Source organism: Lactuca virosa, chromosome 5, assembly GCF_052849685.1.
Source record: "Lactuca virosa cultivar CGN04683 chromosome 5, Lactuca_virosa_CGN04683_v6, whole genome shotgun sequence".
NCBI lineage: Eukaryota > Viridiplantae > Streptophyta > Magnoliopsida > Asterales > Asteraceae > Lactuca > Lactuca virosa.
The window spans coordinates 456934286-457006374 of record NC_136430.1 but is presented as its reverse complement, the minus strand read 5'-3'; the positions used below and the strand labels follow the sequence as shown (position 1 = coordinate 457006374).

The 72089-nt window shown below is 38.3% G+C and overlaps 1 protein-coding gene and 2 pseudogenes across 1 annotated transcript; 1 reads left to right on the top strand and 2 right to left on the bottom strand.

Moving 5' to 3' along the window:
• Positions 1 to 24766: 24766 nt before the first annotated feature.
• Positions 24767 to 32419, bottom strand: LOC145114332 (F-box protein SKIP23-like; annotated as a pseudogene).
• An 18410-nt stretch (positions 32420 to 50829) lies between these two features.
• On the bottom strand, positions 50830 to 51333 carry LOC145114331 (uncharacterized). The gene has a single exon (XM_079050328.1). It carries the CDS (start codon positions 51331 to 51333, stop codon positions 50830 to 50832), a length of 504 nt encoding a protein of 167 aa, XP_078906454.1.
• Positions 51334 to 52566: 1233 nt separating this feature from the next.
• LOC145114330 (uncharacterized) lies at positions 52567 to 55198 on the top strand (annotated as a pseudogene).
• The last annotated feature ends 16891 nt before the right edge of the window (positions 55199 to 72089 follow it).

The window sequence follows — 72089 nt, the reverse complement described above, 5'->3', positions numbered from 1 at the left end:
GCTACAACTACTCCCAAGACATAGTCTACAATCCCAAAAGTGCAATAGGTCGCACAATCAATCCTTACCGCCCGATACAAGAGATCCAAGGCGAATCAGATCTTAGCTCCTATGGGTCGGGACGGTAATCGCGTATGCCTCACAAGATACTCATGTCGTATCAACCCACCTGCGCTCACCAGTGCTGAAATGATGTCGCCAACCCCGACGACTAACTGACCCCGAGCTGGAATACAACCTTATCCGGGGGTCACAAGCCTGCTCACTCCTTCGAGCTCGAAACTGAAATGACACAATCATGGCCCTAGAAACGACATTTCAATCCATCAATTAACCATTCCACTTCCAGCTGCAAAACTTCAGCTGATCATAATCATCACTCCCTTCCGGAGTCCCCGCGACTCGTATCCCGGCCTTAAACAAAACCCTCGAAGCCTCAAATCCAGGAACTCCTATACTAGCCACTCCCGCTCAACCCACGAAATGTAATGAGTACAGAACATGTCCCTGATCCCAAGTAACTCCAACCCTCGACTCATCAGAATATTTCCCAGTAACAAGTCTCAGTACTGGAAAGCTCGACCAGCTCCTCCCCCTATCGTCGTTACAGTTGTTGAAGCTGCTGCGGCAGCCGTCTCAGCAATGGCTGCATAGCGCTCATCAAAATAACCAGCCATGGCGGCCTTAATAAACCCAAACATCTTCGGCAACTGTCCCCAGATAATCTCGATAACCTCCTCCCGGATGATCTCCCTGACACGATCCTCTGACAATACTGGCCTATCCTGGCTGCCAGCTCCCGATCCTGATCCGGATCCGGTCTTAAAACGTCTCGTAACCATCATTCTGATTATACACCAGAAAGATCTTGTATAGTCCATATAATAACCGGGAACAAACTCCCAACTAAACCCCAGGGGTTGTGACTTCCTTGCTATGCGTATGGGTCCTGTGCTTTCAGTAGTACGGGCCCATACTACCTTCCACACCTACCCATATTTGTCTCAAGTATCACCACAACACCCTAACAATACACATAAATATAGCGAGCGCTCAATCCTCACTCCTAGAGGAATGCTAAATATCTCGTAACTGGCCTCCCGGCCTCACACAACTCACCCATGAAACTTCCACCAACCCTGCAGCACTGGTGTATGCTAACCATACATAACGCTGGATCCTATAGACTTTCGAATACCTGATCCTACCCTAAGCCCTTCATCAAACAAGAACAGGAAATAAGGCCAAACCAAACATTCTCAGGCTATAAGATCTTAATTATGTACGACCGTGATACATACACTAAGCAACTACAGTAATGATGTTAATTTCATATAAGGAAAACCCTAGGCTATCAGGCAATTCTATCATGCAATTCCTGAAGATCCCTAGCCTAGTACTAGCATGATGTTCTAACATATCACATAATCGAATAATCCGTAAGGTATTTTGGGGTCTATCCGCGAGCTCCGGCTGATCGTATAATTGCATCCTCCTTTATTATTTTGAAAACATTTTAAGAAAATCGTTTTAAAATCTTGTCCTCAGTTTGAGACTGGAGACACACGAGTGTTTCCTCCAATTCACTCAAACCAAGGCTCTGATACCAACTTGTAACATCCCATAAAACTCAAGCCAATTTAAAACTTTTTAAAACATTTAAAACCATTAAGTTATTACAGTTTACTTTTAAAACAATTTAAACATCAGAGTATCCCCAAAATCAATCATGAAAATGTAAGGAGGTGCACGATCACGCCTTCGCCTTCCGCGATCATCAGAATACCTGAAACAATAATCGATAAATGTAAGCTCGAAGGCTTAGTGAGTTACCCCCAAAATACCAACGCCATACAGATAAAACCATATCATATAAATGTTGGGTTTTGAGCATTCTAACACTCCTATGGTGTACATGCAACCCTATAAACCTTGGATCTATGTTTTCTCTATTATACATGCAAATATTAACTATTCCAAGGTTTCATCCTAACTAGCATATTATGAAGCACCTATACTACAAAGTTCTAGTTAGATGACATACCTTTTGATGTAGCTTAATGTATTCAAGCTTTAAGAGCTTAGCCCCAATAGTGTGGAAGCCTCAAATGGAATCACAAATCACCAAAACACCTTGGAAGAACTTGAGAGAATATGTATGCACACTAAAATCGGCCCACTCTTATTTTCACACACTTGTGCCAATTTTGTGAGCCAAGGACCCCTTTATATATTATGGAGGATTAGGGTTACATCCATGTAAACCCTAATACCCATGACCTTTCATTTACATAGGATCCATGGGTTAAAAGCTCCATGGACCATCCATGAAAGCTTAGCCCAACCTAAATGAACTTGGCCCATTGCATATATATAAGAGTCCATATTTAATTAGTTCTTTTTGATCACTTAATTAATTCTAAATTAATTCTTGATCAATACTAATTAAATAATATGATTCCATATTAATATATTAGAACTTATAATATATTAATATAAATCATAAATATACTATTCTCAAAAGACTATCCATATAAATTGTGCCGGTGAAGTGCAACCCAAATGGACCATGCCGGGTCGGGTCAAGTACATACCAAATATAGTTATGGACTTAGACATTAATCCAACAGTCTCCCACTTGGATAAGTCTAAAACTATTATTGAGTATGACTTCAAAACCTAACTGGCAATTGTAGCTCTTAAAGCCGCTGTCGAACTCTGACCTTGTCAATGACTTGTCCATTAGATAAGGGATCATATATTCCTCCATTCTAGATATCATATGGACTGAGACATGAATTATAATCATTCTCTCTGTCCATTTGTTGTTTCCTGATTTTCGATTTATGATGACTGACTGATTGAACAAATCAAATCAGTCCTGGCTTGGCCAAGCATTCACATGTGTCATCGCTAAATCATCGAGGGGCCCACAAATATCGCTTTTATCCCGAAGGTAAAAGGAATGGATAAACTTCGACTCATATGGCTTGTTCTACTATTTGTTGAATCATACACAAAGGCACGTTTTATAACATCGAGTTACCAAATGCGTTTTCGTGCAATCAATGTATAACCAACTCATAGTAACAACTCATATCTCTAGGTTTGAAGAATATAAGATATTATCGTCTCATGATCACTCGTGATAAAATCCATGAAGTGATTCAAATGAGCGCGAGTTGAATCCAATACTCAGAACTTATGAGCACTCATGAGTGTTGTAGCACCACTTTGTCCACCAACTTGGACCTCTACAAACCAACCCATGACAGTCTTGATTCATATCTACTTCCAACATATGACCGACTGTGGATGGTTTGAATAACTTAATCATTCAGGAAGAGCGACTTAGTTATTCTGGAATTCAAAACATGCAAAGTGAAACACAAGAATAAATGAATCAAATATGGTATCAAACCCTATGAATATAAATAAACACTTTTATTTATCACCATACTGATTACTCATTATTCATTGTTTCGGTTTTATCAACTTTATACTTGAATTAAAAACACTAGTTGTCCCATGCTCCAAGCATGTACACTATGTTTTTCTTAAACAATAACTTTGCCATACACCAAGTATGCACTCTATGTTTGTCTATGATCCTTACTTTGTGAACTAGATCGATTGAACATAATTTCAATGATTCTCTTTTCACACTCCCAAATCGTTATCGAAAAAATGTAAGAATTCCAAATTCCTATCATTTATCGAAATCTGTTTAGATTTTAAACTTATATGCACTGACCCTCTTGTAATGAATGTGTACAAAGTCACAAAACTTGTCAACAGTCATTACAGGGCATTCCAATGAAGATCAACTTCATGGAAATTAAGTATCATATTCAAAGTACATAGCTTTGAACATGCTTCTTGCATTAAGTTTTTCTAATCTTACACAGATAACTTTCACCTATGGAGACAACTCCATATTCCCATTTTGACTACCCCTTCTGAACAAGAGTTGCCTCTTTTCAGATTAGGTCAATATGGTCCTTCCAAAGTTAACACTATACTTCCAACTGTCCTTGAGCAACCAATCTTTGGTAAAGCCTTAGATTGTCCTCGACAATTGCTTAATCACTTTAGTCATATCCAATTCTAGATATTTTCCTCTTAATGCCCCCGGGCATTTGGAAAATTTAGAAAGGATGAATATTATAGCACATGCAATCGTTCCAATACCCAAAGCAAATGGGACACGATTCATGATGTTGATGGGTTTTAGGTAAAACAAATAAACTAGAAAACAATTCCTAAGTTCACATGCAACCTACTTTGGATCTATGTTTTAACTATTGAACATATAACTTTGAATTGCAAAACAAGAACCCTAGAGGAGAGAGGCTAATTTCGAAATTAACAAACTAGGGTTTAGGATTTACATACCTTTCAATTGTTATAGCAAACAATTGATAATCCTCTTGATCTTGATCTTGATCTTCTTGGAAGCTTAGCACCACAAATGTAATGCCTCTAATGGAATCACACCCAAGAACTAGCAAGAAGGAAACTTGGAGGAGAGAGGATGGAGAGAGTATGCAATTCCGGCCTTAGGGTTTCTTCCAAAGAAATCAGTACCCAAAATGTGAGCCAGGAGGCTCCTTAAATAGTTGAGGGAACTAGGGTTTAGGGAAAACCCTAGTTATCCTTTGCTTAGGGCCTAAGCAAGACCCAAGGCCTTATCTTGGACCCCTTGGACGAATTCTATAGGGTTTCCCCTAGGGTTTTCGTCCACCCCCTTCCAAGGGAGTTCTGGATCCTTCCATTCAACTATCAGTTAATTGCAAACTAGTCCCTGCACTTTATAATTAATTCATTTAACCCCAAAATCAATTCTGATTAATTTCTGGCTAACAATTAATTAAACATAATGATTTCTAATTAATATATTAATCCATTAACATATTAATAAATCATTTATATATATATATATATATATTAATTTATTAATCTTATAAATTAATATCTCTCCTTTCATAATTTCCTTGTCCAGTTGCTAGGTTGAGGGCAACCCAAAAGGACTGTGCTGCTATCAATTCAAGTACATACCAATTATAGTTATGGGCTTAGACACCTAATCCAACAGATGTCTCACACAAAGACATGATTCTAGACCAGTCTTTTGCTACAATATTTTTTATTTGCCATGTTCTCAAGATTTGACTATGAACAGGGATGCCGTAATCATAATCGAATTTTGAGAACGCAATATATAGAATTTCCTTAAGTTGAACCAATCCAACATGAAATTCATATATATATATTCTTGACTAAAGATGATTAAAATCTCAATCTAAGCTTAAAATCTCACTCTAAGCCTTTTAGAATTGACATGAAGTATAATATCCTCTCCCTTAATTATAGCAAAACAACTTTTTCAACCCCTGCAACCTCACGAATTGAAACTTTTGTTTTCTATAATTAACATTGCTAACTTGCAATACTTAACATAATTATCATGCTCCCACTAACATGATGATTATTAGCAAAACAATCATGCTCCCACTAGCTTTGACATGTATCCAGAAAACAGCTGGACTTCTAGAAGTCAATACTTTATTGACTTTCTTACCAAAGTTCAGATTTCTGATACTAGATTGCTTTGATAACACTTTATCAAAATCATAAACCTTATTTTAGACAGCTCACAGGTGTGTCTAAACAATTTCAGAACTATGAAAAGGGATGCCGTAATCATAGTCTCAATTGTTTATATTTTTGCCATTTCTCATAAGTCCATGTTAGTGTGCCGGATAACCATGCACGCTCCACTTAACGACTTTGAGAATGCAAAGATTACAATTGCTATCTTACTTAAAATCTACTTGGTGGAAGTGTTTCCTCACCATCATTTTCATGAATCGGAGAGAAACCTTATGACCCTTAGATTTTATGGTGTATGTGTTCTTATCCACGTGAATTTGTCAAAACCATAATCACAAGACTAGGTTAGTGACAAATCCTAACTCATATGGATTGAACTTGTGCAATCTTAACCTCTTGCCACCTGGCAGCACAAGGGCCTGCCATTGCTTCCAAGTAGTTATGCAAACAATTGAGAACATGTAGAACTCAAATGTTATAGCCAACTTAAATGGAATGGGCACAGAAATGTCAACACGATAGGTTATAAACCTCTAGTTGTGTGCTAGTGATGAAATACATGTTTTATTCTTGATTAGTTCTTGAAACCATTTCAGGATCTTTTAGACTCCCACTGTCTTCTTGACCAATAAGACTTTCTTGCCAAATATTCAAGAAGTAGTGTGGATTCTTAATCAAGACAAACACTTCACACAATTGGCCTTAGTTGGTCTTTGTTTTATCCAAAACATCACAACTTACCAATTTCAAATGTACAAGAGTAGAAAACTTTTACTCTTACATTTGACAAGTGTTATAAACCTTCTTTAAGATGTGTCACTCAAATTACAATCTTGGAGTATGTCTCTAAGATTTGTTTTGGAACGAAGTATGACTCATCTTCTTGATCTGACCACTTCAACAATTCATGACTTTTCTTCTTAGCTATCAGAATGCACTTAGAGGATGAATTGTGATATGGTCTCATAATCTTTAAGATGACCATTAAACATGATACTAAAGTACTCTCCCATCTTTTCAGATTTGAGAAACTTTTATCCTTCTACCTAATTTGATTCTTCTTATCCGTTCTGCTATACATTGGAACTTTTCCAATGTCCCAGACTTATACTTAAGCTTGTAAGTATAACCATATTTACTAAAATTTAGTAAATCATGACGAGTAGTCTTATCGATCTTTTGTGGTGGACTCTGATCAGTGCACAAGGATGTGTACTTGATCCCTTAGTCCTTCACTTGACTCACATATACATGTGAACAAGGAACTAGTCTTAAATTTTTCCAAAAATGAAACTTCTCATTCATTATACTATACAACTTGCATGATTCCAAGTTTCGGTCCAATTGAAACTTGGGTGATGAGAATCTTTCCTTACTTTGTAAATTTAGACACTACCACAAATGAAAGAATCAAATTCATTTTTCCAATGTTGCTAGAAACATACAAACATCAAGTTTTCATAAATGCCATTGCAAGGAGATATAAAATAAAGTAAAACTTTTATTTATTTATAAAAATACGGAAAAACTTTTCCTTATAATGCAACTTGAAATGAAAACTATGCTATTACATGTTTCCTAGCAATCTATCATAACTCCTAAGAAGTAGCTCAAGAATCCGATCTTCAACCAAGCGATAGAAATCCATATTCGCGATCAGATTCAACATACTCTTTTCTTTAAGTTTCCTTCCCTTTGTTTGATCCTACTAAATATCAAAATGCAACCGAGTCACATTTTGTATTAAGAATCATCAACTGGTAACTTAATAGAGTTAGATAGTGGACATACCTGAAGCAGAGTCAAACTGTTGATTCTTCTTTCTTTCAGGTAGCTTGGGCAGCTTCGCTTCCAATGCCCCTTTTCTTCACACTGAAAACATATAGACTCTTTGGGAATGGTACAAAAGGCTATTCCAGACTTAGACTTTCACTTTACCTTCCGGTCAACCGGGTTGACCAAGGCCGAGCCCTTTCCATTGGGAAGAGAAAGCTTTTCTGGACTTCCAATGTTACCATTGTCCATGTCCATGGAAGTTTGAGAAATAGACCTTCCATCCATATTTGCTTGACTATTGCACCAAATCATTTCTGATTCAGCAGCAATAAGAAAATAAGAAAGATCAATTAGGGTCATGTCGTGATCTGTCACATAGTAGTCTTTCTATATGACTCAGGAAGTGACTAAAACACCCAGTCAATAGCCAACTTCCTTGGGACAACGACACCCAACATTCTTAACCTGTCACTGTGTGACTTCAGTCCTAAGACATGAGTGCACACAGGACTTCCAATTTGATGTTTTATTGTGAGTAGGGATTGAGTGATCTTGAACTTTTCAAGTCTTTAAGCTTGTGGGTCAGGGAGAATAATTGGAGGAGGTGGAGGAAGAGAAGTATGACTTCCATGAGCCAAACTCGGGAAGTCATATTCATTAGGAAAGCTTGGTTTGGGAAGATCATTGTTGTCTAAACCAGACATCAACAATGGGAGAAATTCACGTAAAGTTGATTTAAGTCCTTAATATAACACCCAATATGATATATTAAGGCTAGGACCCAACAAACTATTTTATAACTTGGAAGAGGGATGCCGTAATCCAAGCTATAAAATATTTGAAGGTAGGTGAATGACGATTCACCAATTTCCACCAAGATAAACGAAATGTATTATTAGGTTTTAATTGGTTTTGAAACTCCTAGATTCTTTTGAGATTCATTGAACTTTTCAATGGCATGTTTCAATCTCGAGTGTGCCCTTCAGGTTTTGTGACTAGGATGCCGAGTATCACAAAACAAGGTGTGAAGTAACCATGCAAATATACTTGGTACCCTTAATATTTACCCCTCAATCGATGTGCCGGTTAACCACACACGCTCCAACGATACTATGATAAACATTAAGTTACCCTTTGCCTACCTTGTTAAGTCCAGGTTAGTGTACCGGTTAACCACACACGCTCCACTAACAGCTTAAACAAAGTGCAAAGTGTAATTTCATGGATTAGCACCTTATTCACATTTTCCTAAGTAACTAAGAGTGGGAATTTATAAGTGTTTAGTTACTTAGTATTTATCATTATACTTATAATGAAGGGAGAATTATAGTCCTTGTCCTACCTGTTCGGCTAACGACCCTCCACCAGTCAAGGAAGCGGTGGGTGAGAGTGGACACCCATTAAACTGCCATTTTATAGGCAGTAACCTTATACCCCCCTTATAGACCGGCTTCATGAATGAGGCCTACTAATGGTAAGACGACTTGCTCTTATACATATAATATATTAAACTTTAAATATTATAATAGTATAAGGGTGTATTTTAGACATTTAAAATACTTGGTGATTTAATCTATTAATTAAACTATACTCTTAATTTAATTAAATTTAAACCATGTCATTATGAAATTATTAATTCTCTTTTAATTAAACACTTTAATTATCTATTAATAAAGTCCATAAGAGTTAATTGAATTATTCAATAAAAAAATCATAATTCCAATTATTAAATTCAAAATTAAAACCATTTAATTAATTGTTTAAGTTATGAACCCAAGAGTTTTAGAATTCAATTCTTTTTTTTTTATCATAAAAAACTTTTTCCAAATTCCAAAACTTGAGGGCAAGTTTTGTAACTCTTGAAAACTTTTGGATTCCATAACTTATGGAGTTAAATACTTGTTTTATGATGAAACTTTTCATGTTCCATAACTTAAGAACAAGTTATGGAATTCTTTAAAACATTAAGACCAAGTTTTGTAACTCCATAAAAAACTTTGAATCAATTTTTTTAAAAACCTTTTCATATCCATAACTTATGGAGGTTTCAAAAAACTCTTTAGATCAAACTTTTAAAACTAACGTCATGTTTTTTTTTCCTTTTTTTTCAATTTGAAAATAAAACATTTGCATCAATATAACAGAAAACAACCCATGGTTCTGATACCACTGTTGGGTTTTGAGCATTCTAACACTCCTATGGTGTACATGCAACCCTATAAACCTTGGATCTATGTTTTCTCTATTATACATGCAAATATTAACTATTCCAAGGTTTCATCATAACTAGCATATTATGAAGCACCTATACTACAAAGTTCTAGTTAGATGACATACCTTTTGATGTAGCTTGATGTATTCAAGCTTTAAGAGCTTAGTCCCAATAGTGTGGAAGCCTCAAATGGAATCACAAATCACCAAAACACCTTGGAAGAACTTGAGAGAATATGTATGCACACTAAAATGGCCCACTCTTATTTTCACACACTTGTGCCAATTTTGTGAGCCAAGGACCCCTTTATATATTATGGAGGATTAGGGTTACATCCATGTAAACCCTAATACCCATGACCTTTCATTTACATAGGATCCATGGGTTAAAAGCTCCATGGACCATCCATGAAAGCTTAGCCCAACCTAAATGAACTTGGCCCATTGCATATATATAAGAGTCCATATTTAATTAGTTCTTTTTGATCACTTAATTAATTCTAAATTAATTCTTGATCAATACTAATTAAATAATATGATTCCATATTAATATATTAGAACTTATAATATATTAATATAAATCATAAATATACTATTCTCAAAAGACTATCCATATAAATTGTGCCGGTGAAGTGCAACCCAAATGGACCATGCCGGGTCAGGTCAAGTACACACCAAATATAGTTATGGACTTAGACATTAATCCAACAATAAACATATAAGCAAACAATACAGTATGCGTAATGAGCCATCAGTCTGACTGGACCGAATCCCGGTCCTCAGTCTATCTGGACCGCTCTCCGAGCCCTCGGCACGTCTGGACCGCCCTCCTCGGGGCCTTCAGCCTATCCGGACCGCTCGCTGGGCCTTCGGCCTGACTAGATTTGCCCGGCCTGGGCCTACAGTCTACCCGGTCCGCCCAGGGTGTCTTGGCCTACTGCACACATCAGAACCTGCCTCAACCCTTTCCCCAAACCAATAAACATGCGCACATCAATATCATACGCTAGCATACAATAACAGATAGTCATACAGATCCAACCGATCTCTAACATAGCAACCATCCTACAACCAGGATATCAATCTAACAGATTACTAGCATATCAGCCATCCTAAACCAGGATGAAATCTAACATAGCAACCATCCTAAAACCAGGATGAAATCTAACATAGCAACAATCCTAAACCAGGATGAAATCTAACACAACAACGATCCTAAACCAGGATGAAATCTAACATAGCAACCATCCTAAACCAGGATGTAAATCATAAAGGGTCGGCCTTGGTGTCGTAGACCCTGTTGATATAGTGAGGAGAACTCACCTGACACTGCTGAAGTCCCGCAGATAAAACTCTAGCTGCTGGTTGACAGATTCCCGAACTGTCAACATCAAACAATACCCAATTAATAATTGGGTTCCAAGCCCAAGGTTTAACTCACACTCCAAAGGCCCAAAAGTCAGGTAATGGGCCAAAGCCCAATATATGGCCCAATTTTCCAAATTGGGCCCAGACCTCTACATGGTCTTTCCTTAAGGCCCTTCCAATTATTCTAGGCCAAACTCTTGGTATTCCCATGGTCCAATATTACATAATCATAAAGGACCAAATATAGCCCATCTATGGCCCAATTTCCAAATTGGGCCCAAGACTCTCACATGGGCCTTATCCTAGAATCCATATAATTATTTAGTCCATTTGCGTATTCTTGGAAGCCCATTAATAGTCCAATCACCAAAGCCCACTAGGAGGGCCCAATTCAAGGCCCGGGTGAGATTAGGGTTTTCACATGAAATGATGATTAGGGTTAACTGTTTCTTACTTATCCCATTAGGGACTTAATCCATTAAGTCCAATATTGCCTTAGGTTAATTTTTCCAATGATTATTAATTAATGTCTTAGGTTTATTAAATAATTCTCGCGTGTGTCCCGATCAATTCCCAAAATTAAGGTTTTCAAGGCATTAGGGTTTTCCAAATCCTAATTAGGGTTTCCAACCCAAATTCTAGCCCATTAATCAAATGGTTGGGCTTTTTGGTCAATTAGGGCTTCATTGTTAGGGTTTCATTGGGCCCACTTTGTCCAAGCATCCCCGAACGAGTCAAAATGCAAACGAGGCACACTCCCACCCAACACGGCGGTTGGTGGCGGCAGCCACCACCTCACGGTGGTGGTTATGGGTTTTTCTTTGATTATTTCCACACGATTACAACTTTACAACAATACTCAAACACACACACTCACATAAAATAATACACACACACATAAAAAAATACACACACACACGCAGCCGTACTGTGGCAGCAGGCGGTGGTCGGAGGTGTTAGCCACCACCTCACGGTGGTGGTGGTGGCCTTCTCGTGAAATCCGGCCAAAACCACAGCCAAAAACCACATACACACGTTCTTCTATTTCGAGATAAACCCAGACACCCACCTGGTGGCGATGGTGACACCAGTAGTCCGGCAGTAGCTCCAAAATCGGCGACAACCACCATTCCACGGTGGCATGCGGCGGCCGAGAGCATCAGCTTCCAAACGACAATGGTGAGGCAGCCATCGGGAGGAAAAAGGAAGAGAGAAGAAGGTGGTTCGAACCCACCGAGTACAATAGCAGAGGCGGCGAAGAAACGCCCACCTGAGTCCCTGTCGGCATGTCCGTCATCAACAGCTATGGCAGCAAGCTCGTCGACATCCATGGAAGGAGGTGGTGGGGAAGACCGGAGGGCAGTCCACTAGCAACAGGCGACAACAACGCGTGTATTTCACTTTCCCGACATTAGGATGGACGTGTATTCCACTAGCCCCCATCATCCAAGATTTATAACAATACAAGCCCCGAAAGTTACCACATAGCCCCTCCATGACAATTTCTTTTCACTTAGGTCCAGAACTTACTCTTTAGTCCCTGCTTCCATAAATCCTTACATATTAAGTCCGAATAATACCAAACACCCCTTGACTTATGAAAATCTTTACAAATCAAATCTCAAAATTACACTTTAACCCCCGAAGATTCAAATCTTGTCATTTGGCTTCACGAAACCAACTCCCAGCTAATTATTATTTGATTTTTGGGCTATAATAATAGAAAATGATAATAATTATTTCTCGGGGTTTCCGGGTTTATTATTTAATTATTCTATTTTAAACGGGATGTTACACAAAGTTTGGTTTGAAAACCCTAAATTGAGTTAGGGTTGTTCCCAAGTTTGATTTTTAGGTCTTTCTATGTTTTTAGAAAACGCACACATACACAAGCTAGTTGATGTGAACCAATCAACCTTCATTCTAGGAAGAGCTATCACTAATAACATCATTCTTTCACAGGAACTGATGCGAGGTTACATTCGTAAACATAGCAGCCCCAGATGTGCTCTTAAAGTTGATATCCAAAAAGCGTATGATACAGTGAACTGGAATTTCTTGGAACAAGTTCTATGGGGTTTCGGCTTCCACCATAGAATGATTCAATGGATAATGAAGTGTGTTTCGACCACTTCTTTCTCTATTAGCATTAATGGGGAAAATAAAGGGTATTTCATGGGGAAAATGGGGCTTAGACAGGGAGACCCAATGTCACCTTATCTCTTTACGTTAATCATGGAGGTTTTTAACCTTATGATCAAAAAGCGTATACAACAGAATCCAAAACACAAGTATCACCGGAGGTGTGGGAAGCAAAAACTAACTCGTATTTGTTTTGCAGATGATCTGTTAATTTTCAGCCATGGGAGTATTCAGGCAATCCAGGTGGTCAAAGACTCTTTACAGGAGTTCCAGGCAGTGTCGGGCTTGATCCCTAATCCTCAAAAAAGTTCGATTTTTTATGGCATGATCAATAATGTTTTAAAAGCCCAAATTTTGAATATTTTGGGTTTTGAGGAAGCAAAGCTCCCTGTTCGCTATCTCGGTATTCCTTTGATTGGGACTAGAATGCTTGTCAAGGATTGCACCAAACTTGTGGAGAAAGTGAAAGCGCACGTTCAGAATTGGAAGCATAGAGCTCTGTCATTTACGGGAAGACTTGAACTCATTAATTTTGTACTCCAATCCCTACAGGTTTATTGGTGCTCAGTTTTACTACTTCCCAAAACAACCATTAAATACATCGAAAAAGTCTTTAAGGGTTTCTTATGGAATGGTGGCGACTTGAAGAAAGGAAGTGCTAAGATTGCTTGGAAAATGGTGTGTAGACCTAAAGACGAATGAGGATTAGGAATTCGCAATTTATAGACTTGGAATGAAGCTCTTCTATCTCAACAGATTTGGAGACTTTTTACTGCAAAAAACTCTCTATGGGTTGATTGGATTAAAATCCATCATCTTAGAAAACAAACTTTCTGGGAGGTTAAAAGCAAGGATCTAGAAGGCTTCTTATGGTCTAATATGCTTTCTTTGCGAGATAAAATTTGGAAACACATATGGAGAATACCCGGGGATGGAACTAGCATAAATTTATGGTTTGACAATTGGCATGCAGGTGGCCCATTGATCAATATCATAACGGAAGATGAGAGGAATATACATGGGCTATCCAATGACCTCACCTTGCATCAGTTTTGCAGTAATCATAGCTCGTGGTGGCCTTGGGGGTGGGGATTTCGTTTTCCTAATATACAACTTCAGGGTCTCCCTAGTCTTCAAATTAACAAAGATGATGGGGTTTAGTGGCGGGACTTGGAAGGAAGGAAGGTTGAGTTTTCTCCTACTCAATTTTGGAAGGATATTAGGATAGCTAGCCCGGTTGTTTCTTGGTATAAGGTGGTTTAGTTTAAGCTCAACATACCAAGCCCTGCTTTCATTCTTTGGCTTGCCATTCATGATAGATTAATGACTCAGGAACGAATGCAAATATGGCAAAACTCGGCGAACCTCAAGTGTTTGTTCTACAAGATGGTGCCTGATTCGACGACCCATTTATTTTTTGAATATCAGTATCCGCGCGAGGTTTGGACTAAAGTGTGTGATATGTGTAACATCCAAATCCCAGATTTCAGGCTGAAACAAATAATCGAGTATCAAATACCGCGCCTTCAAAGTAATCACATGCAAAGAGACATGGAGAGACTTGCTCCGGCTGCCACGATCTATTTTATTTGGAAAGAGAGGAACTCTCGCCATCACAATGGAACCTCAGTTCCCCAAGCTAAACTTGTGACTGAAGTTTTCAACACTTTGAAAACTAGATTATGTGGAGTTCCCCTCAAATGGTCTGCCCCTATGGAAGAAATGTACAAAATATGGAAAATCCCAAGGCCTAGCAATTGGCCCCCAATCAAAGAGAATGGTCACGGTGCTTAATTTCGTTGACGGGTCGTGGTGTACCTTCGTCTATCTAGTCTTATGGCTTGTGGGCTTTATGAGTATTAGTATTTTTTCTGTGTAATTTCCTTACTTATGTTGCGGTTTGGGGTCCTACTAATGGCCTGACTCTCTGCTAGATGGCTTGTCCATTCTAACTTGTACTGTATTTTTTCTGTAATTTCTTTATTTTAATGCATTTACTGGAGGCGTTGCCCTCTTTTCCCAAAAAAAGAAAATGCACACATATCAATCGGCATGGTTTTATGTGTGTGTGTGTGTATTGAATATCATGTGTGTGTTCATTTGATATGGGGTTTTTGAGTTTATGTGTTCATTATATGTGATTTCGATTCTCGTTGGTTTTTGTTCATATAATATGGAGTTCTTGAGTTTGTGTGTGTTCTTGAATACGTGTTCTTAAGTATGTATGTACCTGTGTGTGTTCTTGAATGTGTGTTTGTTCATGGATGTGTTCTTGAGTTCTTAAGTGTTTTCATCGATGGCCGGAAAGTTCATGTTTTGCCGGAAACTTACACAAACCAGATATAAGGATGCTTTGTACACAGATTAAACAATTTCAATGCTAAAATATATATAAAAAAAGACTTAAATGACCAAATGTGTACAAAACCTAAACTATGTTACCCTTTTATGTCATTGTCCCTTCTTTATAACTATTTTTATTTCTTTATATTTTTTAAGCAAATTTTGTGCATTTTTCATTTCACATAAATTAGTTATCACAATACAAAGAGTGAGAAGGCAAACGGGCAACAGGATGCGTCACTAAACCTTTTTGTATGGTAAAATCAATTTTTTTGAAGACTACGTCTATAAATCTAGGGAATATAACATTATTACGCATGATACGTTGTACTATATTAAGAAGCTCTACCACATCCGGTGCGAGGAAACCAAACGTATCAATAGCAAATGGTATGAACACGTGTTGATTTTCCAAACACGATTTCTTATCAAGGCCGGTCCGTTGATTTTGAAGGCCCTGTACAAACATAATGTCGTAAATTGTCTAAAAAGTAAATTAAATTAATTAATAAAGGAAAATGTAATTTTTTAAAAATTAAGGGGATAAATATATAATTTCTAAAAACTGATTTTATATAGAACTTTGACGGTTGGATAGATTGTAAAGTATTGAGTATAAATGAAGGGCTGAAAATGCAAAATAAGTAAAAATCACTTTAAGTTAAGTAATCTAAGCGAAGTGAAAAAGTGAAATAGCAGGAATCGAACTTACGTTGATCCCGTGGAATGAAGCGGCGCAAGAAGTCGTCTCTCAACCAAACCAAATCAGTTTTTTTTGTCTAAACTTGAATAATGATAATATATGTTAACAATTTAGTTACATAATTTCGCAAAATTCCGGGCCCTATTTTTTTCGGGGCCCTGTGCGGCTGCACACCTTGCACACCCACAGGGTCGGGTCTGTTTCTTACGTTTTGTAACTGTGTATGTAGCAACTTTTAAAGCAGCGTGTCCCGTCTTGAAACCCCCAACCCTCAAGTGTAGTGACATAAGAACATGGTTTGGCATGCGGAATTAAAGATTGCACAATGAACATGGTGATTTGGGTGTTCAAGAAATGTATTGATTATGTATTGTGTTACAAAAAAGCATCTAGATCTAGTCTACATAAATAACACATACTTACACACTCAACTTTTACATCTCTCAAGCACACCTCTACAAGTGGAATAAACCCACCTTATATAGAGGTGTTTACATGTCTCTCTCTCACTCTCTATCTCTCATGTGTCAAAAGGCTAATACACCACATGCAAGTGGGTCTACAAAAGTCAACATTACAAAGTCATTCATGGAAAACTTTGTACCCCAACATTCTCCCCCTCAAAGTTAGGAATGAATGACCCACTTCAAATCTTCCAAAATCGAGCAACTACGCGATCCCAGCCTCAAGGGTAACACATGTCGAAACGAACTTCAATCTTCAATTCTTCCATGATTCTTCAATTTGGGCTCTAGGATGTGAGACCATACAAACCGAGCATCAACAAATGATCACGAGCTTCTCAAACTTCAAATTGATCACCAAAAGTTGAGCACAAAAGCACACCCCAAAAATATTCAATAAAACCAAACCCATTTCGAAAATAAATCACTTCCGAACTTCCAATTGCATCATTTCGTAAGCTTCAAAAATTCAAGGTCACTTCGGTCTTCAAATCCGCGTAATATGAAAAATTCAAGTTCGAATTTCCATATAAAGTTCTCCTCCTTTTTATAATCGAAATTTGATTATAAAACCTTCAAGGAAAGAGAACGTGCTCTATTCGTAATTTTTCGTGTCAAAACTCCCCCTTAACATGTGGCATAAACTTTGTGCTTCAATCCGGAAAACCCAAAAAAAATATTCAAATTTTAGCTTCGTTCACGGATCGCCTTTGACAAAATTTCTCAAAAATGGATAGAAATTGTCAATTTCAAAATTCTGCAGTGACTCGGTGCGCCCAAAACAGCAAAATATGCAAAACTCTCCCCCTTTTCCAAAGCTGGGTAAAAAGCGTCAATTTGCATAAACTGCAGGGGCCTGAAATGTATTTTCTTCAATTTTCAGCAAAAACAGCCCTTTTTCAAATTTGGGTACGAACAGCCAAACATTCGAAGCCTCAGGGACTATTTTCGAAAAATCTGCCCTTTTTGCTCAAATCATACGAAGAGTAATCCAATCATACGAAACCTCAAACAATTTTCGAAATTTGGTGAAAAGTGTCAAACATCCGAAGCTTCATTTCATTTTTGAAGTGCCAAATATTCAAAGGTTCAGGGGCTGAATTTGAAAATTTTTGCTTTTTGATCAAATCATACGAACGAAGGGTTTGGAAAAAGTGTCAAATTATCGAAATTTCAGGGACTATATTTGAAACTTTAATGACACCCTTCGTATGAATCACTCACTAACCCTTTGTACGAATTCTTATTCTTTCCCAAACACCTTTCGTATGAAATCCTACTGCCCATTTTCTCTCTCCTCTTCGTATGAAACTTCATCTTCCCCAATCATACGAAAAATTCTCAGCATACGAAGCCTTATCTAGTGAACAATAACCTCTTAATCATCCAAACTCTGAATCGACTATAAAATACCAACATCAACAATTGACCCATTGTATCTTCAAAATCCAAACACAGGGACCCTTCGTACATTCACCGATCAAAATCATCTTCCCAAAAGGCTTCGTCAGTCGAGTTCTTCCCAAATCATCGGCTATTGACCATTCGATTCCAGTCCGTCATTCACTTTTACAAACCCATCGATCATCGCATAACCAACTCGGGTTTCGACTATCGACACCTCCTTACCAAATCGATCTTTCCCAGTTCGTTTCTTCTTTCAATTTGCAACTCCAAAATCAAAAATCAAAATCACGATTATACCATTCGATTTCACAGTTTGACTTTTCAAAGTCAAAAGACTATAAAAACGAAATTGATGATTATAACAGCCACTTTCAGATCAAAAAGTGTTCCATTACCTGTTCTTCATCATATCCAGGTTGTTCTTGACCAAATTCATTCAAATCAAAAACTCAATTTTTCAATTTCTCAAACTTTAGTATGAACAAAATCGATTCCAACATATGACAAATCATACGAAATTGATTTTCAATCTCATATTAACAATTAACAACAATCATATCCAATCGATTTTTAGAGATAAAGAAACTGAAACAAAAACATAAGAACGACTTGAAAGAAATCGGTAGTCAAGAAAATTGAGCCGTACAACCGCTTTAAGCATATGACAAAACTACTCAATCAGTGAATAAATGTCGACTGAATTACAATGACTCAATGAAATCGATAGAACGAAAAGAAATTGATTATAACCACATGAATTATTGAAGGAACAATGAAGAACATGCACAACGGTACAACCAGATAAAGCTAGTGTACAAGTCGACTGACGAACATCACATACGTCAATTGAATAATATGATGAACTCAATATATTGAAAAACAGATACGATAATGTTTTGTCTTTGAAGGAATCGGATAAAAAATGGGCTTCATTAGATGAACAGTAACCGATTCTTTTTGATTGGGCTCAAAGCGGTTGAATCAAAAAATGGAATAAATGAATCATGAATAGTAACAATCCACTTATTCGAAACTTTAAACAAATGAGATTTTGGGCTTAAACATGTACAGTAACGAATTTTGGATTTTGAAAGATCTAAAATGATTTTGTTTTGGATATGATCAATTAAAAAAAATATTGGATCAACAATGGGATTTTTCAAGAAAAATTTGATCCAACGAGTCAAACGATCAAAAATCAAAAACGTAACGCACGAATTCAAATATTACGAGAGATCATAGAGAGAGACTCACCAAAAATTGCTTCAATTGTGACAAATGTTGCCAAACCGAGAATCATTCTTCAAAAATCACATTGATCTTGAAGACCCGCTCTGATACCAATTGTAGTGACATAAAAACATGGTTTGGCATGCGGAATTAAAGATTGCACAACGAACATGATGATTTGGGTGTTCAAGAGATGTATTGATTATGTATTGTGTTACAAAAAAGGATCTAGATCTAGTCTACATAAATAACACACACTTACACACTTAACTTTTACATCTCTCAAGCACACCTCTACAAGTGGAATAAACTCACCTTATATAGAGGTGTTTACATGTCTCTCTCTCACTCTCTATCTCTCATATGTCAAAAGGCTAATACACCACATGTAAGTGGGTCTACAAAAGTCAACATTACAAAGTCATTAATGGAAAACTTTGTACCCCAACATCAAGCTTATGAGAGGGGATACCCTTGTAAGGTCCACACAAGCTTGTTTCCCCTTCAATCCATCCAAAAACCAAAACACCAGCCGGTCTAAGGGTTCATCTTTCTTCTGTCGAGTCAGTCAAGAAATTCGCAGGTGTCTCTTTCTTGACAGAAACCCCAACATGCTTAAATATGTCAAACAAAACATCTCTAAACATATAGTGTCGGTATTTGAACCCCGGGAGTTCTTTACAATGAACCGCATGCTCTCCAAAAGAGTCCAAACATGCCTTGCGGCACACCGGGCCGATATTTAAGGATAGTGTGATACTCCACAAGAGGCATATGTTGGCCAAGCTCATCTATAGGAATAGCTAGAACAAAATATTGAGCATGTGGTGCTCGAAAAAACCCTCGAAAACTGCTTTCTGCCGAACCGTCATGTCGAAATGCACTTCCATATCTTCGACAATTTTACTAAAAATGACACTCGCCAGTATACATTGGGATTTAGGGGGGAGGGGGTGTCTTATTAGTGAAATTTCTAAAGTCAATGCCAAGAAATTTGTTATGAAGAGAAACCAAGACACAAACATAATCATAATTCATATCACATATGATAGCTACGTTGTTATCCTTAAAAAATGTAAACGAATTGAAGTAAATACACAATTCTTAATCTATATATTCAAATACACATTTTTAATAAATTAAGAAAATACAACGATGCTTCTGTTTATTTTGGTTTTAGATCGGAGAAAACAAATATGTCACGGGATCTACCAATGGTCAAAAAAGCGCATGACTTGATAAAAGTGTTAGGGAAAATGAAGCATGAAATAAGAGGGTAAGACTGAATTGTCCACTTACTTTTATTTTTATTTGCAAATTGCAGAAGAGATCCTTTGAGAAGGACTATTGTGTCATTTTGGGTCCTACTGAATTTCATGTTTTTTTGGTTATAACATGAGCAGCCATTTTCATGTAAGAGAAAAAGTGCGTTCTCATGAAAATTATTTCCAATAATTTACAATGTCAGAACGATTCTTATCATTTGTTCTTGTTTTTTCTTACAATATATATTTGTTCTTAGAACTTTTTTCTTAAAGTTCTTAGAATCTTACCAAATAAACAATTTTTTTCGTATAAAAGTTGTAATTATATATTTCAAAAAGTTTATTATCTTTAAAAAACTCAAAAGCAATTTTAATAAAAAAATTTATCATTTATGATTATTATATTTAGTTGTAGCCATCTAGATCAACACATACGGTTACTGATATTAAAATTAAAAATTATTTTTATTATAAATTTATGGGCATATTAAAAGACAATAAATCTTAACTTAGATTAGAGAATGCCGCAAAAAAGGTCTCTGGTGTAGTCAATTTTCTGTAATTTCAATCTACAAAACTTGAACTTAGTGGTCTAAAATCATATATTAACGCGTTCTCGAGCATTATGAAACATGAGTGAATGTTTTGTGAATAAGATTTTTGTAATTATTGTGATTGAAAATTTGATCCAAAAGAATTTTATAAAGTTTTATCATGATTGTAAAAGTTAAAACAATGGAGGAAAATAGAACACGACAACATGAGTTTAACGTTTAAACTTTACTAATTCAGTAATTGCTAATATCAAAGTTCTTAAAATCCAGGGCCGGTCCTGAGTTATCTTAGGCCCGGTGCAAACACGAAAAAAGGCCCCCTAAAAATAAGTTTATAATATATATATATATATATATATATATATATATATATATATATATATATATATATATACACGCCGATATGCTCATATTGGTGACGTTATTGTTGTTGTGATCAAAGACGCAGTTCCAAACATGCCTCTAGAAAGATTAGAGTTGTAATTGTTCGTACTTGTAAAGAACTTAAACATAAAAACGGTATGATAATACGATATGATGAAAATGCCGTAGTTGTGATTGATCAAGAAGGAAATCCAAAAGGAACGTAAGTTTTTAGTGCGATTGCCGAAGAATTAAGACAGTTCAATATATATATATATATATATATATATATATATATATATATATATATATATATATATATAGGATCGAACCCACATCAAACGAGAATTAGCGCGCGTACGGAATGAGATTTTGCCGGCTAGCTAAGTGACATTTATGATTTATTTTGAAGAAACAAATATATATACACACATTATAAGTGTATAATTTTGTTAAATCGAGGCCCTATTTTTTCCGGGGCCCTGTGCGGCTGCACACCCTACACACATTTAGGGCTGGCCCTGTTAAAATCTTGCTCATCAAACATACTAAAAATTATATATATATATATATATATATATATATATATATATATATATATATATATATATATATATATATATATATATATATATATATATATATATATATATATATATATATGGCCATTAGGTATGGTCTTCACGAACACAACTTCCTTCCACCTCCACGTCACCACCATACCTCTTCACCATGATTTCGGGATGGACACAAGAGAAATTTGTGGTCAAAGAGAGAAAGAAGACAGAGAAGGAGAAAAAAGGCAGAGAAAAAATCGTGGTCTCTTGTTGAACTGAGCACAAATCACCACGACCACGGGCCACCATGGACACCGAGGTTGATGTTTGTGATCGTGGTTCGTGGCCACGTAAATAAGGCTGGCCTTCGTTGTGACCATACCAGATGGTCTAATTAGTTGGTATGGTACTACCATGGTCTTGAAAAATTTATACCACTACCGTACAATTATTACTTGATTGCTATCATATTGTTAACCAAACATATTGACTACCAAACATATTGATTATCAACATTTTTTTTATTGGGTTGATAGCATATTAATTGGTTTTTCATGACACATATTTGACGATCCGACCCTCAATCCTTAAAAAAAAAAAAATCAATACCGCTATTCCAACCAATAGTATTTGGTATCCGTTATCTATTCAAAACATTTACCTTGTGATTGTTTTTTTATGTAACTTTTATCAAATAACCAATAACATTTTTGTAAAAGTGAATGGTGCAGCACGTGCGATTGATAAGGGAAGGTTTGCTGTGTGGGCTTGTGTTGCGGATGACTCACTTTAGGGATTACGGTATCTTACCAGCTAGATTGGAAGTTGGAACTGGACTTCAGCACGTGTTATGTCTTTCCTCTTCCGCTCGATTTTCAATAAAAAAATGATCTAACAATATTTTAATAATTAAAATACATAAAAATCGTTACATTTTAACTGTTATTATAATATAACGATTATATTTTTTTCGTCAATAAAAACAAATTAACATTATTTTTTTCTATCTCAATCACGTGCTATAACATGATAAAAAAAATTTGTTAAAATTTGGTTGCTTTAATGGAAAATTTAGCGCCAAGATATTAAAGTCGCTATAATTTTATTTTAACAAGCTGTAAGGAAGTTTGTGGAAGGCCAGGAAAGCGGTGTGTTAAGCTATGTAGAAGAGTTTCTGGTCTTTGTGCTACAGAATTGTTGTTATCATTCATTATCAGCAAGTTGACCCTTCACTTTTGTACTCCATATACGATGAAGATGAACGTTTGCTTTTTGGATGTTTTTTATGAACTTTTAGTTTCCGTGCATGATGGTTCAATACGATTGTCTATGGTGCTCCCATAACAAACAAATCAACTATGAAAACTTTGGTTTCATTCCAAGTAGTTGGTTTCGTTCTTGCTTTATTCAAAAGGCAATGTTTAAGATTAAACACTACATATAAGTGTTTATGGGTAAACATAGTCCAAAAATACAGTTGTTAAATGGCCAAAAATTGCAAAAATAGAGCCCTTAAGTTTTTGATATTTACACTTTTGTCAAACAAAATATAAATATTAACTGGACCCATTCCCAAACCCTGCCAGAACTAACTCCAAAGATATTAGTTTTGTTGATGTTGAACCAAGTTCACCTCTCCTTATCTTTAGCTTGGACTTTGTTATTCTCTCAGACTTTGGTCTCATTTTCTGCTTGGGTGTGCTTTCAGTCATTTGCTTCATGGGTAGATTATCAGTAGTTTTCTTAAGAGGTTGACTTTTAGTTCCCTTCTTCAAATGTTGAGTGTCGGGTACTACATCAACATCAGCACCTTTAATGACATGCTCGATATCAATGTCATGTTTTACAGTTACACTATGATTTGACTCTTCCTTCACATCAACATCCACAAAACTACCAACATCGATCATGTATTTCATGACTACCATCCTGCACATAATATAAATTTTAAGGCCACACGTCACTACCATTCATCGGTATGATATGTGCATCTCCTTACTAAAAACCAAGAGCTTAATTAGTACAATTAGTACTTAGATGGTTAAATGGTGACATATTCGTGAAAGTTTGATGATCAATTAAGTCCAAACTCCTACATAAAATTAGGGGTGGCAAATCGTGCTATCGTTTTGTGTTTCTGTCTGACACGACACGACACGACAAAGTTTTGTATAACACGAACACGACACGACACGATATCGTGTTTTTTTTTAACTAACACGAAAACGAACGAATTAAAAAACGACAAACACGACACGACAAATATAACATATACTAAATACTAGTTTATTTAATGAATACTTTATCAAATATAACACGATAAACACGACAAACACGATAAATAACTGTTAAATCGTGTCAATTTCATGTCGAATTTCGAACAGGAACACGACACGACACGACATCGTGTTTTTTACAGGTAACACGAACACGACACGAACACGAATTCAAATTTCAGTTTCGTCCCAATTTCGTTTCGTATCGTGTATTTTTGTCGTGTCGTGTCATAAATTGCCACTCCTACATAAAATAACCACAACAAATGATTGATTTTCTTGAACCAAAAACATACACCTAAAAGCAATGTAATACCATAACGTACAAGCAGCAACATAAACCAAAAACAATGAAATTATTGTACAGAAAAAGGTAAAACATGAAGATTACTTTATATTAGTCGAAATTTAAATGCTCGCAAAACCATGAAGAGCATATGTACACTTTAATGTTTCGATTTGTGTCATCATGTCTTGTCTTTGCACGAGTCCAGTTAGATGTTAAGATGATTCAATCCATCCTGCAATTTCACACATTCATCATATAAAAAACTTGGCACCTAAACATTAATCTTTATTCGAGAACAATTATGTCATTAAGATTGCCAACATGGGGGAAAGTGATCAACAACTAAAATTTTTGATTTGAACATCTACTTATTCCATGAAAATGAATAGAATAAAGATTAATGGTGAAATAAATATGGTATAAAGGGAAGACTTAATTCCAAAGCCATCGGATACAAATGAAGGGAGGCCAAAAGAGTTGAGAGTTAGCAGAATTATCAGCAATCGGCCCAATGCTACCAAATCAAAGACACCCACACCACGATTCTTCGTCAAACCATCATCTTCCCTACTTTGCCCTGTGAAGAACACACAGTTACCTTTGCATCAAGGGAAATGTGAAGCAGAAGCTGAAAACCCACAATTATCCCCTAAAAACAACATTTTTTTTTGAAAGGGCAATAATTATCTATTCTCCTCTCCCTTCTCCTCTTCCTAGGATTGAACAAAAAACCTCTAGTGAGATGTTAGTTTAGAACCTCGTGGGCTAGCCCCAACTTGTCTAAAAACAGCATTCGATCACCCAAACTTTTCACCTCAATCCACTTCTGTTCTTCGTGATCCAACTTGTATACCTCAAGTTTCACAGTTCTTTCGCTCATGAAACAATCGAAATCTTCATAAAACCCGTAGTTCTCATCATCATAATCGAAATCGTTATCAGGTCCAACACTCCAAAACTTGTCGACCATAAACAATTCTCCCATGGATTCCAACAAAATTTTTTTATCCCCGCCGAACACAGAATTCGCTATGACTTTCATTGTCGTCTCTGAATCCATAACCAAAACTACAGTCCTGCCGGTGATATCCACAGGCCGCAGCGTAGAACTTCCCTTTATAGAATATAACGTCGTCGTAAGGCGACGCTATATCGTTGATTATGTTCCGTTTCTTCTCTCCGGTTTTCAACATAGCCAATCTTCCACTAGTTGAATCGTCAAGAACACGAACCCATCAACACCCAACCTACAGAACGCAACCTTTTCCATTAACGTAATAATGTGTTTAAGACATACTCTTGCCTAACTCTTGATTTTTTTTTTATTTTTTTTTTTGTAAATTCAATACTGGAAGGAAAATATTGACAAAAAGAAAAAGAGGGGAAGAAAAAATTTCCTTATTTTGTGTTTCCAAGTTCGAAAAAAATTAAAGGAAAATTTTAAGTTTCTGTGCTCTCGAATTAATAAGGAAAAGAAAATAAAACTAAAAGATTTTCCTTCCCGCTTTCTCTAGAATCCGTGCAATTTTGAATAAAAATTTGAAAAGAAAATATGGCTCCAAATTTTTTTTTCTTTTCTCTCACTTTCTTTCCATCAATTAAACTTGGAAACATGATTTTCCTTTGACATCCCTCACCTTCCCTCCGTAACCCTCCTTAAGTAGAACTCGGGAACAAGACGTAAAATTTAACAAGTCAAGAGATAGGGAAATGAAATCGGATGCGGTTAACAGATTCATTAGATGAGTTTTTGGGAGTTTGACTATTTCAACCTTGATTAGCCATGGAGCGTGGGTTTGTTGAGAACCACAAAAGATGGTCCGTTTGGCGAAGTAAAAACCCAAGGTGGAATCGAAGATTCCGGATTTGTGAAGAACCGAAAAACAGGAAGTCAAATGTTGTATAGAGGATCTCCAGGAGGTGCAAAAAGATCGGAAACATACAAGATGGGTCTCGGAGTTAGGGCTGTTTGGTAGGATCTGAATTATTAAGATCTGGATTTTTAAGAGGTCTGAATTTGTAAGAGGGTCTGAACTTTTAAGATCTGACCTTTTAACATGTTGTTTGGTTGGAACCTCTGAATTGTAATCTGAATGATAAAAATGACCATTTTACCCTTCTATGGTTCTATATTGTGCTAAATTATAAATGCATAATTGATAAAAATTACAAGTGATCATACAATAACCAAATTAAACATAAATTCTTTCAAATTCACTTTTTTCAATCCAGTGAAACATAAAAATCATACAATAAAACCAAATTAAACATAAATTCTTCCAAATTCACTTCTTTTAATCCATGAAAACATAAACATCATACAATATCCAAATAAAAATACTTCTTTCAATCCATGTTGCAACTAGTGACATTGGAAAAAAAACACCACCACCAATCCCATATGTCTTGAAACCAAATTTACTTCCTGCACACTTAAGAAACAACCATACTATTTTTCACTCTTTTATCAACAAAAAATCAGCACAAATCAAAAGAAATCATACCATCAAATGTGAAGAAATTAGACCATGAAAATTTTTATAAAGAAAACATATGATGAAATCAACACACAATTCCATCGGAACATAATCCATATCAGCAAGAAATCGTCCATTATCAACAGGTACACAAGTTAATAATCAAAGTTCATAACAAAAATTCCAGAATCCAAGTTCATAATTGTTTCAAGTATCAAAATTTCAACATCAGATTTTGAAACATGTCGGATTTCAAGTGTCACCCACATTGAACATTTTAAGAGACGGAAATTGATGATCCTAATAACAGTTTTATCAAAATTTATACATACATCAACACTTAAAACCCAATCCAAATCTGTTAGAAGCAAAACATTCCGGAAAAAACAAATTCAACTCTTATTATCGAGTTTTAGGGCAAAGAGGAAGAAAACGATTGATTTTCAGACCAAAACATCTGAAAAAATATGAAAAAAAAACGACCAAAACAGCCCTAATATGTTGAATTCGATTACCAGATGAAGAAGAAAAGAAAAATCTGATACTCGATTTTAAAGGGGAGGCACCATCGATTTTTAGACCAAACAATTCATAAAAAAACAGTAAAGTTATCGAGTTTGGGGGGAAAGAAGGAAGAAACTCACCTGGAACGTTGGAGACGGAGGTGGCAGCATCGTTCGAGGAGGCGGCAACGACGTTGAGGTGCAGCGGCGTCGTTGCAGGCGGCGGCGGAGGAGAACCTGGTGAAGGGAAGAACCTCGCACATGGATTGAAGAGGAAGAAGGGGTGCTGGTTTAGTGAAGGTGTTCGTCGATTGTTTAGGGTAGAAAAGGAAAACGCGTGTTTTTATAAAATTCAGACTTGGTTTAATATCTGAATATATTTAAGAGGCATTTAGAACTTTAAGAGGTAAAAAATAAGAGGCAAACAAACAATCTGAATCTGAATTTTTAAGACCTTGCCTCTTAATTTTGCAATTAAGAGGTAAACAAACAGGGCCTTAAGGTGTTCGGATATGAATCAAGAAGCTCTCTAGGAAGTTGAGACCAATCTTTCACCATTTTTACAGTAATGATAATGGAAATAAATCACCAAATGGAGATTTCATTCCTATAAAATAAAGTATGGGTAAAAATAATTCGGTGTGTTAGTTAGTTTGTTTTTTTTTTCAAATCTTTTTGGCGTATTTTGTTTGCGCCGTACAAATTATGGTAAATATTAGCCTTTGTAGATGGTTTGTTTTTTAGAAGACTACGGGTTTTTCAGAAGACCGCGAACCTAAAAAGGTATGTGCGTTCTCTTTCTGGCGCAAATATGGTATAGAGTCTTCTAACATGTTCAGACATATTCTATTCGTTAATTCATACCATTTTACATTTACTTTTCATAGAAAAATTTGTAAAAATGGTCCCTATGTTTAGCCGAAAATTGTTACTTTGGTCCAAAAAGTTTTGGACAAAAAATGTTTGGACCAACACCACAGGTCCAAAACTTTCATTGTGTTATGAGTTTGGTCCAATTTATTTTGATTTTTTTTAAATGATGAGTTTGCTCTTGATATATATATATATATATATATATTATTTACTTTAATATTTTTCTAATTAAAAGAAAAATAAAAAATAAAATTCAACCCTCAACCCACCTCCTACTAACCTTTTTAACCCATCCTCTCACTTTTAACATACTAACTCTCTCTCTCTCTCTCTCTCTCTCTCTCTCTCTCTCTCTCTCTTTTCATTGGCTGTCGGAGCACCACCAGTTTCACCAGGGCACCGTCATCCGACCACCAAAACCATCTATGATGTTGGAGCACCACCATCGGTGCCACCTTTTTAGTCCTCGCCCTTCATCTTCTCTGTTGTATTCATCAAAGTCGTTTCCCATATTTGTTCATCCGACCAAACTTCAACAATGACGGAGGGACAGAGAGAAGAGAAGCTGGGGGTGGGAGTGAGAAACCCTTGCCAGACCACCACCATGTGCAAACCCTTGCTCCGATCTTCGCTCGGTTGAAGGGATAAGTGAACGGACGTCTAAATCGTAGGGTTTTCTGAAGAAGCCGACGTCGGAGAAGTAGAGAGACGAAACCGGTGTCCAGATTTGTAAATACCACGACCACCAGTCGATTAGGTTTTTTAACAACTAAGGTTTTCTAAAGGCAACGGGTAAAGTCAATGACGAAGGGCTAGTCGATGGCGTCGTTGCGAACTCATTTAAACTCATTTGTTCGCCTTCGTGGACATCAACTTACAATAGATCTGAATTCATCGAAGCAGCATAAAAAATGAGAAAGAAGATGGCGTCGGAAGTGGTCTAAGTAAGTCTTCGCTGATGTCGGAGCCATTATGACGGAATGCCACCTCCTATCCAACTACTAGAGAATGAGAGGGCATTGGAGAAATAGATAGATGAATTGTAGATAGAATGAAGGGTTTGGAGGTTGTTTCCAGAAAGAATGGTGGTTGTGGCGGTAGATTCTGGTTGATCATAGAGGTTTATGGCAGGTGGCGGTGGTTTCCGGCTAGTGGTGATGGTTTCGGTGACACAATGGAGTGAGAAAGTGACATGGATAGTATGTATGTTAAAGAAATATTGGGTGGGTGTAGTAGTAGGGGTGGGTTTTATTTTTATTTTTATTTTCTTGTTTAAAAAAAATTGAAAATTTTAAAAATTTATAAGAAAAATGGAATAAAACTAAATTTGTGTAACTTTATGGAATAAAAGCAAAGTTTTTTTAGGGTTGCCCTCAATAACTAGCAATAGATAGAGACAAGGTTAGGAGGGTAATGATATTAATTTATTATATGATTAACAAATAAATTAAAAATGGTTTAGAATTAATTTAGAACTAATTATAATTAATTGGAAATTAATTTTGGATTAATCGGAATTAATTAAATGTGCAAGAGTTAAATTATAATTGGTTTTTAATATTAAATTATAATTGTTCATAATTTTGCAAGGAATGCAATTATAGAACCTCCATATATAGTGGAGGATTTTCATAGGGTCCCAGAATGGTTCTGGAAGCCTCCTAATAGCCGATAAAGATAAGCATATTGAATAGATTAAATTCGAATATTTAATTATTCAAATTAGGGTTTATCACGGAGATCCACCAGCTATAAAAAAAGTACCCTTGGCATCATATTTTCGGCCCTAGCTCTTCACAAGGAGAAATTCGATTTCTTTCTTCCTCGTCTCTCCTATATTTTGTTCCCAGAGTTTTTAGGGTATTCGGTGTGAGGCATTAGAGGCATTCACATTATTAGTGTTTTCTTTCCAAGGAAAAATTGAAGATCCAAGAGTGCTATATTCGATTATAGCATAAGGTATGTATTCTAATGTGATTTGTTACATGAAATGAGTACATTAGAATGATTGTTTCATAGTATGTTGTCATAATGAGAAAATGTTATAAATCTCTAGGTTGCATGTACCCATAGATTGTTTATGAATTCTGTTGTGTAAATCTTTTGTTTATAACCTAGAAAACCCATCACTGGTATTAGAGTCTAGGATTTTCTATTATATGTGCATATATTAAACTAAAATAAAAAAACCTGATAAAACTGAAAATCCGAGTCGCAGCGAGGCGTGGTGTGTCTCCAGTAGATTTTCGGGATTTCTTGCATTTTTTTTGAATTTTAAGATAATTACTGGTTTTAATGGTTATTTTAATTGGTTAAAATCTAAACATTTAAACTAGGCAATTGGATAAACCCTAATTTGAAAATTAAGGAAGAATAAAAAGAATTAATATTGTTTAATTAAATATTTAATTAAGATAATTGTTTAATTCCTACAAGATTTAATATATTTAATTAAATGTTTAATTAAAAGATAATTACTAAATCTTAAATGGTTTAAATATTAATTAATTAAAAGTTAATTAAGTTAATAACATTAAAACCTTGTATTCTTAAAATGTTTTAATAATACATTCTTACATATAATTATAATAAGAGTATATAATAGTATATGTAAAAGAATAATACTTCGTCAGTCGAAGCAAGAGTAGGCCTCATTCATGAAAGCATACTATAAGAAAAAGTATAAAAAAAACGGCCTATAAAATGAACATTGAATTAGTGTCCTGTTGTGGATTGTCGTTAGCCGAAAGAGTTCTGATGGGACGTAAATCTCGTTAATGTATAACATAAAAGTACTAGAACATAAAATCACTATCTAGTTACTTATGAAAAATGTGAACTTGTATGTTAATCCATGAAAATGCAAATCATTTCTTTACGAGTCGTTAGTTGAGCGTGTGTGGTTAACCGAGACACTAATTTAGGACTACAAAGTGAATATGATTATTGATGGAGCGTGTGTGGTTAACCAGTACATCAATGTGAGATCATAACTGTAACACCCCGTTTATTAAATAAATAAATAAATAAAATTAGTGGATGAATAGTAGCCCTAAAGTCCATAATAATTTATCGGGGTGTTGGTTTCGCGGAGTCGAATGACATGATTTAGAGTTTCGGGTGTTAAAGTGTAAATTCAAGACTTATTTTGTAAAGATTTTTAGAAGACATGGGGTGTTTGGTATCATGTGGACCTAAATTGAAAAGGTTTTATAGAGGAGGGGCCATTTGGTAACATATGGACTTCAGTTGGAAATAATTTGTAGAGGGAGGGACTGTTAGGTAAATTTCGGATTGGATTTGAAAGGGGTTTCTGAGGTCAGGGTAGAAAGGGTAAATTATGGCCTTGGTTTGAAAGAAAAAGAGAAATGGAGGACTATTCTTGGCATTATGGAATTTGGTTTATGGAGACCGGGTATATAACCCATCACCCTTACGGTAAACCCTAACCCTAAAAATGAGGCAGCCGCAATCAACCTTATACCTCCCGTTCTCCCACCGGTCGCCACTCCCACTTATTCACCTCCGGCCAACCACTGTTAACAGCTGAGGCCGTGCCACTGTTGCGAGTTGTGCTTCGTCCCTCTTGTGGCCGGCGACGATGAGGACCAAGATCGGAGGCCCTCTTCTTCTTCTGTTTTATGTCGCCGTCGCTAGTGACTTCCAGCCGCCTTCTTACCTGATGAAGCCAGAGTTGACCACCGCTGATGGAGCCGATGACCATCGGGATACGTCCGCTGCCACCATCCTTTCTTCTTCCTTTCGTTCTGCCGCCCGTAGCCCCAAGCGACCACCGGTTTTCTTTGCTCCGGTGGCGTCTGTCACCCCGAAGTGAAAGAGATGTGTGCGTGTTCCAGCTCGAGTATGGGTTCGTGTTTCAGCGGCTGGTGTGTGTTTGTTGGCCGGTGACCAAGAAGAACCACCATGGTGGCTGCCGTCGATGATGTCACTGCTGCCGTCGCCATATGCCACCAGGTGGGTGGCTGGGGTCTTTTGTGAACACATAATATGTTGGGTGTGGTTTCAATTTGCCGGAAAACTGAAAACAACCACCGTGAGGTAGTGGCTGCCGCCTTGTACCACCGTCGGCCACCACTAGAGTGGCTGTGTATATTTATGTTAGTTAGTGTGTGTGTTTACTTTTGGATTAAAGCATTGTAATTGTAATTAGCAAAAAGAATAATGAAAAGAACTACAACCACCACCGAGAGGTGGTGGCCGCCGCCGTGAGCCGCCATTGACCACCACTACCCGAGGTGGTAGTGGGTGGTGCCCGATTAGTGAAACCCTAATTGACCTAAGGAAACCCTAATGGGCTTAAAGATTTAGTTTTGGGCCTATTGGGTTATGATTGGGTTGGAAACCCTAATTAGGGTTTAGAAAACCCTAATTTTGGATGTATGGGCCTTGGACTTATTAGGACCCACATTTGGGCCATTGGAATGGAATTGTGAATTACACCCAATCACACCATATGATTTATCTAGTAGAGGGATGGACTTAATGGATTAAGTCCTTAATGGGTTAAGTGAGAAACACTTAACCCTAATTGTCATTTTCTGTGAAACCCTAATTTCACTTGGGCCTTGAGTTGGTCCTTTCTATTGGGTTTTAGTAATTGGGCCAATAATGGGCCATCCAAGAATGATCATATGGACTAGAATATTTAGATGGGCTTTAGGGTAAGGCCCATATGAGGGTTTGGGCCTAATTTGGAAAATTGAGCCATAGATGAGCCATAGTTTGGGCCTTGATGGTTATATGATATTGGGCCATTAGAATGCCAAGTGTTGGACCAAGAATAAATGGTTGGGCCTTATGGCAAGACCATGTAGAGGTTTGGGCCCAATTTGGAAAATTAGGCCATAGTTGGGCCTTGGTTCATTATTAGACTTTTGGGCCTTTGGATTGGGCCTTAGGGTTGAGTCAAGCTAAGTTAGGGGTAAAGTAGTCTTTTACCCAAGCATGGATTTATGGATATGTGTCGGGGACCCAATTATTAATTGGGTGTTATTTTGATGTTGACAGATTCAAGAATTTGTCATCCAGCAGCTAGGGTTTTGTCTGCGGGACTTCAGCAGTGCGAGGTGAGTCCTTTTCCTGTAGGAACGGGTCTAAGGCACCAATGCCGGCCCGTGTAGTTTATATGTTCTGATAGGAACACGGAGTGTGGGCGGGGTCCGTATCTCATTATTACCGGAGTATAGATATCAGTTAGATTGTTGGATTGCTATACTTGTTGTATGTGTGATACATGTATGTGGTTGTTTATGTATGTGAGTGTGGGCGGGGCCCGTATCTCATTATTATTCGAGTGTGGGTGGGGCCTGAATCTTATAGTAGCCGAGTGTGGGCAGGGCCCGAATATCGTAGTATTATTTGAGTATGGATATGTGACTGCTTGATAGAATTAAATATACTTGTTGTATGTGTGATACTTGTATGCATGTTAGTAATGGAGTGTGGGCAGGGCCCGAATCTCCTAGACAGCGGAGTGTGGGCGGGGCCTGAATCTCCTAAATAGCGGAGTGTGGGCGGGGCCCGAATCTCCTAGACATCGGAGTGTGGGCGGGTCCCGAATCTCCTAGACAGCGGAGTGTGGGCGGGGCCCGAATCTCTATGAGAGTGGGCGGGGCACGTATCTCCTTGTTGCATGTTGTGTGTATGGTATGTGGTAGTTTGGGGAGACTCACTAAGCTTCGTGCTTACAGTTTTCAGTTTTGGTTTCAGGTACTTCGATTTTCAAAAGAGGAGCTCGGGATGATTGCAGTGCACACACCATTTTTTCAGTCTGGGATGTTTATACACTGATATATTGACAGATGTTATGATATTCTTGAGATACACGATTTATGATTTTTACATGTTGAATGATAATTATGGTTTTATTAATGATTTAAAACGAAAATTTTAGACTATATTTTTGGGATGTTTCAAGTTGGTATCAAAGCTTTGGTTTGAGGGATTCGCGCACACTCTCGGGTGTGTCAGAACTGAAACTGAGGACTTGGTATGAAAATTTTCAAAAGGAAATCATTTTTTATAAAAGGAATTTAGAAAAGACAAAAGAATTTGAAAAGACAAAATAACTTTGAAAAGAGATAAGGGTGTGGTGCATGCAATCAGCCGAGCTCAAGTAAGTACTCCGAAATTACCAATACAAGTTTATGCTATGATATGATTATGAGAACTGCATGCTAGATCGGGACTAAGTATCTAGGAAGGATGCCTTATGTGCCTATTATATATGTATCAGCTTTATGAGAATTGCATGCTAGTTTAGGACAAAGGATCTAGGAAGGATGCTTTATGTGCCTGTTATATGTGTATCAGCTTTATGAACTTCATGTTAGTACAGATTAGTCAGTATGATGGCCTAATTAGTATATGCTTGATTACATGTACTCAATGCTCGAATGATGTTTGCTTTATGCTTTTAGGAGTTCTAGTTATCTTCTACTAACTAGTAAATGAATATTTTAAGTTACATATTGCGAGGATTAAATAATTTCAGAAGGTTAGGTCTAGCTATATTGCGCAACTCTTGTTTGATTCCAACTGTTGTAGGGTAGGATCTCTCGTTCAAAGAATTATCTAGTTAGTGATATGTAATAGTATTCACGAGCTAGTTAGGGGGATATAGCAGGGACTTCTTATGCAGCTGATAACGGAGAGTGGATTGGTGATTACCCTAGGGCAAGCCTAGGATGAGTTTAGCATGAGATCAGCAGTAGTAGTAGAAAGGACTTGGTGGGGTCGAGGCAGTTCTTGAGGAAAGTACGGATAGATGTGGAAGGTAGTATGGGCCCGTACTACTGAAAGCAGAGGATCCGTACTCGAATCAAGGAAGGTTGAGATGAATCCATGAAAATTGTAGTGTGTGAGATCCCTCGAGTTATGATGAGAATTCTGATGATTGTTATGGTATATTTCCGAGTATGGTGACGCTACATGGTAGACCAGATGACAGCTTTGGTGCTGGCGAGGGATCAGGCTCGGACTCTGAAGTCGGGCAGCAGAATCCATTATGAAGGGCTTAATAGACTGAAGAACTCGACGAGTTCATGAGAGAACTCGACGAGTTGTTCTTGAAATGTCCCGATTCTAAAAAGGAAAAAATCGACGAGTTGTGGGAGGACTCGAAGAGTTGATGTGAAAAGTCGATTTTTTTGAGATTCATGAGAACTTCGCGAGTTGAAGAGAAAACTCGACAAGTTGAGTCAACTCGAAGCGTTGACTTCGACTTTGACTTGGACCATTTGGACTAGAGAAGCATTATTGGGCCCTAGGTTGAGGCCCATACGAAGTAATGGGGCCCAATTGAAAATTGGGCTACATATTGGGCTTTTATGGATATTATGGTTTTAGACCTTAATGGTTTTGGGCTTGGGCCTTAATTATGGGTCTTGTTGGGCCAGGGGTAAATTGGTCATTTTACCCCAAGTAAGGATTATGGATCATGGTTTGGAACTCAATTGTATGACATCCCCATTTTCACGGCCAGAAAAAACCGATTATGTTTATGCTTTATAAAAATCAGAGTACCTCTTTTAATAAAAATGTTGCGGAATTTGTTCCCAAAAAACATGATAAATACGTTATCAAAAGCATTTCCGAAGAAATGTATTTTTATTCCTTTTAAAACCTTGGGATGCCATCGTCAATACAGAGACATAAGCATGAACAGAACTTACATTCATTTACACTAGTGATCTACATCTCTTTTAAATCTCTCAGTGTAAAGTAGCTTCGTATCGACACCTATGATACAAATAAGCTTGAGTGGGTCAGGTTGGGAAACCTGGTGAGTACATAGGGTTTTCAACCCAAAATAATATAATTATTATGTTTAAACATAAAAAAATCAACCCAATTACCCATCCCCATTATCTTCTTTACTCTTAAGGGTCTACCCTAAGAATCAACAATTTCTCGTTCATTCATTCCTAAGGATTATCCTATGGAATAGGCACAAAGTCCATCGTTACCAGGGTTTATGGATTACAACTGGTGAACACGTAGTCCAAAATATCTAGTGAACACTTAGTTCTAAAATACCTAGTGAACACACTCAGTTCAAAATATCTAGTGAACACACTCAGTTCAAAAATGCCTAGTGAACACACTCAGTTCAAAATACCTGGTGAACACTTAGTTTAAAAATACCTAGTGAACACACTCAGTTCAAAATACCTGGTGAACACACTCAGTTCAAAATACCTAATGAGCACCTAATTCAAGAACACCTACAGGTTACGAGCCTACTAGCGTTCCACTGGACTGTCTAGTATAGTCTGTGGTCGTCATTTATGCTCCACAGGATGACTGGATCACTGTCAACCTTGAGGTCTTTCATCGTGTTATCACACAACAACTATTTCATCTACCCATGTTTTACCCAACACATTTTGTAGATATAAAATACATATACAGTTTAAAACATTTAAAACATGTATATAAAAAAAATCTTTCACCCAACATAGACAGCAAATATTCAGACAATATGCACACATAGCACGTAATTTATATTAAATACTTCATATCTATGTGTAAGATGAAATGGACTATGCACTCACCTGATAAGGTGGTGACTCTGCACTTGGACAGCACTTCGTTACTTTTAAAACAATTTCCTTCGACAAAACCTAGTATCATTACCACTAGGGTTTAGTCTAATATTCATTGCGACTAATTATTAGTCTTAGCATTATTATTATTATATAAGCGTTTAAACAATATTTTCCAACCACTATGTACAGACAGGGGCCAGACATAAAACACCGGAGGGCATGACCATTTTGGCATATAACACTTCTGAAATCCAACAACCCTATGCGGCCCTTTAAACCAGATTCCCCGTACCGCGAGTGTTTAAAAATATATTATAACGACACTTATATAACCCATAATAATAGCCCAAATATTTATTATAAGTTCCTAATAACATTACTATATTGAAACATAAGTTATACTAAAGTTAGGTTAGGCGTAGCTCACTTACAGCAGGTTTTTCTCAAAACCGGGCTCCGCTGGAGCAGCGTTCCCGAGCCGAAAGGCTCTTCTTCTCGGAGCCGTCGGGCACTCCGGGGCTTCCGCCTCGTGCTAGGGAGGTTCCCTAGGCTTTTGGGGGGGTTTCGGGGCTAGAGAGAGGTTCTAGAGAGAGAGGGAAGTGATGGGAGGTGTGAGGAATGAAGAGGGATTCACCTCTTATTTATAGGGGGCTGGAGGGTCACTCACGTCGTGAGTTTTATGATGCTCACGTAGGCGAAGTCTGGTGCTGACACGTGGCATCGCACACAGGGTGGAAATCAGCCGATTTTCAAAAATTCATAACTTTCGCATACAAGCTCCGTTTTTGACGTTCTTTATATCCACGCGTAGGTAAAAATAAGATCTACAACTTTCATTTTGACTATGTCGACTAATTCTCGACCGATCTTAAATTTAACAGTAGGAGAATATTAGACTGTTAAATGACCGCGAAAAATTCGTAACTCCTTCATACGGACTCCATTTTCGTCTGTCTTTTTACCGTTGAGTTCCTATTAATGAGATCTTCAATTCTAATTTAGGCCGTGTAGGCCAAAAACCGCTCGATCTAATATTCGAGTTCCGGGTCGTGCACTGCTATGTCAAATCTTAGAAAATTCATAACTTCCTCATACGAAGTCAGATTTGGGCGTTCTTTTTTTGTATGTTCTCGGTTTAATGTATACTACAACTTTTGTTTAGTTTTCTAAGGCTAAAAAGTCCTCCATAGTAAATTCACTATTTACGTCTCCCGGTGCCGTGCCGGCTTTGCCGTAAAACTTCGACGGGCCATAACTTCTTCGTTATAACTCGGATTTCGGCGTTCTTTATATGTACGGAACCCTTGAGACGTATTCTACAACTTGGTTAAGATTATTTATTTTAAATAATATTTTGTCAAAAAGTCGTTTTCGACCCCTATTATCTCTAAATTGACTAGCCCGGATCTACGGGAGTTACAAATTGCTAATTGGGTGATGTATTGGTATTGATAGCCCAGGGAGTTTCCAGGATAGCAACTAAGGATTTCCTGCAATGTACTTCAGCAGTTGAGGTGAGTTACCTTCCAGTAGGAGTGGGTCGAAGGCACCAATGTTGGCCCACTAGTAGTTGAGGTGATTGTCTTTGTGATAATTGTATGGTATGCCACTATCTGTTATGCTTTATGTACTAGTATGCTATGTTATTATGCGGTAGTGGTAGGGATGAAATATTCCCCGGTTACCGGTTGAAAGAGACCGAAGGGGTAGGCCAGCACCCAGATATGCTAGGCAGTATGTGATTTATGTGTGTATGCTAGGATATTATGTGGTAGTGGTAGAGGTAGAGGTGAAATAGTCCCTGGTTACCGATTGAAAGAGACCAAAGGGGTAGGCCAGCACCCAGATATGCTAGGCAGTTACCGGTTGAAAGAGAGCGAAGGGGTAGGCCAACACCCAGATATGCTAGGCAGTTACCGGTTGAAAGAGACTGCATGAAACATCCCAAAAATACGGTCCAAAAATTTCATTTTTAAATCATTTAGGAAAAACATAATTCATCAATCATCATAATAAAATCACAAGTCATGTATCCCTAAAACATCATATCCAAGTACTGTATCAAATTCACATGTCAAAACATCATAGTCTAAACATCCCAGGCTAAAAGTTGTGGTGTGTGTCATGCAGTCATCCTGAGCTCTTCCCCTTGCTAGTGGAAGTACCTGAAACCAAAACTGAAACTGTAAGCACGAAGCTTAGTGAGTCTCCCCAACTACCACATACCATACATATAATATGCAACTAGGAGATACGGGCCCCGCCCACACTCTGCTGTCTAGGAGATTCAGGCCCCGCCCACACTCTGATGTCTAGGAGATTCGGGCCCCGCCCACACTCCGCTGTCTAGGAGATTCGGGCCCCGCCCACACTCTACTATCTAGGAGATTCGGACCCCTCCCACACTCCGCTACTAACATGCATACAAGTATCACACAGACAACAAGTATATCTATTTCTATCAAGCAGTCACATATCCATACTCAAATAATACTACGAGATTCGGGAACCGTCCACACTCAGCTACTAACATATCGCATATACAGGCCAACCTTGGTGTCGTAGACCCGTTCCTACTGAAGGAAACTCACCTCTCAAGCTGGTTGCTGAAATATCATGTGAGGAATCTCTAATAGTTGCTCCAACGACTCCCTGACTATTACTATCACAATAATTACTTAGTCAAAAACTGATAATCCTTCTAAGGGTAAAATGACCATTTTACCCCTGTTCAAAGTCAACATTCTTGTCAAATTCAACATTCTGACTAACTCAACTCGCCGAGTTGACCTACCAACTCGCCGAGTTCTATAACTTAGAAATCCTGGAATCACGATCCAACTCGCCGATTCATACCCCTGACTCGTCGAGTTCTATCTGGTACAAAATCGGAACAACACGATTCAACTCGGCGAGTTCCTCTATGGACTCGACGAGTTCTTCAGTCTGTTTGGGCCATCTTAAGGGATTAAGCCCGTACTTTTCAGATCCCTACTCCATACTTCATCTACATACTGGAAATACCCTTTTAAGGGTAAAGTTTCCAACTTTACCGAATATTAGTCCTTATCAAAGAGTTAAACTCAAACCCTAGCTCTCTAGAACATAGATCTTGGTCCAAAAGCCATAATACTCCAAACTAACCCATCCTAACATATATCTAGGCCTTAGACATTACTTGAATACGTAAACCTCCTAACTTTCCTTCCATGCGTGGCCTTTTGGGGCTTAAAAGACCATAATAACACCTTAAAGCTTGCATGGGGCTTCCATGGTCATAAATTTTGCACCTTTATGCCATGAAACCCCTTCTAGACCCCATATCTAGAAGGTAGAACACTTGGGACATCTATTTCCCAAGGACCAAGTTTCTTGAAACAAAAACCCCATAAAGTGATAAAAAAGAGATCTAACAACTACTAATCAAGGTGGAGACTTGATTACCAGAAAATGAAGAGGATGAGAAGTTGCTTCTAGATCTACTAGCTTCCTTCTGAATCTCCAAGCTTCTTTTCTTCTTCATAAGCTTCAAATGCACAAAGATTACTCAAGAATGGCTCACAAACTCACACACGGGTCTAGGGTTTCGTGGTTTAGGGTTTGGGACTTGGAGGCTGGAAATGAGGCCAAAAGGTGGGGATTAAGTTGCTTAAATAGGGTGCAAAACCCCGAAATTAGGGTTTCGTGCTGGCAGACCTACACGCCGAGTTGAAGGTCGCAACTCGTCGAGTAGATGGCTTAAAACCCGCGTCCAAATCTCGTTTCTACTCGACGAGTTTGGGCCTCCCAACTCGTCGAGTAGCTCTACTAAAATGAATAAATTATACTTAAATGCGTACCAGGAACCAGACGTTACACCGAAAGGATAGGCCAGCACCCAAATATGCTAGGCAGTATGTTATTATATGGTATGTGGTATGATGGGGCAACTCACTAAGCTTTGTGATTACGGTTTACAGTTTTGGTTTCAAGTACTTCCTCTTCGAAGGGAAAGGAGTCGGCATGATCGCAGCGCATCATACTACATTTTCCGCACATGAGATCTTTGGGAGTTATACTCTGATATTGTTTTACCATGACATGTTTGACTATTGATACTTTTGTTTTGATTTGAATTGATACTATGGTTGTTTTCAGACAAATGGTTTTATATTTATTAAATTAAAAAGAGTAAATTACACGAATCGTCCTTATGGTTTGGGGTAATTTTCACGCTTGATCCCTACCTTATTTTTTTAACTCGGAAGGTCCCTACTGTTTGTTTCTGTTACGCGCTTGGTCCCTACTGTTTGTTTTTGTTACACGCTTGGTCCCTGTCTTACCTAAAAATACTATTATTTAAATAGAAAAAAATTGTGGGGTATGTAAGGTAAGGTGAGGGAAGTGGGGTTGGGGTGTGTTTGTTTAAATAAATTAAAAAATCAAGAGCAAAATAGTCATTTAAGGTAAGACAGAGACCAATCGCGTAACAAAAACAAACAGTAGGGACCTTCCGAGTTAAAAAATAAGTTAGGACCAAACACGCAAATTACCCTAAACCATAGGGACAATTCGTGTAATTTACTCAATTAAAAATGAAAATTTTGGGATATTACAGAGGATGTCCCGCGGGTTTGCATGGTTATTCACATCTTGTTTGTGATCCTCGGTATCTCAGTCACAAAAGTAAGAGCATATTCTGATATTAAACATGTCATTAATAGTTCAATGAATCTTAAAAGATTTAGGAGTTTCATTGTGAATGAAATTGATAAAGTGTTTTACCTACCTAAAATAGATTTGTATTTTGAGTACGTCATCCCTCTTCGTATTACGAACTGAAAATATAGATCCTAGCCTTAATTATATTAATTTGGTTAAAATATATTAAGGATTGAAATCAACTAAATAAAACTTGTGTCATCACTCTTTTGTCAATTCTTTCAATGGAAAAGCTTATTGGTCCAAACTACATGGACTGGATATGGAATCTGAAAATGATTTTTCGCTTTGAGAACAACTACTATGTTCTCGATACCCCAATTCCCGATATTGACATGAATACTGCTACTCCATATGAAATTGATGCTAATAAAAAACATATTCACAATGCTACAAAGGTTGCATGTATCATGATAGCCAATATGTCGCATGAGCTTCAAAAGTCTTATGAGGAGTACTGGTCATATGAAATGAACTTCTCTCTTGCTGAAATGTTTCACAAGGAAACAAGACAAGAACGCTATGAAGTCGTCAAAGCTCTAATAGCATGTAAGTTGAAGGAAAGAGAATCTATGTGTGCTCATGTACAGAAGATGCAGAGACATATCGAAAGGCTCAAGAAGCTCAATATGAATTTCGAAAAAGAGTTGGCCATTGATATGGTTTTTAATTTATGATCAGTTTATCTTAATTATCATATGAACAATACTGAAAACGACATTGATGCAACTCCATAATTTGTTGCAAACCACAGAAGAGGGAATGAAGAAGTCACATGTCACTAATACAACTACTCCTCTTGTCCTGGCCACTCATAAAGGCAAGGGGAAGATGCAACATCCCAAAAATACTACTAATTTTTTTTCATTTTTCCAACCATCAAATACACACAATGTATTTTCCAAAATTAATCATAGTAAAATATAACACAATCATCAGAGTAAAAAAATAGTCATCAATGCGGAAAATCATAGGGGGTGTTGTGCAGTCAAGTCGTGCTCTTCCCTTTAGCACTGGAAGTATCTGAAAATGTTAAACCACAAAACTGTAAGCACAAAGCTTAGTGAGTTCCCGAAAATACCAAATGCCATATATATTGGGCCCCGCCCTCATATCGGACCCCGCCAATCATACAAATAGGCCCAACCCAACATACAAACAAGCCCAACGTCGCATACAAACAGGCCGAGCCCAACCGTAATAACCCAAAAACCATAGAAATTTAAAATTTTCAAAAACAACCCATTGCATCCGTAAAGTGTTTACAAAACCATTGTTTCAAAAGTATTATTCAAGATCAGAGTATCCCAAGATCCAATGTCATAAAAACAAGAATATGTGCACGATCATGCCTTTGTTTTCCCACGATCCTCCGAAGTACTTGAAACAATAAGCTGAAACTGCAAGCCAAAGCTTAATGAGTTCCCTCAAAGTACCATCACACAACATAACAAATAATAGTATGCAAATATGAGCCTTCAGCCTGACTGGACTGCCTCGTAGGGCCTACAACCTATCTGGACCGCTCTCCGAGCCTTCGACGTGACTGGACCGCCTCGCAGGGCCTATAGCCTATCCGGACCTCTCTACAGGCCGCCGACCTGACTGGACCTCCTCGCAGGGCCTGCAGTCTATCTGGATGTCCCAAGGCGTCTTGGCCTTCAGCACGAAGCAAGACCGCCTCAACCCAAAAGGTACCAAATTTAAGTTATCTCAATGTTTGGGCCTGTAGAGCAGTTGTAAGGCTCACTGAACCCAAAAGGAAAACATTGGGTGAGATAGGTGTAGATTGTATATTTATTGGATATTTTGAGCATTCCAAAGCATATAGATTATATGTTTTAGAGTCTAATGACTTTGTGTCTGTAAACACAGTGATAGAGTCAAGAGATGTTGTCTTTGATGAACAAAGATTTACATTTATACCTAGACCAAGGGACATGATTCATCAATCTTCCAGCAAGAGTACTACTCAAGCTGAAGATGTTTTTGGTGGTGCAATTTCTGTACCTGAACCTAGGAAAAGCACAAGAGCTAGACAAGCCAAGTCTTTTGGATCTGATTTTCAACTTTATCTGGCTGAAGGAACAAGGAATGAGACTATACGTCAACATCAATATTGTTTTAATATTGAGGAGGATCCAAAGACTTTTAGTGAAGTTATTCCTTCTAGGGATGTTCATTTCTGGAAAGAAGCAATTCAGGATGAAATTGATTCTATCATGCATAACAATACTTGGGTATTGTCTGATTTACCTCCTGGTTGTAAGGCATTGGGAAGTAAGTGGATCCTCAAAAGGAAAATGAAGGTGGATGGCACAATTGATAAGTATAAAGCCAGATTGGTTATCCAAGGCTTTAGGAAAAAGGAAGGCATTGACTTCTTTGATAGTTATGCTCCTGTTGCTAGAATTTACACAATTAGATTATTGTTAGCTCTTACAGCTATACATAATCTTGTGATTCACCAAATGGATGTGAAAACTGCATTCTTGAATGGTGACTTGGATGAGGAAATTTACATGAAACAAGTTGAAGGGTTTGTGATGCCTGGTGATGAACATAAGGTGTGCAAGTTAGAGAAATCATTATATGGTTTGAAACAAGCACGGAAACAATGGCATTAAAAGTTTGATGATGTGATTTTGTCTAATGGTTTTGCATTAAACCAGGCTGACAAATGTGTATATAGCAAATTTGATTTTTCTGGTAAAGGAGTTATAATTTGTCTATATGTTGATGATATGTTAATTTTTGGTACTGATCAAGGTGAAGTTGATAAAGCCAAGAAATTCTTATCATCTAGTTTTGATATGAAATACATGGGGGAGGCTGAGGTAATTCTTGGTATAAGAATTAGAAAAGGAAACAATGGGATTTCAATTTCTCAATCTCATTATATTGAGAAGATATTGAAAAAGTTTAACTTTTACAATTGTTCTCCTGTTAGCACTCCTATAGATCCTAGTCTTAAGCTTCTACCTAATAAAGGATCTTCAGTGTCTCAACTTGAATACTCAAGGGCTATTGGTTGTCTAATGTATGTCATGATTAGTACTAGGCCTGATATAGCATATGTTGTGGGAAGGCTTAGTATATATACTAGTAATCCTAGTTCACATCATTAGCAAGCTGTGAGTAGAGTATTCAAGTATTTAAAAGGGACCATGAATTATTGTTTAACTTATAGTGGATATCCTTTTGTTTTGGAAGGTTATTCAGATGCCAGCTGGATTAACAATTTAGAGGATCACTCCTCTACAAGTGGTTGGGTGTTTCTTCTTGGAGGAGGTGCCATTTCTTGGGAATCTAAGAAACAGACTTGTATTACTAACTTAACCATGAAGTCTGAGTTTGTTGCATTGTCTGCTGCTGGTAAAGAAGCTGAGTGGCTAAGGAATTTGATTTATGAAATTCCATTATGGCCCAAACCGATATCTACCATTTCTATCAGATGTATAGTGCTGCAACCTTGGCTAAGGCTTACAGTCAAGTGTATAATGGAAAGTGTAGACATTTAGGTGTTAGACACACCATGATTCGTGAGCTCATAATGACTGGTGTGATATCTGTGGAGTTTGTAAGAACTCAGTTGAATTTAGCCGATCATCTAACCAAAGGGTTAGAAAGAGATCTTGTGCACAAGGCGGCCGTAGGGATGGGTTTAAAGTCCACTTAAAATCTTTTATATTGAGATACCCAATTCCCATCTAATGTAATATTAGATGTTGAATTCAATGTGGAAAGCTTGATATTTGAAGATTGGAACACATTCTTATCATCATCCCAAGGTATGTGTTCAGCACTTCAAGTAAAGGAGGTTGAATTTATATTCTTAATAGCTCTTTTGAAAAATTGCATTTGCAGGTGCAAGAATAAAAGGAATACCTATATAAGCATGTAGTTTAGCTGCTTCAAGAAGTTAGGACTTGGCTTTGATATGCTTATTGAAGGATGGGACACAAGCTAGTAAAATATAGTGTCAAGTTAGAACTTATGAAAATGTAAATTGTTGTGTGTATTATCTTCATGTACTCACTATGGATAGAAAGGGTTAAATTCTTAGTGACACCCTGATATTCGAATATTTGGATTGTATAATATACTAATGTGAAATACAATCATCACGGCATTTCATTTATGCATCAGTTTGTTGGTGTTATGTTTCATTTTAAGTTAATCAAGATTACACTTAAATGGGGGAAGTTTGTTGGTGATTTGTTATCATCAATGTTATTTAAGTGTAATGGGATTACTTTCTTGACCAAAAGTGATCTTGATAAATATTAAACAAGTAAGGAAGGTGTGGAGTACACACTTGTTTAAGTTTGATCACGTTTCAAAGTACACTGTCATTTAGGGGCGAAGCTCCTGAACGAACGGGGGTCCGGGGGCAGCGCCCTAGGAGCCGGGTCCAAGGGGCAGAGCCCGGGGTCGAGCTGGCATTAAACCCATGACAGTTTTCAGAGAATTGGTTTGACCCTTATCCAAATATCTGTTTTTATGTTAGTTTTTATGGTTTTATGACAGTTTGAAACTGTCATATGACAGTTTTCAGATAGAGATCTAAAAGTTGGTTTTAGTCTCATTTCTGGTACATATTAAATTATCATCAAACACTCTCAATTCTTGTCTCTCTGAGTCTTATCCAATCAAAGATTATGGAGTACCACCCAAATACTTTGATTTGAAAGTGATAATCACGACTCTCATATTTCTAAGTGCCATTAAACCCGTATTTCTAACAGTTTTTGCTTTTTCAAAAGTGTTATGTTGGCATGTTGCAGTTTTACAAAATTGTTTCGGTGCTGTTTTACAAAACTACTTTTGAGTTATATCTCTCAACCTTCGCACACAATAAATCAAAACGGTTGAGGATATGAAGCTCAATAATGTAAAATCGGTAGTCTACAACCAATTTAATTGCTAGATTTCTTAAAATTTTATAGTTGTCTTTGAAACAAATCTGTCCCACAAAACAGTTATAGTAATGTAATCCAAACATAAAACAGTTTCAACTGCTATAATTGGGTAGTTTATTTATTTTTTCAAATTACAATGTTCTTGTACGAAAAAAAGGGCTCAAATAGGTAGATTTTTAAAGTATATGCCTTAGTAAGAAACAAGTTGAAAGTACAATGATCTAGTCGAAAGAAATGGAAGTGGGTTGCCACAATAAACAAATAAATGGAATTACGTTGTTATTTCTTTCATCTAGCTTTATATTTGTATCTCTATGAAAACTCATAAATAGCTTTTCTATTGTGCAACTGATATAACAGAAAAAGTCACTGGAAAAGAACAAACAACAGGAAGCAATAACACATTCTATCCATTTTATTTTTGATTTTTTGGACTTCTTAATGGTTTTTGATAAAAAAAATAAAAATAAACAAAAAAAAACCATTATGCTATTTAGAAAGTGTAAAATTTGCCTGAAGTGCCTTTTAGATATTTTGGTGCAAATCTGAATTGACCCATATTACTAATGGTATATGGAGAACCATTTATCCCCATGAAACCTGACATAAGCCAAAAGTGCTTATTTTCTGTGTGCCTTTATATTTGTATCATCCATCCGTCTGTTTTGTGTTTTGTGTCTGAATCTTATATGTCCAAATACAATTGCATAATTTCCAGCTCATTGGTGTGTATTATGCATATCACCTCAAGGTTGTCAAGATCGGGATCCTATGTAGGATCGTTTTTGGGTTTACAAGATCGGAATCCTAATTCTTAGCTGCTTAATTACTAATAAGTTAGATTCACCAAATATATGCTTCTCAAAATGAAAATATGAGAAATTAAATATATTTCTACTTCTTCTTCCTACTTATAGTCATACTCATATGAGATGATGACAAGTGTTATATTTGGATAATATTATTTATATTTTAATACATTTATCATCATTTCATGGATATGAGGATAAATAGGAAGAAAAGCAGGGGATATTTAATTTCTCTTTTTTTTCTTATTTCAGTTGAAATTGATAATATTTATATCTTAAAAAACATAGCCGGATTTATAACAATAGAGAATCTAAGAAACTAAAATCGTATATAACTCTAATATAATTCTTTCATTGAATCAGATTAATTTTGCTTAATGTTTATGACATGTATCTCGAACTGAAATTAGTTAAAATTATTATTCCAAATACATCCCTAGAAAGAAAAAAAAAATCCCCAAATAACCCAGCCCTAAAAACATAATTATCCAAGTATAACAAAAGCCCAGTTAAGCCAGTCCGTTGTAAAGCCTAAGTATCCGCTCCATTATTTTGACTATTCTCATTTAAGAGCTTAAATGATACAGTCTATCGACAGGAACTCAGGAAGATTTATTACTTTATGTATAACATTTAGGGGATAATTTGATGGTAAAACCTTAGAGAAACCCAACACATTTTCATCCGATCCTTAAAAAATACCGCTATATTATTTTTTCGTACGTTAAAACTATTATATTTTTTTAAATGTCTAATTTAAACATTTGAGTTCAATAAACCCTAAATAGCAAAAAATGCTAGGTAATCGATTCTCAACAGATTGATGGTTACAATCCATTATATTAAAAATATTCAAAAAATATAAAGGTTTTGATGTACTAAAAATGGAGCGGATTGACCATAATACCCCTTTAAAATTATAAAAATACTTTGTAAATCATTCCATAAAACTTTGCCAGATCATTTCTTCACAACGTCGGTAGGATTTGTGAAAGTCATCAATTGATTTTTTCATTTGAATGTTGAATTTTTAGTTAATTAATTGCTAATAAATCAGATTTATATATTATATTATTATATTGTTCATGGAATTTTTGTTGACTCTTTCGAGAAACACTACTTTTCTTCTTGGCATGATGTTCCATTCATTGGGTAAGCTATCAAACTTTTTTATGATAAATTGATAATCACAATTCTTTTTTCCTTTGGTCATTTTACTTGAAAGAACACATCTGGTAGTGCAAATAGCATCTAGGACATATATATAAGTCAAATTTTTGCGTTAGCATCTCTTACCTCCACTGCCAAGTAATAAAACAACAGTTTGAAAAGTATACTCCAGAAAAACACAATTACAAATCAATGACAATTTTCCAATGGAAAAATTAGCAGAGAAATTAAAAATCCTCCTATTTTTTATTTCTATTTATCTTCCTACTCATATCAAATATTAACATGTGGAATCCATTAATTTTCTCTCTTAATTACATTTCTTGATTTTGACATTTGCTTTAATCTAATGAGTAGGAAGATTAGTAGGATTAAAAGGTAGAAGGATATTTGATTTCTCTAAAAGAAGACAAAAGAATGAAATATCATACACAATTACATAAATTCAAATATAATATATAACCATTATTTTCACTGTGCTCAACTTTATACATGATGAGAACTAGACGAAAAAAAAAAGTACCATGGACCACATTACCAAAAACAACAATAATTTTAAACCAACAAACTGCTCAATGCATCTTGCAAATGTACTAAACATTTACATAACAAACCCGTGACATATGGACATATAAAGTTAGAGTACTTGCTCTTGAAAAAAGCTTAACTTTTAATAAATAGGAAGATAAAAAGAAAAGAAAAAAGTCATAATTTAATAAATAAATAAAAACATATGATTCAACCAAATCATGCGAAAAGTTGATAACATTCATCCACTAAACAAACAAAAGGAAGCATTGACCAAAGAGCATCCTTTGGTCCCACACTTTAAATTTAAAAAAGAAAATAATTTAGGGTAACATCAGCCAAGATGGTTGTCATTTTTTGCATAATAACAACCAACTTGTGTCATATTAGATATTACCCAAAATTACAAGAATGGTCCCTATGCTTTACCTAAAATTGCAAGTTCAGTCCAAATTTTGAAGTCATCCTTAAGTTTGTATGTTGTTGCATATACAATCTCTGACCCATATAAAATGACTTCAATATTTGGATAGAGCTCGGGATTTTGAGTTAAAGCACATGCACTAAACTTGTGATTTTGTGTAAAGCAAAAGGACCAAAATTGTAATTTACTCTTTAAACAAGCTTGGTTACCATTTTTTGCAAATTTACCCCACATCCAAACTGCCACAACAATAGTATGACCTTTAGAAAGCTAGGTACTTCCAAATAACAATGCAAGCAAATGAAGACAAAAAAAAAAAAAAAAAAAAAAAAAAAAACGAAATCATGTTAATGAGTGAATTCCTGCATATATGATTTTCATAGAATTCATAAGGACTCCCATTTTTGGTTCTAAAAGTAGTTAAAAGGTTGAAGCTTTTACGAAAGTAAGAGTAAGAAAGAAAACCAATGAAAAGGAACCCATATACATATCTCCATGTGCAAACTTGCCAAGAGCATAAAAGCCGGGAAGTTGATTGATTAGGGGCATCTTGGAAAGTGATGAATGAGGGCTGAAAAACTGTCCTACATTCAATGATCACAAAAGTTCCAACAAGAAACATATACCCTTTTAGATACCATATCTATTTTAACAAATGTACGATATAAACATTAAGTTTCATAATCTATACAATTATGTTTATGACATAAAGTAGAAACAACATATTTTGTGATGAAATTATTGAGGCCTACTTTAAACAGAGAATCTCTAAGGTGAGCATGAGATAGATATTGAAGGAATATATACTCTAGCTACTTTATGATGACAGGAGCCCCAAAGGGAAAGAAACACTAATTTGAGTGGTCTTACTGGATTTGTGTTGATAGGATAATCATAATTCATAAATACTTGCTCTGTAGTCAACACGTTTCAAATCCTCACCAAAATGGTAGTTTCTTTAAGGATAAATTACTTTTAATGACTTCATTCAGACAGTTAGCACGATAAAGCTCGTTGTTAGATACATTGACAATGGATTATGATTCAATCAATGATGATAAGAAGCATTTGTAACTCAATAAATCTTTAACATTATAGAAGCACATAGTTAGGAGGTCACAAAAATCACATAATTCAAATGGAATTGAAGGCTCGAAAGCAGGAATCATCATCAACATCAACATACAAATTCATTGAGGACGATGATCATCAAGACATCAGCCTAAAACAACATTCGATCAAACTTAACAAAAATGGCAAATTTAAACAGCAAAATGTATTCATATTGATATTACTGTACCATAACAAACCGTCCAGTTCCGTTACCTTCACCCCAAACTTCCTGATTCCTCACCAAATTAACATCTTTGGGTACAGTAACCACAAGCTCTCCATCGCTAAAAGCTGCCGTAGCATGCTCCGGCTGCGTAGACTCCGGAAGCCTAAACCGCCACAAATCAACCTCCAGCTGATTAACACCACCACCAGAATCACCGACACCACGTGTCCCTCTTACAACAACTTTCGTCACGCCAGGATAGATCTCGATAGTATGAGCCGCGACGTCGGTGGCGATATCGTCGTCCGTATCGACAACAAACTTCAAGGAATCTGACGTTTCCTGGATCGAAACCTCGGCGTCGGAGTAAAAAGGAAGCTCGAGTACTTTAGCAAAGATGTGAGGGAGTCGCCGGAGCTTCTTTTGACGGCAGATAGCAGCGGTGTCACCAGACTGCGAACCAAAATCGTACCGGACAGTGATGTTTCGCCTATTTGGTGCCGGATAAACCTTCATAGCTCTTCGAATCAGGGAAAAACAGGAAACCCTAGCTATGAACACTGAATTTGTGTTACAGATCTCAAAACAGGGATGATAACTGGTAACTGATTGTGTAAGTATTCATCAGCAATACGTAGAGATTAGGTATATCTCGATGAATTAAATATTGATATATCCAGGAGATTATGAAAGTGAGAGTGGTGGGAAATTATAAGTGAAGTTCTATATGAAATTGGGATAGACCAGGTAACCGGTTTTTCTAAAATTCGAATTGGGTAAAAAAATTTAAAACTGAATAAAGGGAAATCGAATGGAATTAATAATTAATTCGATTCGTCTAATTATGGTAAAATTTAAACAAGTTTAGACTATCGAATTATTTATTTGATTTTTATAGGATTGTAAAAAATTCATCAATGTTAAATTTAAAGTAATCCTAGGGATATATACATTAAATTACCAATATTTTCATCGATTTATCAAGAAAGTCTTAAATTTTATTTTTTTGACAGTAAAGTCTTAATTACCGACAATTTTTGATACATTTACCCTTTTTTTCCAGTTAGCCGGTAATTACGATTTTATTGTCAAAAAAAAAAAAAATAGGACCTTCTTGTCAAATCCTGAATTATGATTTTACTATCAAAAAATAAAGTTTAGAATTTTCTTGTCAAATAATTGAAAATATTGGGAAATTTAATGGTATAATAGTCAAAGAAAGGGATATATACAATAAAGTCCAAATATTTTCAACAATTTGACAAAAAAATTCCTAAATTTTATTTTTTTGACAATAAAGTCCTAATTCACGATTTGAAAAGAAAGTCTTAAAATTTATTTTTTTTACAATAAAGTCTTGATTACCGGCTAACCGGAAAAAAGGATAAATGTGTCAAAAATTGTCGGTAATTATGACTTCACTGTCAAAAAAATATAGTTTAGGACTTTCTTCACAAATCGATGAAAATATTGGGATTTTAGTGTATATATCACTTACTATTATATAATAGGTTTTGAGACTCCGAAACAATTCCTTGACAAAGACGTCCCCTATGGATGGAAAATATATCTTTTTAAAATTAAAATATAAAATATTTCTAATCAATAATGAAACTTTTGTTAAGTTTTTTATTTCTTCTTTCTCACCGGTTGAACGTATCGAATAGAACCCAAAGAAAGATGCCTCTTATGTGATTGCACCCAAGAAGCAAATCTGCAACACTTGAAACCACCAGCTAAAACACGATTATGGTTTCTGTTCTTGAGGCGCGGCGTAAGGAGAAAGGAGTGCGATACGATTATGTGATACACATATCTGACAGTTTTGTTTGGTTGGGGTATTGTCACTGTTTTGAAAACCGGACCGGACCGGCCGGTTTAACTGGGAACCGGTGCTGGTTCCGGTTCTTTAGCCTCTGGAAACCGGTAGTGCATCAAACCGTAAAAAACTGGCGGTTTTTTGTGAACCGCGGTCAGACTGGGCTGGTTGAACCGGCTTCTGAACCGGTTTTTACTTTTTTTTTTGTTTTCTTTAAACTAATATCGGACAAATCATTCCCAATTCCCAAATCGCAAAACACACAGTCGCACACCTAAAGTCTAAACTCCAAACACTAAACCTAATGTCGAATGTCGATTGATTCCAATCATTCCATTCCCTTTTGTTTTATAGTTCTGCGATCACAATTCACAACTCTCCATCGTTACCTTCGTCCTGCGATCACAACTCTCCATCGTCTCCATCAGCTCCGATTTCTACTACACCACCGACGAGGCGACGAGCAATCCAGTGAGTAGAGAAATTAGAAGCTTGAATTTCTTGGTTAGTTGATCCATTCTTTTTTTTCTAGGATTCTATTCACTTTTTCTTACTTTCTTACCCTTTATGCAACTTAGCATCTTAATGTGGAAATTCTACAGCAACAAGAGATATTCTTATATATTACACGTTAAGGAATACACAAAACACATATATTACGTTGATTTTGGTTGCTAACTTAATGTAATTTTTGTTGGAAAATAAATCAATGACATATAGTTGATTCTTATAGACTTGATTGGGCAGAAAATGGTTGTACAATTATGGGTGATGGGTGGCAGGATACAAGACAACAACCCCTTATCAAATTTATGGTGGATTGTGCAAAAGGGATTTCCTTCATCAAATCAGTTGATGCATCGGATATTGAGAGTAATGCCCAAACGCTATGCAACTTATTTAGTGAGATTGTTGAGATTGTTGGTCGTCAGAATGTAGTTCATTTAGTCACTGATAATGCTGCAAACTATAAGGCTGCAGGAAGATTGTTATGAGAGAAATATTTTTCTATTGTTTGGTCTCCTTGTGCATCTCACTGTATGAACTTGATTATGAAGGATATGTCGGAGATGCCTCAAGTTGCTGATTTCGTTACACTTGCATCGAGGGTTACAGTTTTTGTTTATAACCACAAATGGCCATTATATTGGTTAAGAAAAAGACTAGGTTGGACTGAGATTATTCGTCCGGGTGCCACTCGTTTTGGTACTACATTTATCGCATTGAAGAGTTTGTGTGATCACAAACATGATTTGCAAGCTATGGTCACCTCCCCGGATTATAAAAAAGTGATTAGATTGGAAAAAAGCAAAAGAAGTTAAGCTTATCATATTGAATGGAAACTTTTGGAATAATTGTGCTATCATAGTAAAAGTGATGACTCCAATGTTGAGACTTTTACGGATTTGTGATTCGGATGAGAAGTCGGCTTTAGGTATAACTTTTTTTATATTCTTTAATGATGTTTACAAATATATTATCATTTTAATTATTTTTAATGATGTTTTTTATAGGTTATGTATACGAAGGGATGTATGGGGGAAAAAATGAATTAAGAAATTGTTTCGCAACAACAAAGAGTTGTACGACCCTTACACTAACATCATTAAAAATCATTGGGATAGGATGTTGCGTAAGAGTCTTCATGTTGCGGCTTATTGGGTGAATCCGGTCTTTCAATATGATCAAGAAAGTTTTTGTAAGAAACCAGAGGTGGTTGCGGGGGTTATGGATATGATTTAGCGTTACAGTAGTGCTGGTACTATCAAAGGTCTAACTCTCATGGACCAACTAAAGTTGTTTCGTGAGCATGAAGGTAGTTTTGATAGAGCACTTGCTTTTGCTTCTCGTAATACTACTCGTCCAGGTAACATTTTTTAAAATTTTTATTAGTGGTGTATTTTAGTAAAAAGATTATAATATTATTTTATTATTTTTCCATTAGATGAATGGTGGAAATTACATGGTGGAGATGCTCTGGAATTGCAAAAATTTGCAATTCGAATTTTAAGCCAAACAGCTTCTTCTTCCGGGTGTGAGCGGAATTGGAGTGTCTTTGAGAGAATCCACACTAAAAGAAGGAATCGGTTGGAGCATCAAAGGCTTAATGACTTTGTTTATGTTCATTATAACTTGCGTCTACAAAATAGGTAACTTATACTTTCAAACTTTTTTTCCCTTTCTTTATTTATGTTTAAAAGTATATTAATATTTTTTTTCTAGGATCAAGGATCACAAAAAGTCTTATGACCCGATTGATTATGAAAGCATTGATAAAATTGAGTTTTGGGTGGTTGATGAAATACCGGAATGTGAACTAAGTTATACCGAATTGGAGAATATGGTTGAAGATGAACCACCAAAACTACAATGAATCGACAATGTTTGAATCCCAAGTTTCTCAAGGTTATTATTATTTTTATTTATTCTATCAATATTATTGTTATTCTTGTCTTTGAGTTTAAGTTTGCTAAAATTGAATTTCTATTTGATATTGATGATGATGAAGAAGATGATGATGGAGTTGCTTTAGAACAAATTGACACGAATTCCTTTAGATGAAGATTAGAAAGTGATTGAAGTTTGGATTTTGATACATTTCATGGTATTTTGATGTTGTGAACTTTGTTTTTTTTTTAAACTTGAATCAAGATGTGGTGAATTATTTTTATGATACTTTGTATGTTTGATATTTTTACTTAGTGTTGAACTGAACACACTTATTATTATTGGTAATTTTGTTTTGTATTTTATTTTTGTTTTATTTTTATTATTTTTTAATTTAAAATACAATAATGATGTCATCCGGTTCGTTCGGTGTTTTGGACTGTTCTACCGGTGGACCCATCGAATCGATATGGCGGCCGGTTCAATGTCCGGTCCGGTTTTCAAAACACTGGTTGTATAATTACGGAGAGTCTATAGTAGTATGTAGACCGTGTCTTTGTGACTGTTGTGAGACTATGGTTATATCATAGCTTTGATATTGAAGACTATAGTTATACTATAACACGGGTATGGAAGACAATAGTTGTACTATAGTAGTCGTATGTAAGAATATGGTTATACCATAGCAATTAGGGGTGTTCAAAATATCCGAAAACCGAAAAACCGAACCTAAAAACCGTACCGATTTTTAGGTTCACCAAACCAATATTCTTGACTTTTTCGGTTTGGTTAACCGAACCGGTAAAATCTTCGGTTTTTCGGTCGGTTATGGTTCATGTTTTTTGCTACGGACGGTTAACCGAAAAACCAAAATTTTATTTTATATTTTTTAAAATATTATTTATGTTTAGACGTTTAAATTAATATCAAATTATTTCTTAGAAATTTCCTATTACAATTAATAATTGTCATATTGTTTACATTTTCCATTTTAAGCCATTAATTGTCATCTTTTTAACATTTGTTATAAATAAATATGTTGACATGGATTCAAATGGTTATTTGCATTTCATCACTATTTCATATAAATAACTAAATATATGACTATCTTTTATCTATTAATTAAAAAATATGATTTTGTATTAGTCAACATTTTCCATATTCCTCAGATATTTGATAATTCATCCAAATTTGATTATTAACATAATCAACAATATAATTAAACAAATTATATGGATTATTCATTGCAATTCATTCTTTTTTTTAGAAAATTTCTTATGGGGTTCGGTAATCTTAACATAGTTTTATTAATTAGGGATGGATTGGTTGAGCAAGTTTGGTGCTATGATTGACTGAGAGGGTCAGTGAGTGGTAGTCCGAACCCCAAGTGGGGGAGAACTGGTCATCTATGGAGAGGGTACCAGGATTGGATCAGGGTTTTGTTCGGCGGCCAGGGCTCGGCAGTACCTTCAGCATGGTTGTATGGGTTATATTGCCTATGTGGTTAATACTCGGATTGGGGAGCAAGCATCGATTTCAGATGTGCCGGTTGTTAGGGAGTTTGCTGATGTGTTTCTGGAGGAGTTACCCAGTGTGCCTCCCGAGAGGCAAGAAGAGTTCAGGATTGACCTGGTGCCAGGTGCAACTCCGATTTCCAAGGCGTTGTACTGTTTGGCACCGCCTGAGATGCAGGAGTTGTCCTCTCAGCTTCAGGAGCTATTAGGCAAGCAGTTCATCAGACCGAGCAGTTCGCCGTGGGGAGCACCGATATTGTTCGTCGAGAAGAAGGACGGTTCACACCGGATGTGCATTGATTACCGGGAGTTGAACAAGTTGACGGTGAAGAATCGTTATCCCCTTCCACGAATTGACGACCTCTTTGATCAGATGCAGGGTGCATCTTGGTTCTCCAAGATCGATCTGAGGTCGGGGTATCATCAGGTGAGGGTTAGAGAGGAGGACATGGAGAAGACAGCATTTCGGACTCGTTATGGTTATTACGAGTTCGTCGTGATGCCATTTGGGCTCACCAATGCGCCTATAGTGTTTATGAATTTAATGAATCGGGTGTGCAGGCCGATGCTCGATCGATCGATTATTGTTTTTATTGATGATATATTGGTGTATTCTAAGACCAGAGAACAACACGAGGAGCACCTTCGAGAGCTTTTGGGAGTCTTGAGGCGGGAACATCTGTATGTCAAGTTCTTGAAGTGTGGGTTTTGGTTACGAGAGGTCTAGTTCCTGGGGCATCTCGTTAACCAAAATGGGATTCTGGTGTATCTGGCCAAGATTGAGGTTGTGATGCATTGGGGGGGTCCCGAAGTCCCCTCCAGAGATTAGGAGTTTCTTGGGTTTAGTTGGATATTATCGGTGATTTATCCAGGATTTCTCCAATATTGTTGTAGCCCTCACCCGTCTGACGAGGAAGGGCGTAGATTTCTGGTGGGGCCCGGAGCAGCAAACGGAGTTTGAGACACTACGACAGAGGTTATGTGATGCCCCAACGTTGACCATTTCGGAGGGTGTCGAGGATTTCATGGTATTTTGTGATGCATCCATCTCTGGTTTGGGGGCGGTTCTTATGCAGAGGGGGCGAGTGATTGTGTATGCTTCTCAGCAGCTGAAGTCGCATGAGGCACGATATCCTACTCATGATCTAGAGATGGGGGCATTGATGTTTGCCCTCACGATTTGGAGACTTGGGGTCCAGTGTACCGTTTACACGGATCACAAGAGTTTGCGATATCTTATGGACCAGCCGAACCTGAACTTGAGACAAAACAGCTGGCTTGACGTGGTCAAGGATTATGACTGCGAGATCCTTTACCATCCGGGTAAAGCGAATGTGGTCGCGGATGCTTTGAGCAGAGGGGTAAAATGGAGAAGGGGTCAAGAAGGAGAACTAGAAACAGGAGAGGATTAAGGGAGAGATCGACAGATTTGTCACCGATAGTAGGGGACTGTTGAGATGTCAGACAGATACTTTTAGAGGAGGAACATAAGTCTCACTTTTCGATACACCCGGGAGCCACCACGATGTATCAGGATTTGAGACTAAGTTACTGGTGGACGTGTATGAAGAGGGAGATAGCTTGGTACGTTGAGAGGTGCTTGAACTGTAGGATGGCCAAAGACGAGCATCAGACGTCGCATGGAAAGCTGAAACCTTTGGAAGTTCCCATGTGGAAGTGGGAACAGATCACCATTGGCTTTATCACTAAGCTACCGAAGATGGCCAAGGGTTTTGATGCTATCTGGGTCATCGTCAATCGATTGACCAAGAGTGCCCACTTTTTGTCCATCCGGGAGAGCTCCTCGGCCAATAAGTTGGCCGATGTGTACGTTCGTGACATTGTTACTCGTCATGGGGTTTCGATTTCTACTATATCAGATCGATATGTTCAGTTCACTTCCCGATTCTAGCAGAAGTTCCACGAGGAACTGGGTACGAGGCTACATTTCAACACTGCTTATCATCTGTAGACTGACGACCAGAGAGAGCGAACCATCCAGACACTTAAGGATATGTTGCGAGCTTGTGTCATAGATTTTGGTGGGAGTTGGGATTCCTATGTACCTCTTGCAGAGTTCTTCAACAACAACAATTATCACTCCAACATTGGTGCACCGCCCTTCGAGCTTCTGTATGGTCGGAGATGGCATACCCCAGTTTGTTGGGGGAGTTTGGTCATAGAGTCATGGGGAGGATTGAGGTAGTCCTCCAGACTACAGAGCTCATCCAACAGATTAGGTAGAGATTGCAGGCAACTCAGAGTCGGCAGAAGAGCTATACCGACTGGCGTCGATCAGAGTTAGAGTTCCAGCTCGGCGGTATGGTGCTACTGAAGGTCTCACCCTGGAAGGGTGTGATACACTTCAGGAAGAGGGGAAAGTTGGGTCCGTGGTATATTGGACCGTTCCGTGTGATCTCCGGGGTAGGTAGGGTGGCCTACCGGTTGGATTTATCGAGCGAGCTTAGTCAGATCCACAACACTTTCCATGTTTCGCAGTTACGAAAGTGCATGTTGGACGACGAGGTAGTGGTCCCTTTGGATGATATTCAGGTCGATGAGCGCCTGAATTATATTTAGAGGCCGGTAGTGCTTCTGAAGAGAAAGATGAAGGTCTTACGCAACAAGGAGATACAATTGGTAAAGGTTCAGTGGCAACATCAGAAAGGCTCCGAGTGGACCTGGGAGCGGGAGGCGGAGATGCGAGAGTATTATCCTGAGTTATTCGCAACATCTGACTTCGAGGGTGAAGTCTAGTTCAAGTAAGGGATAATTGTAACACCCGTTCCGAGAAGGTACATACTTTACCATAAATTTTATAAAGGTTGGCATTTTTGGTCCGTACGTCGTGCATACTCGGGGTTTACGCATGGCGTACTCATGCATAAAGGAAGCAGGCCTTGCATGCGTACGCCCCGCTTACTCCTCAGGTACGCAGCGCGTACACTGTTAAGACCCAAAACCCTAGTTTCAGGGTTTGCACCCTATATAATCCTCCTTATGGCCCAATACCTTCACCCTCATCAGCCTCCACCTAAAAATTGCCCCTCTAGCTAACCCTAAGTGATAAGAGTGCATTTGGAGCTCATTTGTGTGTTTTGATGGTGTACTTGAAGAAGAAGAAGGTGGAAGAAGGACCTTGGAGCTTGGAAGAAGCTTGGATATGGGATTCTTTACTTGCTGGCAACCTCTAGGAGGTAAAAAGCTCCTAGCTTGATCATCTTTTCTTATAGATCTATCCATTTCTTCATTAAGGGCATATTTGGTCCCAACTGTGGTGATTCTTGTGTAACATCCCGACTCCCAGGTATAATATCTAACTAAATTATATTCATTTTGTTAGGGAGACTCGACGAGTTGGAGGCCCCAACTCGCCGAGTAGAGATGGAAATAGCCGCGGTATTTTTAGAGTCTACTCGACGAGTTGATGGACCCAACTCGACGAGTAGGTGCTGAGTGAGAAAACTCTAATTTTCAGGGTTTGTACCGTATTTAAAGGACCTTAAGCCTTCATTTCCGCATCCCTTTTCACTTTTACACCCTGAGAGAAACCCTAAACGAGCTGGTATCATCTGAGAGAGAGAGATAGAGAGGCTAAAAATGTGAGATTTGGTGCATTCTTGGAAGAAGAAAGAAGAGCAAAAGGTTTGGAACGAGAAGAAGGCCTTGGATCCAATGTTCCTTCAGTACTAGCTGCTAGTTGGAGGTAAAAATGTATCACCTTGATCATTGTTTGGTTAGATCTCTTCTTTAGGAAGTTTGTGGCCATTTCTATCTTCTTTTTTAGCCTTTGACTCATTTGAGCATGACATGAAGTTGAAACTTCAGATATGGACTGTATGAGGTCCCTTGAGCATAAAGATCCAAGCTTTATCAAGCTATTGACCAAGTTCCAAACATTAAACTTTCTATAGAGGTTTGTTTTGGCATTTTGAGCTCTAGGTGCCATGCATGGACGTAAAGCTTGCAGCTTTACGTGGTATTTCAGCCTTGGGAGGCTAGATCTGGAGTTTGAGACTTTATTTCTGCTTAGAATCGTCTGAATGAGAATTGGACTAGAGGGACTCGACGAGTGCATGATTCGACTCGACGAGTCGGTTAGGGTTTTTCCCGAAGAGTCTGGACACGTGCAAACTCGACGAGTTGATGAGACAACTCGGCGAGTTGAGTTTGAGTTTTCCCAATTTTCCGAGAACATGAGGAACTCAACGAGTCGCATAGGTGCACTCGACGAGTTGGGTCAACATGGACTGTTGACTCGAGTGTTGACTTCTGTTGACTTTTAGGGTTTAGTCAAGTGATGGATATGGAGACCATGGAGGGGTGAAATGGTCTTTTCACCCTTTCCAAGAGTTAGTAAAGGGGTTAGCTTAATATCCTTAGAGTGGTTATTACAAAGTGTTAATTAGAGATGATTATGATATGTAGGCGGATTCGAGACCGATCGTTGAGTACGAGACATACTTGCTTTGCTTACGAGGTGAGTCTTCTCACTATACTTACCTAAGTGGTAATACTGTGTGACCGGAGGATCTTGTATGAGTTATTGACCGGAGGGTCTTATCTGATTTATTAACCGGAGGGTCTTATGTGCTTATACTGAGTTATGTGATATCATGCATTTTGTCTTTGTGATTTATGTTGTATATTATTTCTGTGCTTTATTGAGTTAGGACCAGAGGGTCCAAACCAAGTTGTGAGACCGGAGGGTCTTCACTGAGATATCAGACTGGAGGGTCCGACCCAAGCTGTGAGACCGGAGGGTCCTCACTGAGACACATGACCGGAGGGTCCTTATTGAGATTTAGCCATGAGAGGCTAATTATTTGTGCATGGTATTTTGGGGAACTCACTAAGCTTCGTGCTTACAATGTTGTGTGATATGTGTTTCAGGTACTTCTCAGGATCGTAGGAAGGCGCCGGCTTGATTGTACACACGAGTTGGAGTTTATGGTTTTGAGGATTCTAGGATATTATCAAACAATTGTTGACTTGTGTTTTGACAACTTATACATTTGTGGTTTTTGAGAAATGTGATTTGGGGTTTTATGTGATTTTAAAAATGAAAAATTTGTTTGAAAATTTAGAGCGTTACAAGTTGGTATCAGAGCCTTTGTTTGAGGGATTCGGATGTACTCTCGGGTATGTCTGGACTCAAACTGAGGATTTGAGAAAATTTTCTAAAAGGAAATGATTTTTTATAAAAACGAGTAAGAGCTTTTAAGAGAAAACGAGATGGAGCAGTATGTACAATCAGCCAGAGCCCGAACGGTGATTTCTTAAAATACCATTATTTGTTTATATTATGAGATACTTATGAGATATTAGAGTTGCATGCTAGAGAATAGGCTAGGTATTTCAGGGATTTAGAGCTAGAGTTTCCTGATTCATGATGCCTTAGCCTAGGAAATGCTATTGATTAATCGTATCTTCTATTTGCTCTGTGGGTGTGCTGAGTAGGGATACATAGCAGGAATTTTCTTTAGAGAGAGTTTTGAGTAATCTTGGAGAGATACCTAGATGAGCATTGAGGAATCTACTGAGAGAGTAGTTTGAGATCTGTGAGGGATACAATACTTGTGAATTAGGATCCTAGGAGGAGGACTTGGGATGACTACAAGTTGGTGTGGAAGGTAATATTGGGCCCGTACTACTAAAAGCACCAGATCTGTATGCGACCCAAGTAAGAACCTTAGAATACTAAGGAACATGTAGGGGTGGGTAATGGCGTGAGTGCTCAAGCTAGTCTCTGATGATTTTCGTGTGTGTGTTTCAGAGGCACTATGGTGATTACCCGCAACAATCCCGGGAGCAGTGGTATCAGTGACGAGGAGATCCGCAGGATCATTCATGAGGAGGTGGCCGCAGCTATTAGATAGGCTATACCAGAGATGTTTGGGTCTATTAAGACCATGTTGATTGAGACGTTTAATGAGCGATACACTACTGTCACGGAGGTTGCTGCTGCTGCAGCCACCGCAATCGTAGCTGCTGCGAGGCCACAGGGAGGTGACTCGTTGTTGTTCCAAGTGTTCAGCAACACGAAGCCACCAAAGTTTGACGGGACCCAGGACCCGATTACTGCCATGAGATGGATTTCCGACATTGAGGGGTGTTTCTATACGTGTTCGTGCCCGGAGCACTTGAGAGTTCGATTTGAAATGAACCAGCTTCGCTTGGGAGTGAAGGACTGGTGGAAGTTCGTGACGACTGATTTTACCCCTATAGATCATGCTGCAGTGACCAAAACTGCCAAAATTGCCAAAACTCCGACATTATGGACCAAAACTGCCAAAATCTTCAAAACACCATAACTCCCTCATTCTAGGTCCGTTTCGACCGAACTTTATATCCACGAAAAGGTAGAGAGGAGCCCTACGCTCCTAATAACACATCCAAGCCTTAAAATCTCCTGACCGAAACCCAAAATCCATAAAAGATCGAGATATCAAATTATGATTATACCCTTGGCTTCTGAAGACACAATCGAATACTTGGATCACTCAAACCATGACACCCACATCCGAAATGGGCCAAATAAATCCTTTCTCGATGCCCTAAGCCTCATGAAAACTGATGACTGGGTCGCAGCCCCAAGAAACGAGGCAAATCTGAGACCGAGTGTTACAAAAAGGGACCAAAATCAAAGATCTAACAACCTAGCAAAGAAAAGATTGAGTCTTGAACACTCATCCAAGTTTAGAAGAGAAGCTAGAAGATGAATATGATGCTTGCAAGATGATAATCCTCACCAAAAGCTTCCTTCTCCTTCAAAAATTCTAACAAAGTATAAAGATTGAACTTTCAAAAGTGATGGAGGCGAGGGTTAGGGTTTCAGTGCTTGATAGGGTGATGGAGGATGAATGACCTTGAAGCCCTAGCCATAATGTCCTTTAAATAGGGCTCAAAGCCCAAATGATTAGGGTTTCACCAAAACTGGCTACCACGCTGTGGCACCTCATGGCCATTAAAACCCGCGACTCGTGGCTGTGGCCACCCAGAACAATATTGACATTTGTAAATTAAATTTTTACCTGAAATGGGTGTTACAATTCTCCCCCACTTGATTCAAACTCCGTCCTCGAAGTCCTCAACTGCGAATAACTAAGGGTAATGCTCACGCATCTCTGCCTCAGGTTCCCATGTCTACTCGGAATCCTTCCGATGCTGCCACTGGACATTTACCAAAGGCACCACCTCGTTGCGTAGGGCCTTCGTCTTCTTATCCAAAACCGCCACCAGTCTCTCAACATAATTTAGGCGATCATCCACCTGGATATCCTTCAAATGGACAACTGTTGAATCATGAGCCACACATTTCCGAAGCTACGAAATGTGGACATTATTATGGATATGATTGAGGTCCTCAGGAAAAATCCAGCCTGTAAGCTACCTTGCCAACTCTAGCAATCACCAGAAATGGCCCAATATACTGGGGCCCCAACTTGCCCTCTTCCTGAAGCTTATTACAACCTTCTGGTGTGATACCTTCAGTAAAACCATGCCATCAACCTGGAACTCCAACTCAGATCGACGCTTATAGGCATAACTCTTCTGTCGGATCTGAGCTGTCTGTAGCCTCTACCTAATCTACTGAATAAGCTCTATCATCTTAAGGACTACCTCAGTCCTTCCCATGACCCTATGAGCAGTGCTAAGATGTAACCTCGTACCTAGTTCCTCGTGCAAGATGTATCCTCGTACCCAGTTCCTCATGCTAAGATGTAACCTCGTACCCAGTTCCTCTGACCGTCCATCTGCGGATGATAAGCAGTGCTAAGATGTAACCTCGTACCCAGTTCCTCGTGCAACTTCTGCCAAAAATGAGATGTGAACCAAACATGTCGATCAGATACAATGAAGACTGGAATATCATGTCGATCAAAGATCTCACGCACATATAAATCGGCCAATTTCTCGGCCGAAGAGCTCTCTCGAATGGCTAGAAAGTGGGAGCTCTTGGTCAGACGTCCATTATAACCCATATCGCATCGAATCCCTTAGCCTTCCAAGGTAACTTGGTGATGAAATTCATAGTGATATTTTCTGATTTTCCCATTTCCACATGGGAACCTATAATGGCTACAACTTGCCATGCGGCCTATGGTGCTCAGCCTTGACCATCTGACAGGTCAATCACCTCTCAACATACTAGGCTATCTCCCTCTTCATGTATGACCACCAGTAACTTAGTCGCAAATCCTGATACATCTTGGTGTCTCCAGGGTGTATCAAAAACCTAGACTTGTGTGCCTCCTCTAACACAACCTGTTTGACCCCACCAAATATGGTGCCCATACCCAACCATACCGGGTCAATAATCCACAGTTGTCAGTAATAAACTTGTCAATCTCTCCCCTGCTTCCAATTCTACTTCTTGACTCCCTCAACCTGAGCCTCCATAATCAAATCCAATAATGGCGACTCAATCGATATCCTCATACATAGGATCTCAGTAGCGGAACTAGTCGTTTTGCAGCTCAAAGCATCAGCGACCACATTGGTGATAAAGAATTATACCCTGTCATAATCCTTGACTACATCAAGCCATCTACGTTGTGTCATGTTTAGATTGGGCTGATCCATGAGATATCACAAACTCTTGTGGTCCGTGTAGATGGTAAATCGAACCCTATACAGATAATGTCACCAAATCTTGAGGGAAAACACCACTTCCCCTTACTCTAAATCATGTGTCGGATACCGACCCTCACGGCTTCAGCTTCCTAGAAGCATACACAATGACTCTCCCACGCTCCAGATGCACCGCCCCGAAACCAGTGATAAATGCATCACAATAGACGACAAAATCCTCAACACCCTTAGGGAGGTCAACACTGGAGCCTCACACACCTTCTATCTCAGTGCACCGAACGCAACATGCTGCTCATGCCCCCAGCGGAAATCCACGCACTTCCTCATCAAACGAGTGAGAGGTTCTGCGATCTTGGAGAAGTCATGAATAAATATTCGATAATACCATGCAAATCCCAAGAAACTACTGATCTCTGAGGGAGACTTTGGAACCTCCCACTATATCACGGCCTCAATCTTGGTCGGATCAACCAAAATCCCGTTCTGCTTGACGAGATTCCCCAAGAATTGGATCTATCGTAACCAAAACTTACACTTCGAGAACTTGGAATACGACCGTTCTCGCCTCAAAACTCCCAGAAGCTCTCAAATTTGCACCTCATGCTGCTCCCTGGTCTTGGAATACACCAATATATTATCAATGAAAACAATGAACGATCGACCGAGCATCGACCTGCATACCCGATTCATCAAGTCCATAAATGCCACAGGCGCATTGGTGAGCCTGAATGGCATCACCATGAACTCGTAGTGGCCATAACGAGTCTGAAACGCGGTCTTCTCCACGTCCTCCTCTCTAACCCTCATATGATGATACCCCGACCTGAAATCGATCTAAGATGCACCCTGCAACTGATCAAAGAGGTCATCAATCTGCAAGAGTGGATAACAGTTCTTCACCGTCAGCTTGTTCAACTCCTGGTAATCAATGAACATCCGGTGTGAACCATCCTTTTTCTTGAAGAACAAAATCGGTGCTCCCCACGGAAAACTGCTCGGTCTAATAAACTTCTTGCCCAAAAGCTCCTGAAGCTGGGAGGACAACTATTGCATCTCATGTGGTGCCAATCGGTACGACGCCTTGGCAATCGTAGCCGCACCTGGAATTAAATCGATCCTGAACGCAACCTTCCTCCACCGGGTAACTCCACCGGGAATACATTAGCAAACTCTCTAACGACAGGCACTTCTGAAACTGAAGCCTGCTTCCCATATCGAGTGACAACGACATACTCAAGATAACCCATACAATCATGTTGAATATGATGTCGAGCCCTGGCAGCAGAACAAAAGGCTGACCCAATCCTGGTACCCTCTCCATAAATAACCAGCTCTCCCCCACTTGGGGTTCGAACCGCCACACACTGACCCTCGCAGTCAATCATAGCCCTATACTTTCTCAACCCATCCATCCATACTATCACACATACATCCCCAATGGGGATAGGAATGAGATCAATTAGATAAGGCACTCCTAAAATCTCAAAGACACAACCCTGATAAACGCTCGATGCCGAAACCCCGTGTTCATTGGCGATAGAAACCCACAACGGACACTCCAAATCTCCAAGAGGCATATCAAAGCTCCTACTAAAAGACTGAGATACGAAGTACCGACTCGCACCCGAGTCGAAAGCACAAGAGCGGGCAAGGAATTCACTAAGAAGGTACCTAGCAGAATCTTAAACATAATCATACCATAAAATAACTTACATAATTATAAATAGAAACATACCAGTAACGACGTCTAGCGCCGCCCTGGCCTCCTCTGCTGTGAGATGGAAAGCACGACCTCGAGCCCTCGGGAGCTCCGCCCTTCCCTGGCGCCTATCTTTGATCCTCAAGGTAGCTGGTGTTGGAGCCTGCACCGGCCTCGCAATGAGCAAGGGACAGGGTGTCTTAATATGGGCAACCTGCTCACAATGGTAACAGATCCTGGTGCACAGTACTGGGGCATGCTCATGACAATCCTAGGCATAAGGCCCCTCCTTGCCACATTTGTGGCATCGAGATGAAGATCGACAAGCACCATCATGAACCTTGCTGCACTTGCCACAAATACGAACCCTCTGTCCCCCATATCTCGAATTAGCGGGATTGAACTACTTTGCCACAGGCTGTGTTTGAACAGGGGCATGCCTTAGCTCCCACACCTGGAGGTCAATCCCAATCTCCCGTCTGCTTGCAGCCTCCTGAAGCTCAGCGAGAGTACCATAACGTTGGGTGGACACAAACTGGTGGATATCCGTCTTGAGCATGCTCAAGTACCGGGTCATCTGAGCCTGCTCAGAAGCAAGAAACTCTGGGCAGAAAGAGCCCTCTCACTAAACATCTTGGTGATCTCCATCACCCTCTCAATCCCCTGTCTCAGATCCATGTACTCCTGAGCCAACCTCTCCCTCTCCACCAAGGGAACATATCTCGTGTGGAACATCTCCGAGAACTGCTCCCAAGTAACAATAGCTCTCTGCTCAGGAGTGTAAGAGCTAGTCACCAATCTCCATCAATCCTTCGCACCTGAACGGAGAGGTTTCAGGGCGCACTTGACCTTCTGGTCAGCAGGGAAAGAACATGTGAAGAAAAACCCTCCACATCAGATAACCACCTCATCACCATAATCGGGCCCCACACCCCATCAAACTTCGGGGGCTTCGTATTGTCGAAGTCCGGGTACTGGAAAGCTCTCTCCCCTTGAACCCCTGCGATAGCGATAGCCGTGGTAGCTTCAGCAACAGTAGCCTCAAAAAATGCATCATATCGATCATAAAAGAGCTCAATCATAGCGGTCTTGATAGATCCAAATGTCTTCGGCATAGGCCTCTGGACAGCAGCAACTACCTCAGTGGCGCTGATCTTCCGAATCTGATCATCAGTCAATCCTGGCCTATCCTGGCCACCCGTACCAGATCCAGAACCTGATCTTGGAGAACCAAGATGCACCCTGCAATTGATCAAAGAGGTCATCAGTCCGCGAGAGTGGGTAACGGTTCTTCACTGTCAACCATTTCAACTCCCGATAATTAATGAACATCTGGTGTGAACCATCCTTCTTCTTGAGAAGAAAATCGATGCTCCCCACGGCGAACTGCTTGTTCTAATAAACTTCTTGACCAACAGCTCCTAAAGCTGGGAGGATAACTCATGTATCTCCGGTGGTGCCAATCGGTACGGCGCCTTGGCAATCGTAGCCACCCCCGGAATCAAATCGATCTTGAACGCAACCTTCCTCCACCGGGTAACTCCTTCGGGAATACATTAGCAAACTCTCTAACGACAGGCACATCTGAAACCGAAGCCTGCTCCCTAGATCAAGTGTCAAACACATACGCAAGATAACCCATACAACCATGCTGAATATATTGTCGATCCCTGGCAGCAGAACAAAAGGCTGACCCAATCGTAGTACCCTTTCCATAAATAATCATCTCTCGCCACTTGGGGTTCGAACCGCCACCCGCTGACCCTCGCAGTCAATCATAGCCTCATACTTGCTCAACCAATCCATCCCTACTATCACACATAGATCCCCAATGGGGATAGGAATCAAATCAATCGGATAAGGCACTCCGAAAATCTCCAAGATATAACTCTGATAAACGCTCGATGCCGAAACCCTATGTTTATTGGCGATAGAAACCCGCAACGGACACTCCAACTGTCCAAGAGTCATATCAAAGCTCCTACTAAAATACTGAGACACAAAGGACCGACTCGCACCCGAGTTGAAAAGCGTAAAAGCGGGCAAGGAATTCACTAAGAAAGTACCTAGCAGAATCATAAACATAAGCATACCATAAAATAACTGACAAAATGATAAATAGAAACATACCAGTAACGACGTCTGACACCGCCATGGCCTCCTATGCTGTGATCTGGAGAGCACGACCTCGAGCCCTCGGGGGCTCGTCCCTACCCTGGTGCCTATCTGTGGTCCTCAAGGTAGCTGGTGTTGGAGCCTGCACCGGCCTCGCAGTGAGCAAGGGACAGTTGGCCTTAATATGGCCAACCTGATCACAATCATAACATATCCTGGTGCACGGTACTGGGGCATGCTGATGAAAATACTACGCGACCCTCCTTGCCACATTTATGGCATCCAGATGAAGATCGACAACCACCATCATGAACCTTGCCACACTTGACACAAGTGCAAATCCTTTATCCCTCAGATCTCGAATCAGCGGGCTTAAACTGCTTTGCTGCAGGCTGTGTCTGAATAGGGTCCTGCCTCAACTCCCATGCCTGGACAATGGCAACCACCTTAGTGGCGCTGATATTTCAAATCTGATCATCAGTCAATCCTAGCCTATCCTGGCCACCCGTACCAGATCCAGAACCTGATCCCCTCATAAAGAAAACACTGAAAATAAACCAGAATAATTCAGAAATCCCACAATTCATACCATAAAATCCATTCCAGACAAATGAAAACTTTAGGGTTTGTGACTTCCTTGCTACGTGTACGGGTCTTGTGCTTTCAGTAGTATGGGCCCATACTACCTTCCATACCTACTCGTATTTGTCTCAAAGATCATCATAACTTCCCAAAATAGATACATCAACTAGGATACACACACATCCTATCCCCACTCCCTAGAGAGTGGCTAATCACGCCTCACCTGGCCGTCTGTTGACACACTTAGTCACCCATGAAACTTCCACCAACCCTGCATTCACTCGTGCATGGTAATAATACATAACATTGGATCCTATAAACAATCGAATACTTGATCCTACCCTAAGCCCTTAATCAGACAAGAACAGGAAATAAGGCTAAATCAAACATTCTCAGGCTGTAAAATCTTAGTTATGTACAACTATGATGCACACACTAAGCGACTACAGTAATGATCTCAATTTCATACAAGAAGCACTCCTAGGATCTATCAAGCATCATACATCAGGAAGTTCTATCGTGCAATTCCTGAAGATCCCTAGCCTACCACTAGCATGTTGTTCTACCATAAACATTATATTAATCAACAGTGTGGCTAACTTGGCGTATATTTTCTTGCTCCGGCTGATCATACACATCGCATCCTTCCTTGGTTACTTTTGAAAACAATTTTTAAAACCTTTTTAAAACTTTTGCAATTCCTTAGTTTGAGTATGGATTCACACGAATATTAATCCAATTCTCTCAAACCAAGTCTCTGATACCAACTTGTAACATCCCAAAAATCATAGAAATTTATTTTTTTCAAAAATATCCCTTTAACCATAAAGTGTTTACAAAGTACCATTGTTTCAAAAGTACAATCATAACCAGAGTATCCCACGATCCAATGTCATAAAAACAGGAAGATGTGCACGATCACGCCTTCGCTTTCCCATGATCATCTGAAGTATTTGAAACAATAAACTGAAACTGTAAGACAAAGCTTAGTGAGTTCCCCCAAAGTACCATCACACAACATAACAAACAATAGCATGAAAATATGATCCTTCAACCTAACTGGACCGCCTCGCAGGGCCTACAGCCTATCTGGACTGCTCTATGAGACTTCGGTATGGCTGGACCGCCTCGTAGGGCTTACAGCCTATTCGAACCGCCTCGGGTATCTTGGCCTTCAACACGAAGTAAGACCGCCTCAATCCAACCACAATATGTCGACATATACATTAGATAAACATAAACACATATCCATAAAATACATGTAATCATACAGATCTACTAATCTATCATATAACTAGCATAACATCATCCAATATACCAGGATACGTAACCTAGTGGGCTGACATTGGTGCCTTCGACCCACAAGTACTGTGAGGGAAACCCACCTCACAGTCTGAGGAAATAACTACATGCCTACACAGATCACTGCCCCAAATGCTGACTCTACCAGCCACATATAAAATCACAAACACTTAAGCTCCAACTACTAATCAAAATACCCAAAATTCCCATAATTCAAACTTGGTTCAATGTCAACGGTCAAAGTCAACCTATAACTTACCGCCACGTCATGGCCATCCATGGCCATGCCGTGGTCGCAATATGACAAAACAGGCGTGCTCGGCCCAACCACCATGCCGTGGGGATCAGTCAGAATAACTTAATTATTAAGTTGATTTCGAGTCCATTCCAGGAGTTCCCAAGCTCAAACTAGGTCCAAACCATAACCTAGATGGATAAAGTTTCCAACTTTATCCTTTAGGCCTTACCAATAAGTCAAGATCCAAAGCCCTAAGTCCTTAATGGAAGCATAAAGCACATACAACCCATTAAGCACTTAATCCTTAGGGTTACTTCTCTAAAGTTTCTTGAAGGGTTTCCAACATCTTCTGGACCATAAAGATCATAGATTTAGGGATATGCATGTCATATGCATGTCATTTCCTTTTTAGGGCAAAAAGGGCCAAGATCCCATGCATTTTATCAAAACTAAAGTCTACTTCATATCCAAAGAGTCAAATGCTCCAAATGACCCGGAGATTCATAAAGTTTCAAGATTTATGAGATCTCACCTTTCAAAACCCACCAAGCATGAACAAAAGGGATCAAAATCCAAGATCTAACAACCTCGCAAAGAAAAGATTGAGTCTTGAACACTCACCCAAGTCCAGAAGAGAAGCCAAAAGATGAATATGCTGCTTTCAAGATGATAATCCTCACCAAAGGCTTCCTTCTCCTTCAAAAATGCCAACAAAGTATGAAGAATGAACTTATAAGAGTGATGGAGGCTAGGGTTAGGGTTTCGGTGCTTGAGAGGGTGATGGAGGATGAATGACCTTGAAACCCTAGCCATAATGTCCTTTAAATAGAGTTTAAATCCCAAAGAATTAGGGTTTCACCAAAACTGTAACATCCCAGAATTTGCAGGTATTTCCGAATCCTCCCTTTTATTATTATTTTGTCATTTTTAGTCCTTGGGGATGGAAGGGTGTAGCCATGAGATGCCCTAATGGCTAATATTGTAAATTTGGATCATGAGGAGTACGATGAGTGTACTAGG

Bases quoted from the DNA above. Each gene is read 5' to 3' on its own strand.
- LOC145114331 (XM_079050328.1), bottom strand. From the start codon at position 51,333: ATGAAGGTTTATCCGGCACCAAATAGGCGAAACATCACTGTCCGGTAC.